Below are 72,089 nucleotides of genomic sequence, written 5' to 3'. Positions count from 1 at the left end.
ACGCACTAAGGGACATCTTAGTGCTACACTAGTCCGAACCCATGTCATCAATGTCGCAAGAGCATGTCATCCCAATTTGGCATTAGCTTGAAATATAGATTAATACAGTACTGAGTGTCGCAACTACTCTGATAATCAGTTCCTGATCGGCCTCAAACGATCACCGCTGATCGATGCGGTTCACGCTTTCGGCAGACAATGACGTCTTCGAAAAAAATTGCATTGATGAAACTGGATAAATCAGGGACTTAGCGAAATAATATTCGCGACGTCTTCGGCCAGATTGGACATTTTTATGCCGTCAGTACGACTCATGTTATGCAGGCCATCATGCTATAACAAGCGCGTTCCACTTTATAAAATGCGCAGGCTCGTCTAACACGGTCATTTAGCTATAAGGGCAGAAAAATAAATGTTTGTTTAAATCCGGTCGACACCTCGACATCATTAAAGGTCGAGCTAACATCGGGATTATTATTATTATCATTTATTTGTCCGAAAATTTGAGGAACGGTTATAATGGAGGCGTGCGACCGAGGTCAGACCTTTGCCACACTGAGAAAAGTAGTCTTATCGGGATTGCACGCGTGATTCCATAAATGTGTGACTATACTGAAAATGCTAGAAGAACACGTAAGTTGCAGCGCTCGCGACGAAACGTATCATGCGATAGAAGGAGACACAAGAAAAAGTCGATATTTTCTCCATATTCAAACATCACAGTAGAATAAGAGTATGTATAGGGTAGACGCTGTCAACGAATAACCCCCAACTGAAGATAGTAAAGTATTACGGTTATTCAGACGATGCTTATTTGCTAGGTACTTGATAATGTTAGCGCGCACAGTCGCTCACATCTAAACGGGGCTTTTGATATTTTTGGTGATGTTCCTGCCTTTATTAGACTTCCTTGTGCCTGCTGTGTTATCTCACATATTACGTCTTGCTGCTCACAGTGAGTTCCCCTAGTTACGATGACTGGTCGTCGTTGAAAAGCGTATCTGGGTACTTTGTACATCGTTTTGATGTACCGCGACTGCCGTTGGTTAAGAGAGCGCTGATAAGATTATTTTCTGCTTAACCCTTGTTTGAATGCAGTTGGTGCTCTGCCATAATCTGATGGAGGCATCCTGCTTTCTGTTCACCAAAATGCTGAGCGAGGATATTAGCTCTGAGTATTTTCTAGTGGTCGTCATTTCTAGGAAGTGAGGGACAATCAAGAGTAAAGGCAAGGTACCAGCCCTTGATCGTATATGGTGGAAACTTCTAGATATGCATTCCACTATAAGTTTAAAGGAGGAACAGTGAGCTTTAATGTGCTCACTGACGTTTCAGCCATATCCTTCCTTGAAAGGTCATTGAAAATGTCTCAAGAAGATGGTCAGAGGAAATTTCAGTGAAATATTTAGGGTGCACTTTCGCGTATGTTTACCATTTGGATGAGATGAGATGCCTTCGTCGTATGGAATTATAGGGCAAACAAAGTCATCCGGGTAGCAGAATGTCAACTTGGCACATAACTGCGTATGAAATATGTTTTCTTACTGGCTTGGTCGATAGTGATACGTTGCAGGATTCGGGAGAGTTCGTTCTTACGTCAAGTGATGCTACAACGATTACGTCAAATTGCAGGAAAACATTATTGCGCTGAAGATTTGAGTTCGTGCAGTTCGTACTGGTACCGTAGCTATACTATATATAGCCTGTCCCTGACACTTGCGGAAATCATGAAACTACAGTGTCATACGCAAAGCTTACGCCTTCATTTGGGCAATATTATCAATTGCAACGAGGTAAGGTCCAAGCGAATATATTTGGTAATAAGTTTAAAATGGTTCGATGAATCTACTTAATCTTCCGTCTCAGTAAAATACAAATTCAAATGGAAGCGCCCCTTGACAAGGACTGCTACAACTAGAATCTATCCATAAACTATCCTCACCCGCCTTTGTGCGCTCGATGTTTTGACGAGCCATAGACGTATTTTACGTTGCGTTCAATTTGAAGAACTTATAGATCCTTCGAAGATGTACGGTGCATTGTCTAGGATCTCTTACGTTGATCAATTATATTATCGCTAGCCAAAAGGTGACAATTTTTTAGATGTAATGTAAAGCGATGTATATGACGATTCACGAGGTACGCGACCGGAACGCATTTTACGGCTTGCATTATTGTATTTAATAAAACATCAAAACCGGAAGCTACGGGACAATCAATGCAGAGGGTCGGTCACCTCGGAAATAGATGCAGTCGAGCTAGAGTGATCGTCAAATATGGTGGCGGATCAACTATATACAGTGTATAAATATGGCCGCTGAGAGAATTATTGTTATTATCAAATTATGTTGTTACTAAGATCAGCATAGTCCACTTAATAAGGTCTCTCGTCCAGAAAGCCATTGCAGGAGTTACGATTGATATATTGGCCTCATGGAATTGGAACCATCGATGACCCCTGTATCCGCTATATTGATCTAATCGTAATAACCCAGCAAATGTAAAATCAGTAAACGCAAAAACAAAAAAAAAAAACAATTTATTGTGCCTTTGAAAATAGCGCGCAATTAATTATTACGAGAAATTGCCTACAGTAATTATTTTCTTTTGGAATGTGTTTGTTTCAATTGGGATTGTTACAAATGGGTCTGGAATCTGATTTTACTTAGCAATACAATGAACGGGATTTTGGTCTACATTGTTTATCTCTACCTGTATCAATTCAATTTTGTTTGGAACAGGCAGAATTTGTGGCTTAAATGAACTAGGAAACTTCTAACCTCTATGATTGCTATACTTTTTTCTATTTTATATTTATAGTTATATTTTTTTTTAGTAATATCACTACGAGTAGAACAAAGTGGTATCCTCAGTGGAAAAAGTCTTAAATGCCGGGTAAAATTGAACTATAGTTTGGACGATCGAAATATGTGTGTATCAGATATCGGATATGTAGCATCATGCTCACAATATCAAAATGGACAGATCAATTAGGTATGCGATACTATTATAACCGATTGAGAAAAATACTACACATTAGAATACGAAGTATTCAATATACCTATTCAGTATACTGGAGACGACTACCTCACTTGAAGCAGCATTTGGAAGCAGTATTATTTTTTCTAACAGGTTTCAGGAATTGGCTGTACTTTTTGCCACATCTGATTTTTCGCTCCGCTAAGTTGATTTTCATAGAAGAAATGCTGGCAGGTGAGTCGCTTTTTGTTATGACTTCGCTGACTTCTAAGCCTGTATGTTCGGTAAGCGGTCGCTTGTAGGGACGCATGCTTCAACAGGGCTTTATGCGCGCAAAACTTGAAGAGAGCACATTGACAGGGCAACCTGTCAAGGCGTAAAGCTACTATGTTATATAAGCTTGGTAATTATGTAATAATGGATGGCTAGAAAGTGGACTCGATGGAGAGAGAAAAATTTACCTCGACACTAATGCCATCAAGTGGTGCACGTTTGATGTATTATTTACAACTAATTCAGATAGCCGTAAGCGAGTTATGACAACAGCTTGATCGACGATCTACTAAGCCTACGAAGCAAGTAATACACGTTGGATCAACTAGAGTGGAAACTCGGGCCAAGGAGAGAATCGTTCTTTGATTCCATTGGAGTCCTCCTCTGGGAAGGCCCGGATGAGCGCTGAAACAAAGCAGAAGTATCTACAATCAACTGATAAGTATGCTTGCAAGCGATGCACAATACGTATCTGTTCTTATATGAACAACATACTATTGAATACACAATCATTGTCGTCACAATCGTCACAGAACTAACTGCATATCTCGATAGAGCAGCGGCTGTCTTTAGAAGAAGGCTATAAGGGCCTGATTTTAGCCAGGCTAGCAATTCAAACTAGAAGCGAAGCATGCAGGCACCCAAAAATTACAGGTGCATGTAGTGCACACCCTGCGCTCAGGACTTACTGCGTAAGAGCTGGATTTAATCTCACCGACTTATATGGCTAAAACACGAAAGCGCACGATGTCACAAATTGAATGACCTTCCATAATAGGAAATGAACCTATCAAGCTACGGTACTATTTGACGAATATACAATTCTAATTCCAGTTTTAACTTGACTGTATAATTAGCACAGGTATAAACTTCGTATAAATATAAATCAACGACGTCATGCGTGTGAAAGCCTTTTCTAAAGGTCAATGTTAACTTGCGTAAGTAATAACCTTCGAAAAGGCTGGTGTCGCAAATTTACGAGCGTCATACTTACGTTTTCCTGCTTAGATGTCTGTAAACGCATGTTAAACGTAATGGCTCATTCAAAAACAACCCCATTTGCCCATTTTCGCTTTAATTTCACTGTTCCGTAGAGCTAATCGATGCTTCTAGACCTAGATCCTTCGCTGTCATAAGCGAGTCAGAAATGCCACTTTCTTATAGGGATAACGTGCATTTTTCGGTGAAATAGAGACTGCCACGTAGGGTAAAAGCAGAACGACTGTTACTTGCATTGTAGCATCTCAGAAATAGTTTATTTCCCAGTCACGGCTGGCTATTTTTAGCCATCACCTTTACTAAAGTCGGCATTTCGTAAGACCAGATAATGGTAATTGTTATCGTTTTCGAATTGTATTTATATCCAATTGCAGTTAGTTTTTTTTTTATTACCTTCTATGCCGATTTTATACGTAGCTTTAACAAAAAAATATGAATAGAATATTACGAAAAATAGGGGAATGGGAGTAGGAGGATCAAAGTCGGCTCATGATAAACAGATTTTAAATTTTACAAATTAGTTTTACAAATGTTGCGAAAATCGAGGTTATCGTCCAAGGGATCCACTTGGGCCTTGAGGCACGAACAGGTTGGCCTTGACCAATTTCGTGGTATAGGAGGTGAAACTTTTACCCAGTTATCTCTTGCCAATATTCCTTGGGTTTTAAAAAAAAAAACACCGAACCTCTCATGGTTGATAAATTAACTCAGTTTCAAAAAATAAGCGGACTAGCGAGCTGTTTTTCCTTGATAAATTCTCGAAATAAAAAACATAGAGCAGAAATAAAGTAATCATCATCATTTCAGCTTTCTCTCTAAGAAAATACTCGCAAGACAATTTAATATTTAGATCATTTTAGCGTTAACTGGAGTACGGGTACTTCTCGGAATTAAATTAGCAGGAAAAATATCTTATAACCACGTTGTTGCATAAACGGATTTGTAAAACACAGCTTCCGCTAAACCAAGCTATAGTTTCTACATGGGGCATCTATTATGACATAGCTAAACCTTATCGCTGAGATCAGCCACGCAAATGGAGACTACCACGATGCTGCATCGAAGAACATACAGATGTAATGATAATTGTCAGCAGCCGATGATGCCCTTCATATCGTTCTACACCTGCAGTGCATATTGCTATCAGCAGGAAGTGCCTGCGTGCAAGGTCCGTCGGTGCACGCAGGACGCTCAGGCGATAAAAGAAACGACGTATTATGATACATACACTTTTGCAATATTTAATGACTATCGTAGCGATGACACGGAAGCCAATTGCGAGGTGTTCTTAGCACAGACAAAAATACGATGTTTGACCTAAAAACGAAGCTTGATATGCGAAGTTGTCCAGAAATTAATTAGCATTAGAACAGTGAAGGAATGTAATGGAAAGGGGGTAATAGTAGCTCGATTATTACTTACCGCTGCATCACAATTATTCTGCATTTTTCGTAGAAAACGTATATGCTCATTTCGTTACCCTTCGCTACTACCATTCAAAGGCGTCTACGTGAAATGCTAGATACGTTCCTTTCAACTTCTTTTAGTACACACGCTACCGCAATGATTATGATGGGTAACTCCTAGCCTCATCAACGGTTCGGGCTTTGTTCAAAAATCGTCCAAATGTTAACGTATACAGCCAAATATTAGTAATGCGTATTCAATTTCTCTCGTGCGACTTTCGTAATTTTCTTTCGTATTCAGCTCCCAACACCGGCACACAGCGGGCGTGACGAGCGGAAAACGTCCATCAAGCGGTTACGAGATGGCGAATCCGACTTCGAAACCGAATACGTCTTCAGTTTAAATTTCTGCCTCCAACAAACTATCTGCCGCTCATATTCTTCATTCACTACGATATTCGTGTTGCTTTTTTCCCGTGAAGCCCTGTGTGTCCGTCGACGAAAAGAGAGAGACACGAGGAAAAAAGTGAAGGTGAGGGGTGCCAACGTAGCCGAAGAGATCAAGAGAACCAGCACGGAAAAACGAGTTTTCCCTTCGCATCTCGATTCACATATGTGTGTTTGGCCGGCTCATAGGCCCACGTCTGCTCTAGTCTAGCGGAGCCCCCGTTTCGAACTGGCAGAAGCAGCACAACGGCCACAATTCTTCGGGAGCTTCCCAGTCCCGCCCTCACAGTGGCCGAAGCCTGAGGTTTTTCCGCTCATTGTGGCTGTCCGCTGTCTCCCGCTGATTTTATTTGGCCCATAGGAATTAAAATGTGCTGCCATTGCCCTTGGGTCGCTCGCTCCCTATCTTATCGCCTTGTTTCTTTTGAATCTGGCGATTTTTAGGAAGCAGCAGTTCAGTCCTTCCATTTAATTGTGTGTTTTAGCTTCATAGTAGTTAACTTCCTTAATTTGTGGTAGTAGAAGCCTCACTGACGCTCGCCCGTATTCCGATTGGCATCGCAGCGATTCAAAACACGACAGCGTCCTCTCATCGTGGTCGTACGTCGCAGTCCTAGCCGTCGACGAATCGGAAAAAGCTGTATAATTTAGCTTGGCTTCCGTTTGTAACGCTGGCAGTGTAGCTTGAAAAAGAATTTCGAGAGAGTAACGCCACTCCCGCTCTCTGTCAGTCTGCTAGAAACGATATCTTTATTCCAACCGAATTGTAAATACTGTTATTGCCCAGACCAGCTGACGGTTTTTAGTGTCTTTCCTGGCGACGTACACAGACGACTTTGTGCCTGCTGTAGTAGCAATAATATCAGTCTGTGTGCCCTTAATGACATTGAATCCTATGATGATTGCAACGCGAGTCTCGAAACTCAACATGGAGTAAAGTTTTTCTAAGCAACTTCAGGCACAAATTAGTTTTCTATTAAAGACGAAATATGTCTGATACGTATGTGCGATCTCTGTGTGTAATTAGGTCGAAACAATTAACCAAAATGTTCATGCTAATTTCCGTAACATTGCCACTGTACGCCATCAATTATACAGCATTCATTTAACGCTAAAGCCTATTTGACAACTACCTCTCAAAATTTCATTGAATTGCGCTCATATCACGCCGTAAATCGAAACCCGGAAGACCTATTTGATGTTATCAGTACGGGTAACGCTTCGAAAGGAAATTGTGTGCTTTTCAGCAAGTAAACGAATTTATATAGCGTTTGCATGTGCATAAACGCCATAAAGTTGCTTGCTGCAGTCGCTCTTTTTGACGGGGACAAAGCCACCTATGACGGAGGCGCGGGGAGGTACAACGCTAAGTCGCTTCTAGAGCGGGCTTTAACTGGAGCTGTGTCTGCTATATTCGATGCAGAGGGCTCTGAGGTGATGCAAAGTTTAAATTGAGGATAATTTTCGCTCAAACATCGGAAAACTTAATTCAAAGTGACGAGGTCAACGCCGCCCAAGGAACTCCTCCCCGATAGAGTCCAGCGTTCCTCCTGACATCGTGCTTGTAAAAATCCGCAGACGACGCAGCTGGTAGGTAGGTGGGACCATACGTCACAACGAATATCGTTGGTTATCGTTTAGCCAAGGATATTAACGAAGCCTGAAAACAATCAGTAGAATTGATGCATAAGACAGGGACAGGAAAATCTTCCCCTACAGGGATTGGTATCTTTTTGTTGAATATAGCGTTCGTTTAGCAAATTGGCTTGAATAATATTCTTTATTGATTCCTTTATGGGGCCCTGCTGATAATCCTTGACCAGGTGATGTAATTTAATAATCAGTATTTCTTCGTCAATTCTAATGGCTTTTGAGTACAGGGAGTTCTGGGTGTTTTACCTAATAATTTTGTAACCCTACCTTGGCATCGATTGGCTCAAAATAATGACGTTGGGACCTCATCCACTACTCTTAAAAGCGCAACTGAAGAGAGGGCTATTTTAAATCGATATTAAATTTGTTTTAGAATTTGAATGAGCTTTTAAAATGGCAAGCTTCACGGGGCATTTCGCACTCAAATAACGTATCTGTCAAATTGGTATGTTCTGTGTTGAAATAAAGTAAAAACTAACTAGTACAAAAGTATAACGTGATCCAAATAAATAAGGCTAGAGCAGATCATGGCCACACCTTTGAGATTTATAACAATCTTTGCAGGTGCTCGCCAACTTCAGGAAAAACGTTCATCTGTAAGGACCACTAACTTATGGCATTTGTGTTTTCTTCGTTCACGTTTCTTTCGCTTATAGGAATTGAATTATTTGAGTGAGACTTTGTAAAACATTACCAAGATAAAGAGACGGTGTAAATGGTTAAGCATAGACAAAAAAGCTCGAAAAGAAAGAACTTTTGAAAAGTTATCGCTGATGCTGAAGAAAAATATACCAAGCCGTTAGGTTTGATACGCAGACCAACTGCGATCTGATATTTACCATTGGATCCAAATTTACTTGGTCCATAAACAACGTGAATGAACGAATTGTTGTATAGAAAACTCCAGACATATGTTAGAATTTATTTCACCTTACTTAGATTCTATGAGGTATGTTCAATTTCACCTACCCCACGATGCCATGGCGGAGCATTAATGAAATAAGTTTCAACTTGTAACAGGCACTAATAAAAGCAATGTCCAACTATTCTGCATTAGCGTAGTGTAATTACTACGAGAGTCCTAATTACGGCTCCCCGATCGTCGTTTTGTAGATATTTAAGTTAGAGGATACGGCCTATCTAATGAAATTACCCCCGTTGTCGTTTACAATCGACGCTCTTGAATCCAAGGCCACGAGAACTATAGGCTATACGTAATAAAGAGGGTGTTTACAGAACCGTTCTTATCTCTTGCTAGAGACATGGATTTCGTTGTTTCTTCGTGAAACTTAGAAAGGCTAGGCAATCTTTCCTTGTGAAAATATTCCCTATGTTGATATTAGTATGAATGGCCTTTCCAATATGGCTGGTGCGTGCGTCGATTGCACGTGTCCGTAACGGTACGGCTTAACGACGTACCGCATTTACTATGACATGCTCATGATCTCTAAGCGTGGAAAAGGAGCAGCAGCCGCTAGAGCTTCTGGTGCACTTGTTTTTCATGCGTTTGTAGCATGGCAGTACTTAATTACATCCCTGCTGATACAGCATACTGCAAATTGTTTACATACAATTGATGCGTGATTTTACACAATTCTTCCGAGTGCTAATTTTTCTATACGTTTATTTCTATAAGTCTACGGCAAAGTTCAGCAACGCCTGCTTCTACAATAGATGTTGTGATTCTGGATCAAAGCAATGCTCTCTCTGATCGATTTTCACGCAGCTGACTAGTAGCCAGTCGTTCAGCGTAGATTTGCGCTGTCATCGAAATAGTTCAGCATCTTCCATAGAGAAGATATAGAAAGGGGCAGATGTTTGATAATAAGAAGAACTTTTACTGCATGATGCGCGCAAGCAGTAATGATTCTAACTCAAGGTTATTTTGCTCGTGAGTAGTGAGGTGCTCCCTGAAATTCTCACTCAATTTACATAGAGCCTTGTGAATGAATAGCCAAAATTGCAATAGCAGAACGTTCAATGGTTTCAGTATATGTTCAGAGGCCCGACTTGAGCTCAAACGCTTTGGCCGAAATGGTCGCATTCGGTGTGAGCAGAGGCTGAGTTCCTGAATTAACGGTGTTCTCGTGAGGAATGATACGTGTCGCTATGGAATTTTCGGCAACATTTGTTCGGAGGGAAAATTTGTGAAAGTCTGATGGTTTGAACGTATACTAAAGAGGTATAAGAAATCTAAATTGTAAAACTTCATCAGTAACACAAGAGGAAGTATTCCACCATTGCGCCAGAGGCACGACAGAATCCGCGGAGCAGTTGCACTCGACCATATGCTGATTTTACCACATAAACATATATTCTAAAATTAAGGGCCTCTATATGAAAAGGTGACATTGCCATAATCAAGATGCTAATGCTAAAGTGTGCTGTGGTGTCACACGTAAATTTATACTAACTACAAAATAGAGAACATTATTTTTGTTTCGTCTTGTCGCGATACGTTCTTGTACCGAGTGTTCTGATAGTGGAAATTGAAGTTGTCGGCTGAATTCCACCGTTTGATACTAAGATCTGTGTCAGTTAAATGAGAAACCGTTTAACATATTGTACGTATCAATATTCACAGATCTGACGGTGGGAACCAACAAAAAGCAGGCTTACATACCCGCCTACGCAACGTTTGTACGTTCGTTTATCTGCTCCGAAGTTTTAGTCTTGCAGTCTTCTGTGCTTTGTCCACACGGTTTTATCATCGAATACGTATTTAGTCAACTGTTTCTAATAAAACGTACCGAGCCGCTATGAAAAATACTAATGTTGACAAAAGTTATTAAAGGGACATTGGTCGTGACACTCTGTTAACGATTAGAAAAAAAAAAACATTTTTCACGTTGCAGGTCTTCCTACTTATGAATTTTAACAGCTCTAACTGGTGCAGAACTTTTCGAAATTATCGTAAAATTCGTAAATTATTCGAAAAAAAAAACGATGGATTACGTCCTGGTCCAAACTAGCATCGACCACATGCACTGGAAGATTTTATTGGGAAATCATTCAATCACCAAAGGGACAATTTACTGGACGCATGGAACATTTCTCGCTCTATTCAGGAGCTCACTTTAATCCTTGCCGATTGCCCAGACTTGCCTCCAAGGACATCTCGGAGTATTTGATACGGGACAAATGGAGATTCAATCATGGCTAAACATAGTTCAACCGTCTGTTTCATTGCGGTATGAACTTATCGTAAAGCGCTCGTCTCATGTGGAAATAGACAACAAAGTAACAGTGGTTTTTTGTCGAACTTGGCAGAAGTGAAGCTAAAGGTCATGTTCGTAGGAGTGCTTCAAGGTACCGCCTTCGAATTTTTGTCTTATTTTGAATTTAAACGCAGCTTCTCTTGCTGTTAAAGGAGTCTCGTTTGAGCTCTATATTATGTCATTCGTAGGTGATACTTCAATATTAGATATGCAAGCGCTTGGCCAAGAGTGACATTTCTCTAATAAATGACTTTTCAGAGATCGTACTTTCAGCTTTTAAATAAGACCAAAACAAAACCTATAGGCTTTTATTTAGCAGAATTCCTTATTTGTATTAACAATCGGGACAAAACAAATGCTATACCTGTATAGGTTGCACCTTGTAAGCCCTTTTTTTAGGAAAATATAACAGACTGAGGTGTAGCAGATGCCTTTTGATTCACTCTGATCTTTCACTAGCATCTTATTAAGTAAAACGGCTCGAGCTATTGTATAGACGTTTGACTACTGGCTACGACAAGCTAGCTACGAGGATACTTAACCAATGCACAACGATGCGTTGAGAAACGTACCCCGTGTATGCTTGTCGAGCCCCTTAAACGACTCATCTGCTGTACACGGGGTCGTTGGTGTAGACGGGCTAAAGCAAGTACTAATGCGTGTGATTAAACATGATTAGGTGAAGTACTCCGCTTGTTTCTAGTTCACGTCTGTACCCAGAAGCTGTGCGAAACTACGGTTTATGACGGTTTATTTACTAAGCTGAACTTTTTGACGCAACAGCGTCAAATGGACTTGTTAAAAGGCACAAACATGATCCAAAGTGAAGTTCACAAATATCCTCAAGAGTGTTGTATATGGATTGTAGTTGTGCCCGTCGTAAACTAGTCAATCTCGTAAGCAAATCAAAACATTGGGTGTTATAACGTATATATACACGCTTAACATAACGAATGGGGACCGAGACGTAAGTTTCAACGCCTCCTCAAGCACAGTTTAATTGCATTTAGGCTGTACCAGTTCACCTAAGGAAATTAACTACTTGCTATGCAGGATTACAAAGGACTGCTAACGAACACTCAACGTCTGCTTCGACGGATTCAGGCGAGCTTTTTACAGTGACATTTCGGCGTAGCTCTATACAGATTTGCAGATTAGGTTTTATTAAAATTAATAGGAGAATTAAATTTAAACGCGACCAATATACCGATAGCTCTAAATGTTAATTGGAACCTAAGTACCTATAAGTTAATGAAAGCTAAATTTATTAAGGCCAACAAGTACGTAATTGTCTACATTAGGGCCTTACGGATGCACGACGACATAAACCAACTAACACGTTGTATAGGCGAACTGCTGGAAACATTCCATATCCTCGATAATATATTCTCACCGGGAAACCCTATGCAGACGAGGGTTTCGCCCGATTCTTAATATTTTTAATGTAAAACAAATGATCTGGATAGTCTAATGCGATAAATCATCATTTTAGACGCATCTGCAGTATGAACTAAACTAGAAAAATCCGCCAAAAAAACTTGGAATAAATAATGGCTTATTGAGATCAGCGATGTGTGCAATCTTGTTAACCTGTTCTGCATTTTGCCTTTAAAAAAATTACCCCACTACTCATATCTGAATAGGACTATTGTTGTAGCTGAACTGTCTTACCTTGTTGCATCCATGAAAGGATCCGTTTTGTCCTGATTTTGTGGCCAGTAAAAAAAAAGCTAAACGTTTATTTAACGACAGCACACCGGAAACCATGTCACCTCTTTGAGCACATAAGGAATCTAGAAAAACTATTACACCCAGGAAAATTGTTCAAGTTTTCAAGCAAGTGCTTCTTCCTGGAACTTCACTCAATAAGAACCTGAAATTATTATCCTGAAAGTCACTCTGCAGTAAATAAAATTGATAAGGCCAGTACTTGCTTAATGTGTTGATTTTATAGATCGTACAATCGACTTATCTATAAGCTGTATAAAATTATAGGCGGCGCAGCCATAGATGGTTCGATGTTCCTGCGAATCTCAGTGCAGTATTCTATGAACAGAACCTTTAGCAAGATCCAAAAAAAAAAGATGTGCGCCGAAAAACCTGGCTCATTAATGAGTGGTGCACCTGAGAAAACCCATAGTAATTTTATAGGCACGGTCAAGTCAACGTTGGCAAGCTTTGAACTTCTATTCGCTGAAGTTTCCTTTTATTGGCTTACATAGCCACGATCACCTGTGCAATTTGGCCTCTATCTATTGTAATCGTTTGCGCTAAGCAGGCAACGGGGCGCTACACGGTGAGAACTCGAGCTACTGCTAATCTGTAATGCAAATTCACTACTTTTATCTTATTCGATTATCCATCACTGGAAAAGTTATCGCTATTTGTACGCTATGAATTAGAAAATGTATTTTCAGCGAACATTATACCAGAACAGCAAAAAAGCAGCCGTGAGGTTCCCTTCCAGCAGCACCTCGACAATGCCGAGCGCTCAAATTTCTATATATTCATCTTTCATGCGATTCTGCTATCACTTTCGGTTCGGTGAGACTTCAGTGGTGGCAAATTTTTGCCTTGGAATGAAAAATTTTGCCCGTTCGATGGAAGCACTGCGGGTGACGTTTGCTTATTCAGGATGGGAGGAAGGGGGGCACGCGCTAAAAGAACTACGCTTCGAAGCAGCGATGTATTTATTCAACAATATCGTAAAGGATGGAGACACAGGCACCTATCGCCTGCCTCAGCTCTCCTTTGCTGAGACGTGGAATCGCGTACATTTAAAGCGCTTTTGGGAGTAATATTGAAAAATAAGACAAAGAACAAATGCCGAGAATGAACTAATTGACACCGAGCAGTGTTTACCTAGTCGTCGAGAACGAAAGATAGTGATTGCCGGTACGAAGGAAATAATTCGATTATTTACATTAAATTTATCTCGTTCTGTTTCTAGCGGCTAACTATACGCAGGGATAGTTGTGTTCTAATACTTTGCTGATTTGTTTTCATCAAACTAGCAGACGATTTACAGAAAACATCGTCTACTTTTTTTGACTTATAAAAAAATTCACCGATTAAATACAAAGTGTGGTAACTAATGTCATTAATAGACCCACAAGTACAACAACTGTTTCAGTTAGCTAGTATCAGGCTATCAGTAGTTTGTAAAATAGATACATCCGAAGGTTGAGCTTTGTGACATTTCAGCTTGGGCTCTTTGATGACATTATCTATCATTAGGATTTACTGTTAATTGACTTAGATATGTTACACCAAAACAACTTAGTACCTCATAGTTAACTTTCTGGGTAAAAAAATGCTTTCATTGAGTTTGCTGCCCCTATTTTTGTTCTGGATGTTGACCAAAAAACTGTGGATAGCCTTTTAGATGAATGTAGCCACGGGCTTTTTGCGCTGCAACGTGCGTGTCGTTAAATAAGACGTTTCTGTAGTGGCTACGCGCGTAGTGCAGTGTTTTTTCATTTCAATGGAATGATATTTAACCCCAAACCTCTCCGAGACAATCATTTCAGCTAACAGGAAGTAATTGTCGCTTAAAGCAGTGACTTACGAAAAATATCTTAGTCGACAACAGCAAATTTTGAACACTTCAAATGTCCCTTTGGACTTCTTCACATTGGGATAATCGAAGTATCCCGTGCCTCGCTGGTACCGAAGTCTTGACGTCAACAAGGACACTTTTTTCAGGCTGGCATACTTTTGGGCATGAGATTGAGATGAGTTCCTAAACGCTATACCGTCTCATGTGATGCTATACCAGGGCCCTAGGATTTTTCATCGGTAGTATATCTGGTACTCCAGATATCATTGCATTCGTCTTGCGTATTTACCTCCGCAGGACGCAAAATTGCCGTCAAAACGATTTCGATGGCAAGGACATCTTTCCTTAGACTTTTTCATGCAATTATCCTCAAGGCATTGAACGACTATCTTATTGATTACGTTACGACTTAATTATTATAATGGCCGTAGCTTTAGCAGTAGAATTCTAAACATAGTTTTCTCAATAATCTTTTATTCATTCACACCTTCCTCAGCAGTTTACGCCACTCCTCTCTTCCTGCATGCAGCTTTCATAGCAATTTATACCCAATGCAAAAAATGCTGAAAAAAATCGGTAATACGCCCAAACAATATTGTACGTAAATAGTAAATAGCCTCCTCTTGGCGCTAGCTACGCAATTACCTCCAAAATATTATCCCTTTACGAGTCGTCGTATAACTAATGTTGGTAACAAGATCTAATTATCGATGTAGACCGCCCATTTCTGTTATGGTTACTTCCGTACTATACAAGGACATTGTATTCCATTAAGGGTCAGGAGGGACCGCTAGTGTCTTTTTAGGCTTTAATTAGATCAATCTGCTAAATGGTATTGTCTTCGTTAAATGTCGACTGCCGAAATCTTACACAACAAAGATCTGTTTGTCTTCCGAGAGAAGCCTGAACTCGAACTTCTTGTTATTGCGCAAGGAACTGCGCACACCTGACACACTGAAAATTAACATAATGTAAATCTCGTCGCCATATTCCATTGAGTCCCTTGAAGAATACGAGCCATGATTATGATCTGCGTATCGATATTGGTATCTAGAGGAATGTATAGACAAAACTTCTGCTCTCTGGTATTTTTTTTTATTCTCGTTAGTTATGTACACGATCGATAAAAATGCAACATACAATTACCTACTTGATACACTAATTAGATATCTGGTTTGTGTTCTACTTGCGGTCTTTTGCCTGTTTCAGTACCGACAGACTTTTGTGAGTAGCCCACACGAGCTCCTATGAAGTGGCCAAACCGCTGATTATATCTATGGAGTCCTTCAGGAGTTCAGCTGCTTTATTCAGTAATTAGTCGTAGACCTTATGACTGACCAAATTTAAACGAATGTTACATGTATTTAGCAGCGCAGAGAACTAGTTGTATCAAGGATTTACTGCTAGAAGAGCAAAGAATTAAAACTTCAGATGAATGGATTACGAGTAGAGGATGAGGACGGAACCGTCGCAATTCGTTTTTGCTTACAGGGAATTAAAGTCTACACGCAGAGCAAAACGCCTACAAGTTTAGGAGTTCGGCGCCTAAGTTAGCGATTTTCTCAATGCAGCACTGCACGGTTACAACATACGTTCATGAACTATTGTGAGCAGTATGCATTGAAAATATAACCCACTGAAACTTCTATATACTTACCAAATCTTACTCAGAATGTATCTGTATCTGTAAACATTCCGCCACTTATTTTAGACCCGGTCGCTAGGACACCCAGGCCACACATGGATAAGTGGCTGAGGACACAAACCGAAGTGAAAAAGGCCCAGATGTAATTGTACGATCTATTTGTATACGTCAAAATCGTGTCCATTCTGTCGAAGCTTCAATGAGTATGTTTTTCAACATCAGTACGCGCAACTCCATAGAATCTTGTAGGAGCAAACCAGCCGTGTGCAAATACCCAGTACAATTATGCTACTATCACATGTTTCTGGAAAGACGAACCCATACTTGATATCGAATGTCCTTCAGTTGTCACTTGTCAGATTAACTAGCGGATGCAGACATGACGTGGGCATTCTTTGCAATCGAAGCGTCACCTTGTATCTGCCATCAAGTTAGTTGACAATATTATTTGTAGCAAGTTCTGTGCGCAAGGTTGACACGTAGACGTAGAGAAGTTCACTGACTTCGACCGGCAACGTGACAAGGTATATGCGGTTTCAATATGGCCTAGAACTCCACACCAATCTGTGAGACACAATAAACAACTCTATCCGTGCTCTACCTACTCGAACAGACACACGTACCCTTTTGCAGTTACCCATAAATTCCTTACATTGACTTTTGTCAGGGATCATTTGATATGAGCTTGTTTGTATAGCTTTGTTTCTCACTTATCGGGTAAACACTATCAGCTTTAACTTGAAACTTGAGAAACGCAATACCGGTCGGCACCTGCAGTACAATTTTTATCTGCCATACTTTTAAATGAACGCATTCTGTTAAGTTGACGAACAAGACTAAAGTAATGTTTCGCTTGTCACGCTTAACAGTTGCTATGCAGCCTTGAAATGTATACCACGAAATATATGACACTGCATCTCAGCAATACCTACACAATTCTAAGTTTAAGTGAGCCAGCCGAACTTAGAAATTCAGTGACGAAAACGGCTTAAACCTTGTTTATTTTCGGTATTCTGATTGGTAATGCGATGCGATAAATTCAGGATTCGTGACAAATTCAGATATCTACCAATCGTTTTACTTGAGACCTTCGTTTTGGGCAAGACTGGTCGACTTGGCAATATTTGACTGTGGGAGAATAGCAATATCAACACGATCTTACATGCCACCATTAGTTTATGCCATTCAGTTGTTAAGGTCGATAAGGACACGTATAATCTACGTACGGCGTAATGTACCTAAACAAACAAAAGCTATTTATATGAAGTTTGTCGATACAAGTTCCGTTGCTTGCATGAGCGTTGCGCACATAGAAATAATTCTACATAAATGATAGTTTAAAATATACTTATTTACTTATACTACTGTATCGGATCGATTATGGGTTTAGAGTTGGTATTTTAAAAACCCTAGGGCATATTTTATACGGAAGAAGTATGCGAAGATACAAAGTTTTCCTCGATCTTAAGAGACATATGGGTCTTTACTGACACACATTATGGGTGGAGAACACATTAACATTTATGTCGTTTTATTTAGCCTGCCCTACCTAATCCGCCTCTTGTAATATAGTAATGTAGTTTCAACCATTTCTACAGCATGGTTACGGAGTTTTTTTAATCGAACCTGCTTCTGGCACGCATGTTAATGGGGTCTGCTGACGCGTACATGAATCAAGTCGGCCTTCGAGCGACTTTTACACGCGAACACCTTTAAAAAATGCCACCTTTGAAAAAATTGCTTAATCTGTTATCTAAATCTTCTATTTTTCTTACTTAAAAGTTTAATAAATTTTTTAAACTAAGGTATATATGATATAGATTCGATTGATAGGTTTCATTTGATCTCCAGGACGTTTGCAATATAGCAAGTAGTTGCCAGTGCTAAACTAAATGAAAATATGATAAACATTTCACAATGAGTTAGCAGATACATGAACTGGACCTTGGGGACGTCGCCAAGGCTTAAGGATTTTTTTATTTTACATTTTATCATTTTTCTCTAAAACTTCATTAAGGAAAAATTTCTATAACAAATTCTAACATTCGACCTTCCGGTTGAAATTTATTAGAGTCTCGCTCAAATAACCACTCCCAAAACGCGTTGTCATACAGGTAGCAGGTTTTTTTTATATGTTGGAAAACATCAATTTTAGATAAATCCTCGGGATCCATCGAGGTAGAATTTCCACCTCTCAAACAGCTCTTCCGACCCGAAAATTGAGTTCTAGATATAGAAACACGTATTGTCGATTCAGTTCAGAGCCTTTGACTGGAGCCTAGAAGATCTTAGAGCCTAGAAGACTAGATCTTCCCCATATAGACTTCCAAGTAACAAAATCGCTATGCCACTTAAGCAAAGAAATCATCATATGTAGTTTTTGACCTTCTTCACACTCATCAATGTTAGCTATGAGAAGATGTATTCTATTTTAATTGTGTTATTAACTATAGACAGTGTTATTTACTTATTACGCCTGTATCAACTCGAAGAGTGGCAAGACCCTTTGATTGTAAACGTTTAGCTGCCATTTTGTCACAAGAGGAAATTTTCTCTATAAAAGAATCCTCTGAAAAAGGTCAGTTTTCCCAAATTAACATAATGCTCCACGAAAAAGAGAGAACAACAAATTACTTCTGGGCAAAAACTATTCCTGCAATTGGCTGCAATGTTACGCGTAGCACAATTTGGATGGCACCTTAGCGATCTGTCGAAAATTAGCCCAACAACCTCAAGGTTCGGGTTGGATGACCAAACAGACATAGAATATATCAATAAATTGCCTCTAACGGGATAACTAATATTTTCTTTCCTTACGGCGTCAAATGAAAATAATTTACTTAAATCAACCTGGCCATACAGACCCCGTTTCCTCATTTATAGATAGCGACACTTTACGACACGGTAGCGTTCTGACTACGAAGCCCAGGTTGATTTTAATTTTTGACGCAGATTAGAACGTCCAGCTCAGTACGTTTCGCTAGGAAACGTAATCGAAGAGAGAAAAGTCTGAAAGCAAGAAAGAAACGTAAAGGACTGGAATGTCGTTGGGAGTTCATATAGGCAGCACAGAAGCAGCAAGAGGTTTAACAACCAGGAAGAGTGTCGATTTCTCGGAAAGCCACTTCCCTAGAACCGAACAAGAGACAAGAGTTGAGATGGAATTGGAAAGGCCCTTTTGCGAGCAAACAGTGACTTATGACTGAAATTCATCATACGCAAAGCCGTGGAAGAAGGTTAGGATGTGTGCTGCAGGTGCCCACCTCCAAATCAAAAGATACCTTAAGGACCCAAGTATACGATTTCGTGTATTTTAGGTACATTTGCTATATTTTTGATAACCCGTTTTTATTTACATGCGCTCAGTTGAAAGAGGGTTGCTTATTGCAACGCCATACTATAATTCCACTTGCTTAACATGAAAACATTAGTGTGTAATATCTCGTTGTACTGCATATTAATCTAATTATATAATAACTAAAACATGGACGAGTTTGTAACAGTAAACAAACAGACGTCCAGACAAAAGTAGACGGACAAGCCCATTGTCCCCGCGATTTTTTTCGAGCCACTATGTGTTACGTCTAGTGGGAAAATACGATATATCGATTTGTTCATCTACCATTATTTTTCGCTACCTTTGCCTGTTACATTTTCCTGTTTTGAACGTCGCTTCGAGGCTATACTTTGAATAGGTTCAAATTCTGACAGCCGATAAGTGTTAGCCTACGTTACTCGTTGCACGTACAGGTCCTCTAAGTAAATACGTTCGGCCTGCGATTAGCTCTGCACGTATGAAGATACATTAAATATTCAAATTTATTCGTAGATAAATATACCCACAGCCCTTATACAGGTGATTATTCATTGAAGCTTCGATCAGAGCTAATGAACAACCGGCCGTATTAGTTGAATGTTCCGACCGAGCTTTTTGGGAACTCACACCTTGCTATAGCCGACTGCCGAAATCGGGCTACCGGCTGTATATGGAAAAAAGATTTATTACAGTACGGATCCGTGGTAGGCAAAAGACACCCACGAACAGATTACCGATGGTTCTAACCGCAAGACGTATATCATGGACTGTTCTGTACCAATCTGAACGCTCAGAATTTTATGTCCTCTATCGCCATTGGGCGTCCAGTCAGTTAGTCTGTAAAAGCGATGATTTCGAACTAAGCCAGGTATAGATAGGTTCCAGGTATGCCGCAAATAAGTAGCTCATTGTTGAACTATTTACCGCAGGATGATGATTCGTCATGCTATCAAAATCTGCTGTAAAAAAGCCCTTAGTTTCTGTAGATACAGATGTATAAACAGAAATTGCTTGCGCGCCGAGCAAGTGGTGCTGAGTATGCTGAACGGAACTTCAAAAGTTTTCCTTGTTTTATGTTACGATAGGACTATGATACGCAATGCTAATATCGACGATTAATTCCAATGCAAACGGAAGTACCTGCACTTCCTCGAATAAGTGTCTGCTCTATTGTAATGTTGACAAACTTTACGAAGCGTCGTGGACAACTTATTACTGCTCGGCAAGAAAATAGGCATATCGCTTACTTTTTCATTTAACGCAGATGTGCTTTCAAAGAAAACAAAGCAATAGGGACCACGTATTAGAGAGAAACAACGAGTCAAGTTTCAAGTCAGCTTTTCTCCTTTTTGTTGTTCAATTACATTATTGCTCATTACACATATTGTTTATTCAGCGGGTAGTTAATAAACGAGACTTACCTTATGGCCGGATGTATTGCTGCAGGTGTGATTTCCCCTGAGAGGATAGAAGGTTTCCCGATGCCCTCTGCTGGTAAAACGCGTCCACGTTCTCTAGGTAGAAGACACCTGTATGCTCGGCATGTTCGCCTGGGTGCGCTTAATATATAATAATCTAACTCATGCCCCCTTATCGCCCCTGCAGAGGTTGTTTGGCCACGCGAAGTGAATTTCCATCAGGAGCCGTTCGTAGACGTATACGGTAACCGACATGGTAAAGTCAACCCTGTAAACGTAAAACGATCGATGCTAACAGTCTTGGTGATTGCTTCATGTATTATGTGAATCCAGCATGGCCGAAACCGTATCTAGTAGTTTTTTTACAACGGCGGACGCCATCTGTTATGGTGGTGCTTATCGCGGGGGCGGGAGCGGGGCGAGGGATCTTGAATTGTTAACAACAAAGCAGATAACTATATTGTATGTAGATCAACTAAACTAGGTCTACAAGCGGCCGTAAGGCACAAAATGCATTTCGAATACTATATATACTGAGACACGTGCTATTTTTTTTTAATGAATGCCAGTGCAGCCGATACACGATGATGCAAAGGTAAACCGATGTATGATTGTTCGAAAAAAGAATTACTAAAAATGAGCGATTCATTTAGCCTTAAGCGCCATATTTATCTTGTTTGACACTTGAATCTAACCAATTTGAGTACTTTGAAGAGTTTGTTAATATTCAGTTGACCGGCTGGAACTAATTACTTGCAAAAGCTCCAGGTAGTCGCCATTGAAAATACAGGGCGCTGCATTTCTGCTTTCCCGCCACACACGGTTACAGATAGAATACAAAACAAGTTAGAAAATTACAAATGTTTTTTTGTTAGATCTGTGAATGTGTATGAATATATAATATGATTGGATAGTAAATACGCAATCCGTTAAAACGTTTCTCAAACGTACCTCACCACTTGTGTACGAACGAAACTTCGTTTAAAGAAGTATATAATTGTTCAACATGAGCACGATGATATTCAATATAAGTCGTTCACGCCATTTTACTTTTGTCGGTGAGAGCTATATCCATACATGGACTCATTGTTGATTAGTGGACCATACCGTCGAATAGTGTTGAGTTTTTATGCATCATTAAGCTAAGATCGCGTTAAATACATAAATCATGGGTGTTAGCCAAGTAAAAGCCCCTTGCCTCACAGAAAAATTTGAAAGATCCTAAAAAGCCCCTTCAGGACCTTAGTGAATGGCCTGTATCGTGAAGCTCCTATACTACGCCTAACTATGCTCCTTGTCCCAGCCGTCATCTGTAAGCCTAGTTAAGTTTTGTCCGGGTACAGTTATTTAGGACAACGATAAATTATATGACAGTCTAAGAATGTCATCAGACGTATATCACCAGAAGGTGTCAGCCCGGCAAACCAGTGCGCACCGAATATCTAGCTACAGAGTTAACTATTCGGGAATTACGCGGCGGCGAAGACCATCGATGTGACCTTGGATAAGGCTTTCGTGACAGCGCAGGTATCCATAAGATGTCACCTGCCATTATAGTAGGTCGGGAAACGGACGGAATTACCGATTGGCCTACTAGAGAAAAGTGCCTAGAGTAACTGCGGTCTATGATATTGCAATGCGTCATTGTTCCACGGTCCAGTGTATTGTGACCTTCGCTGAAAAGTACGCGCATCGAAAGACGGAAACATAGAATGGCAAGACGGCTGCGCGGTTTCTGTTCTAGAAGGCCTCCCAAAGAGTTTACCTCGGCTGAAGCTGATTACACGAGCGAAGATGCGCCAGATAAGGTGTGAGGCGTCCTTTCGGCTAAATTCCTTTACGGCTAAAAGGTTTTACTTTCATCACACAGCGGATCCATATGGAATATCGCTTTAGTTCTACTTTGAAACGTCCACTTGATCGTTGGCTTTCAATAGTAGAGCTCACGTTTTGCTGGGCTATAGCTCCGAATGCAGAGCAGCAAAAAATAATGATAATAATAATAAGAAGATTTCAGAAATTCAATAATTTCTTTGTTTTGAGAGCATTACATTGACAGTATTGAGCAATCTGATGTTTTACATGGAACTTCATCGGGAAAATATGGCATCTACTACCAGGACTTGAGTTTGACAGGAACGAACATATCTCAGAAACTAAATCTGACGTGTCAGTTATATCGTAAGATATAATGTAACACTTTATTCAAAAGGCGCTTATTTGCGTGCTTTAAAATAGTAAAAAAATATGCACTAACTACATGAAATACCTGGTACATTTATTTTTTATTATAAGCATATATATTCATGTTGAGTGATGAGGTTCGCTTTGTAGCTCGGCTAAAAAAAATCACTAGCCAGGCACTTTTAGATACGTTACTTTTCCAGCTGTTGCGACTGATTTCCACTGTAATTTTAGAAATTATGACAGGATAATTATAAAGGTACGGAAGTGTGTTTATGACGGTACAAAATCAAAAGATGCTAAGTTTAACATTATTCTACCAGGGTATAGTGCAACCTAGCACAATTTGTTTCCTTATATGTACACTGTGCATGGTATTTCTTTTGTTTTTTTTTTTTATTTATACCTTGTTTCATTTTTCCGATTCATTTTTACGGTGGTTATTATGCCCCAGAATGGAAAGCCTTTTCTGAGAGTTTATTCAGTTTCAGTTAAGTAAAAAACTTACAATATATGTAAGTTAAAATCTGGTGCACGGTGCCCATTTCTGCGTTGTCTACACAGACGCTGCTAAATAGATCGCCATCCTGAAAGAAAAGTTACTTGATCAATAGGGTGACTCCACATTGCATAAACAGCACACAGCTTCCAATAAACAGTTTGCCGTTGATTCCCGTTTGCAGCTCCTCGGACGGCAGTGTCAACTAAAAGGTTCTAAGTGTTTATCCATTTCAAGAGTCGATGAGCTTTTCGCCGTATTCCACCCCTTATACCTCAGAGGTGTGAATCTTAAACAATGAATTAGGTGCGGGTCACTGCCCGCGTGAGATTGAAGGATGGTCACGAGCCCTCGGCCCCCGTCAATACGAATGATATCTTCCTGCGACACGACCTAGGTCACACCCTCTACGTTTACTGTGGCGGGGAGGCCGAACTCGCGTGCGATGACATTTCCGTCCGAAAAAAAAGCCACCGACGGCGGTGACGACACCTCCTAACAGAGAAAAATATGGCGGACAGCCAGAGGAGAGAAACTGAGAAAATTTAGTAATTGTGTAGATGGCTCACTGGATATTCTTTCGGTAGGCGAGAACAACATTTTCGGCAATAAACGATCGTTTATCATGCTACTAGCACCGGCGGTTTCATCTCAAAGTTTATGCAAATCTTTTTTACTAAGAAGTGTTGAACCCTTGGCTTCAAAGTGGCCTATTTTTAACCGTGCAATACCGTTCTAAAACTATACATGGGACGAAGTCGAATGACAATAATTGAGGCTTTTTTTTTGGGCGAACGGAACAGTCTTTATATACCGATAGTTTTAAATCCAGCAAAAGCTAGACCGACAGGCTAACCGGTATCGATTGCATAAATGACAAGGGTTTCGTCTGAGATGAGCCTTCTCTTCGAAGTCTACGATCACAGTACCTGGTCCTTCAATACTTTCGCTAACGGGCGTTCCCTATAGCTTCGAGACCCACAAGGCTCCACCAAAAAGCGAAGCCGTTTCGAGATGCTCAACGAAAGGCGTATTCAATCATTGGAAGATACTTTTTCCTAGCACGCTAAATCTTCTCAGCTAGCATATAATACGCAGCTATAGAGTAGACAATTTATATATCTTACAATTCTTCGTATTTAAACCGTAACCACTGCATGTGAGTCCATTACGTAGGAAACAATATAAATTATGTTTAATCGCTATCATTTGACGGTTTTCACAGTCGTAACGAAACGGTAAGCCGATAAGAAGGCAAAACAAAGGGACTATCGGTTTCAGATAAATGGTCATTCATAGTTATATACAGATATCGGATCAGAATATATAGCAGAACGATGAACGTGGCTCATGAACACCGCTCTGGTATCTTACCGGTCTAGGCATGCCACACTGCAGGATGCGATACTTCAAATTATCTGTATTCGGAAGTAAGCGACTCCTTCGAATCGCCCTGCTTCATATAGGACAAGAAGCCAGAAAACTCAGAACGAAATGTTTGATTCGAAATTATTAAAAGGCTCCAAACCGAGTGTAGACGCATTTTGCTTCGCACTAAAAGCCAACCCTCTTAAGAGCAAAAATTAAATGTAAAACTGAAAATATACCACTTCTTACAAATAAAATCAGCACTGAAGTTTCAAGAGTATAGCTCGTGACGAGAGCTGGGGCTATACACGAGTCTCTGCAGCTGCCCAAAGCTAAGCAAATGGACTAGATTGTTCCGTGCGGCGCCCCGAAGTGCGCACGGCCTTTCGAAGCTGTAAGTTATGTAAGTAGTAGAAGTACAGAAAGACAGGAACGCTTTCAGTAAAGATTTTAAGGTGTCTTTTTCAATGCATATAGAAAACGATTTAATTATTTCCGTTCTCTTTTGTATTGTCACATTAACACGAGCCGATATTCTATATATCTTAATACCGCCAATCTTAAAGCGTCATTAGGTTCGTGATTGTGCTACACACTAATAGCCAACATCCATTAATGGCCGTTGATGTATTGCCAATAACCAATGCTTGTTTGTTTACCTTGTGGATAACGGAAATCGGCGAAGATTCAGTAGCCGTATCTAGCCCGTGGGAGTATCTAGTTGACGATTAACCTATAGAACGAACAAGTTCTACGCAGCGATAAGTAAATTGTTATTGTAACAAAAAATAAATAGGGTCCAGCCATAGTTGGCCTTAAAGGCCGCTGGTCACCGATTGTCTTTTATAGCGCAACATCAAGCTTTATTCCTAACCTCTGAGCCTTCGACGGCGTTTTAGACAGCGCCTCGTATGTAATCGCGTCTTCTCCACCAGCAGCCAATGTGTTAATTTTTTTTTTTAACAGTTTTATTTACATCGTTGATCATACTAATGTATATATATATATATATATCATTCATGGGCTCCTTTGTCGAAATGGCGCGTATTTGAAACACGAAATTCGAAAACACGAAGTTTTAGTTACTAAAGTTTTTTTTTTTAGCATTTGGATCAAAGCATCGTATCATAAATTTCGTCACGAATTCAGTATAAAGCAGCTGTCAACAAAAAATTCCATACAGTGGGTGTACTTGTAAACAAACATGGATAGACGATGTAGGCATGTTGCTCGTTACCGACCTGATAAGTTTTAATGGCTTGAACTCCCATGGGCCTGAGATAAGGCTGAACTCCTTGTAACATCCATGTAGATGCCGTGAAATGGACTTTTTGATCAAGTATAAAATTCTTAATTGTCATTAGTATGTACGAATAACATTGTTGTGAACTAAACGAAAACCTTCGTACATTGTTTGTGAGCTAGGCTGTCGCAAATCAATGTTTGTATACAGGACTTGTAATGGGTCGTCACCCCAATAATGCCCATGTAGGACACTGTTATCACGAATTAAAGAATTTATTTCAATACAATATTATAGAGATTTTTTCTGCATACGATTATCATGCACTCTGAAAATGATCATAATTTATGACTAAACCTATTTTAGTATCAGACCTGCTTTCGTGGCTAATTTCGGAACTGCGAGACCTTTAGGCGACGTTAATCGGCTCCTAAAAAACTACTGCATTTAGCAACCTTTATCTATTAATATACGCTAAAGCATGACGACCCATAGTATTGAAACAAGCACTTCACTAACCTCATCCATAATCTGTAGATGATAGTATCGATTATTTGCTGCGGGCTCTTCTATGTGCCTATATAGATTTCACTGCCTCATTTACTTCGAACACACCCTGCCTGTAGCATGCAAGGACCAACATTTGGTTCTAGTTTTTTTTTTACTCACGCCAAACTAGCTATATTAGAAAAGTATGCCTTGGCTTGGATTAACGCAATAGCACTATTCATTTGTCATCGACATCGAAAAACATATATTGCACAAAAGTTACTTATTCGAAGAATATCTTTCCATCCATATATATGCATGCTACCTGAACATATGCTGCTGTGAGCGTATCCATATAATGAATATATATGGTGCGCTCCATTTAAATCTGCAAAGCGACGGCCAATTTGGTGTACCAGGCTCATTCCAGGCAGTACCAGGCAGGTTCGTGCCGAATATATCATGGCCGAACATACGGTACTGGTTGTACTGTGAGAATTATATCTAAAATCGGACTATAATTGTTACGGTATCTTTACTGTACTGAGTACCCACAGGGCTTATGGCATTACTTCGAAATACTCTCGATAAGACGAAAACTAGCATAAATAGATTGAATATATATGTTTCTATTTATATCGGTACCTTAGAGGCACTTCCCTACCTGACTGTACCTCAAAAAGGTTCATTAAGCATCCTTTCTTATAGAGAAATTGCCGACATACGCGAAAGGACTGTGTTCATATTCAATACCTGAATTTATTTTGGTGAAGCAAGTTATCGAACATGTACTGATTTAACGGGAGACCGAGACTGCAAAGGTGGTTCGTAGGCACTCCGCTAGAAATGACGAAGAAAAACTGGTTAACGACACTATACAGAAGATACGATGATGCAACCTATATGTAGCTAAATCTAAAATGTCGATGATTTCATATAAAGGCCTTTGAAGCGCAGCACTTTACACATACAAGTAAATTTGTACGTCTGAGAAAAATCAACCTACTTTAACGCATATGGTATTAGCGAATAAATGCATTTTAAGCATACAAACACGTACATAAAAGCATCATACCTACGCAAAACTAGCGCAGAACTGAAGTTCCCGATCAGTGCGGACAGCAGTGTTGTCCACAACTTCGAAATCCGATTTTCGAAATAATGACGCAACTCGACGGCACTGCAGGAGATAGATTTCGCCTGCGCCGTCCAAGAGAAATAACATCGAGAAGTTGTTTACTTTAGAATGATGTTTTTCGCAATGTTATTAACATATGTTATCCAGCACGATAATATAACTTGATTATGTAATGTGACATGAAAAGCGTGTATCAGGTTGTAATCGACGAACGAAATTAACAATGTCTACTTGAAGAAGCTAAACTCATATGGGGCCTTTTTACGGCCTTTGATTTCCCCCTCGATTCGGTACCTCCATAGCCGCGATCAGTAATAATGGTTTCTACCTGCAATGCGAGTCATAAAAAACTTGCCGCAGATTTTTCTTGACTACAATCATTGGGCTCGTTAAAATGTTTTAGAATCCTAAACAGTTGATAAACTAACAAACATAAAAACAACAATATCGATGAGTTTGCCTGAGACGGTTGAATGGCAACGGCATCTTCAGTTAATGCTCGAGTTGTTTTTTCGCCATTTGCCGAATGCGTAACAGTTCTCCAGTAGGGGATTATATAATGTAGATTTCTTTCAGTTATGTGTGATTAAAATAAATACTGCGGATGGGCCTAGACCCGAGTTCGTGGTAACTGTCGAGAAGAGAGGGTTACCGGTCGCCTGATCTGATCAAATACAGAGCACATAGCTTTCTGTGCAGGAATTCTTTTTCACGAATTTAACCACTGGCTTATCGGACAGCTGACGTAGCAAACAAAAAGTATGTGGCATTCGTTTCAAACAAGGATTTAATGTTAGATGACAATTTTCCTTCCTATACACAGCTTTTTTGGAATTATTTAGGCCCAGAATATGACGTTGTCACAAACCGTGTTCGCCACTATTTAATACGTGCGAAGAGATTTGGACGAACATTAGCAAAACAGAATACGAAGCTCTGATCCTATCTGAGTATCTTACCTGATCTCAATATATATATACACACACATTTTGATACAAGATCAAAGGGTGGTAAAGGCTTGCCAGCAAACAACATGTCGGCGATTTCCACGCCCACCATCTCCTGGATAACGACAGCTAGATCTTGAGAGCGCACTAGTTCATTATTGGGAGACAGAAAAGCATAAAAGAAAAAGCCTACAATTGTTGCTAGGACGCATCCAACTGCAAAAATGGAAGAGTCTTCTATATAGATGCACCTCTAAGGTTGTCCAGCCATCCTATGAAAACTTAACGATGGAATTTTTCTTAGTTAAAGTGCACGTAATTTACTGCGTACCGAATTCTTTCCCTTATTTGCACGTGCATATACTCGGTCGTGCAGTTTTACTGAGCGTTCGCCACCTAGCTTCGAAAATCCTTGTCTTGCTGTGGTTATCTATCCCAATGTTTACAAGCGTCTTATAGATGAGAAAGCCACGTGAAAATGTTTAGATTACTAAATAGCGTCTGAAGGGTCAGATAGGTGTCCAAAGCATTTTTAATTCGAATATACGTGTTCGATCTCATATCTTGAAATATGTAAGTAAATTAATCAAATTTAGCATCAACGGAACGACCAACGAACATATTGTCTAAGGGGTAAAGTTTTCGTGTCACAATTGAACGTGGAAAATTTCGGATGGATGGGCAACTGGGTAGTACTAAAATGGCGAGTAATGCTATTATTCTTCAGAAATAGGCCATGTACAAGTAACAATAGCCAAAATATCCAAATCTTAGTTTAGAACAAGAGATGGATTCAACTCATAAAAAAATGTTAAATCAAACCTGATTTTATTAAGAACACGTTGAGTAACAACTATGATCAGTTTACCTGTTAACGTGATGTCCAGCATTTTACCATGGATCATTTCATTTTATATATTCCTAAAAGAACAAATTTCTCGATAGAGCAGTGTATCAATGTTCGCCTAAATCGACGGACTATCAGTGGCTCAAACCCTCGATATTCCATGTACTAGTATGCACAAAACGGGTAAAACTAATGTGATGTCATCCAATGCTGATAATCGGACAGCCGAGTGTTTACATTGCCAACCGATGCCCAGTTCGCGGGATAGAAAGGGCATCGATTGAGGATCACGTACGTATAGATTGCAAGCTTGCCGAGGAGATTCCACCCGAACTTTTTCGACAGTACGAACGACCGTGTGGTGCTTCGCCTGAAGTATGTAGGCATTCACTACTATCAACACGACTGCTCTCGGGACGGGAGACCGGGGCGGGCAAAAGCTCCTTTATTTATCAGTAGTTTTGATACGAGAAGCTATGATGAATGCCGTGCGCGCCATTATCATGGAATGTGTCATTAGATAATCACTAATTTTAGGTAAACACGCTATTTCGTACTGGGTTGCTAAATCCTTCGATCAATATAAAGGAAAGACATGACGCATATAATGAGTAATCGTTGCTACGAACTTAAATACTCATATTAAAATTATTTAAATACGCAAGTTACGTCAACTTTAATATACATATGCATGTCAGGCACATAAAATTATCATCCTATTTGCCGTATAATGAGTTCGTCCTAGGTTATTATTATAATTATCTAGGTAACTGCAAAATACCCTAAACAGGTGGGGGCAGCTCGGTGTGGATTCCTGGAAAGTCTGTTGTTATAACCTAAAGCGAATAGCATTAAGAACATTAGGCGGGAATAAGCCAATAATTCCGCTTTTTCCAGACCAACAATCTAGTAGCAGTCTAATTGAGGGATACAACTAAAAGAGCAAAACAAGTCACTAAGAAATACAGTGTCGATGACAGCTACTATATAGAGGGCATTTTCTATAGAAGATTTGAGTAAAATCGTTACGTCCACCAGGATGAATCTGTTGCTTACGGGTCGAGTGCGATGCTCAGTCTGGACAATTGGACTTCTTCTCAATGTTAGTTTGTTTAAATGCCCTGCGATGCCCTCTGAGTTAAATGGAAATCCACCTTTCGACTAGTACTCTATGGCATATGTGGTTTGGAAAATCAGACACCAAACTGAAATGACAACGTTGGCTTGCTGCCCATCTCTCCCTGAGATTGACTCGCGCTCGATTTTATCCCATATTCAGCGGGTGCTGTTAAGTTATCGACTGCGGTTACTTATCGAGTCGTCGGTAACTAAGCTACTTAGCTAACATTGAGCCTCTTTTAACTAGCAACCAAAGGGTCAGCTTACCTTTATATCCTTATTGTTAGTTATATTCTACGGCAAATGAGCTGCCTTTTCCATCAATTAGATTACACTGACGCGCGATGTCGTCAAAAACGGAAGTGTCTGAGGCTGGAGCATCCCGACGGACAGAGCGCGCTAGAGCGAGAAGATGCATCGGGAACGCAGGTCGGAGTTTACTGCAAGATATATTTACCTTAATAAAGTAGTATACTCATATTAGTTATGTTCCTGTTCTTCATATCGAAGTGAATGTTTTGAGTTTTACGTTCGCTCTTCAATGATCGATCGACTCCCAGTACGAAATGAAACGTGTCTTTGCCCGGACTCGCACCTAGAACACCAAATGCCCCTAGGTTTAATAGTCGAACAGTAGTATATCTGTCCGTCACAAAGTTGAATAGGCTTTAATTAATTATGGTCCCATTGTGCCTCTCCTAATACTAATATAGAATTGAATTGCATACTTCGAAAAGAATGACTTGCAAGTCCTTGTCATCAACGTCTGCGGAGCCTGCTAGCATCTATACGGTATATTTATCGCGAACTTGAAACCTAAGGTTGTCACCTTTGCGTTCTAAGCATAGCCTATACGATACATAAGCAACCTGAAAAATACTAAAGAAACATACCACTCCGTGACTTCACATTCAAAAAGATACTTCACCACGTGTTACAATGACCCTTGGAAGCGGTTTAACTGAAATACAGTTGTTTCCTATCTGCTAGCGGAACGATGCGTGTTAATCGTGTCAGGCTACCTGCTTATGGTTTGACCTACTGATGCAGATAAGACTTTCGAGATGTTGGAAGCATATAATTCAAATTGATTTCATAATATCTCAAACAATCAGCTGTAAAATTTACTTGTTTCTAGTCCGCCTTGTTGTAGTTCTTTTGTAAATTTTGCGAAAAGCAGTTAGCCAAGGTTCAAAACTCGCTTGGACGACAGGCTAGTGGGTCCGTCTAGCATTTTATTTAGATTTTCATTCTTAATTGGCTTCCGACAGTGACTAGGTGAGAAAACGCAACCGATAAGAGCCTTAGGCCTGGAAGCTTCTTTGTCTCAGTGGGTCGTCAGGCGGTAGACCACTATTGAAATAGGCGGCAAAACATCAGCTCTGTAGCACCATGTGGCCCATGACATAGAAAAGTCTCTACGGCTCTGGTGCTCCCCTCCTTAATTCGGTCTCCGAATAATGCCATGCTTACCATCGACGCTTAAATCAACGTATAGCGCCCCGGGCCGATCGAATCTGCCCAGTCTATCGTGGTGCCTGTATGCACAAGTAAAAAAGCCTAAAGTACTATACGTTAAAGAACATAGACATTGCAGTATATAAATAGGTTCGCAACTACGTGTCTGGTTCATTGAAACTGGGTCGTGAAATATTACGTGTAATAGATTTGAAACGTTTGAAAAACTACAAGGAAGCACATTATGCCGGATGATCAATCCAATATACGCACCTGTAGAAAGCACACTGCTACTATCCATAAATAAGTATGGGAAAAATAGGACGTTATAGGTTCGTGCTGCTTTTGCAATGCTGTCAGTCGATGCTGATTGAGCTGGTTAAGCGCTGTTCCGACGGCAAGTTTTAGGCGCAGCAAGGTCAAACTTTCCGGCTAAGGATCTTTTGGCCACTCAAAGGCATGGCTATCGGCAGCGAAACGAATGCAGCATTTAACGTGAACTTACAAATTTCATGAACATTACCGCTCAGTTGGAAGAACGCCTTAAACAAACTCGAATACATAGTATTAGTGGAACAGGTTCTTTTGCAATAAATTTCGAAGAAGCTCTGACGATTTAATATAGGCAAACATCGTATAACAAAACGCAGAAAGGCCCAGCCCCTTACAAACACAGCTAATTAGCAGTGGCACAGAACATAATCACTTTGTGTCCTGTACCGGCCTCCGTTAAAAGTCAATCTCTAACGTTGCATCGGAACGTCACATGACAAACGGATTCGGTTGCTCGAGTACATATTGTCTGCAATCGTTCAATGAGTGACGCGTCCAGTCTGTTTATAGCATTAAAGTGCAAGGATAACTGCTTAGAAATCGCTCTCTTTTGTCTGCGTTATAATTGCGAACACACACACTTGCGCACGACCTGCTCTCTTCGAAGTACTTCATCATGCCCGAAAGTTACACACTTGAACTTTGGTCAATGGGGCAAGGTTTGTCAAAAGTGAACGTTTTGCCATTGAAGTAAAGTACAACCCAAACCTGATAATAAAATCAGCACACACATGGCGTATGCTTATCTCAATATTAGCCTACGAACGGTCATTAATATATCAGCCAAGTTTTTATGTATTCTACATTTCCATTTTTTTTCTAAATAGAACCGAAAATTAAGCATCTCAGGATTATACTATATATCGGATCATCGACCAGGTTGTTCATACCCTATTGCATCACGAACCCGTGTTTGCGGAACATTTTTGTGTTGTTAGGCCTGTCATTAACGAGGGGTCGTACCACGCGCTAAAACGACAAAAAGGAGTTGTTCTCCTTCGTTAGTATTACATCCATGAAAAGGCATTCGATCCCTGCACATCCGAAGATTAGTTTGTTGGAAAAGAGTATTTTACATCTACAGGTACGTTTCTTTGTCAACCAGGGACGTATATAGAACAAAATAGAATCTGGCCTGTGGTTGAATTTAGATTTAATTTGTCAGAGGTGGAAAAGAACCTGGCGAGTGTCATTATTTCGGTTGTTCTGTCAATTATGATACGAAACTTAAAATATCTATATAGTTGGAAACTGAAAAACAGCTCATAATGCTGCTATACTTCATGTGATCTTCTTCCATCACCGATGACGCTGATTACGTCATCGCCAGAAGAACCAAGGCGGCATACCGCCGGCGGATAAGGTAGGTGTAGTGTGGAATGGATCGCACAGATTCTTATGAACGTTATAATATGGAACGCTACGGCGAGACGCCATCGTCGAAATCAGATGTACACCGAATACAGTCCACAGAGAACTACTTCCAGAACCATTGTTTCTAAAACGAAAAGGTACAACTTGAAATTTCAATTAATGAAACGATATATCAAAGGAACTTATTTAAGTATGGGTGAAGGTGCGTACGTATTTTAGATATTCGAAAACAGTTCCCTACGTAATCTGCGGGAATAAAAAATTGTTAGCTTTTGTTTCCTCTTAACATGAGAAAGAATTAATTAGATAGCTACTATATTGAAAAATCTAATTGGTTTTACGTAGAGATGGTTTCTGTACGTAGGGATGGAGAAATCCGTTGTTTACTTTATTCGTTCATACTCAGTATAGCATAATCGTTAGCGAATTGGCCTATTTGACAGTAACACAAGGGTTTTTTGACGGTTTAAAAACATTTTAACGCTATTTTACATTTGCTAAAGTACCAGGTTAGTAGTTAAGTAGTAATCGGCGCAACACATAGCAGATTTTCTAGTGTATTTCTTAAATGAAAATTCATTAACTATTAAAAGACTTTTGTCGTGTCTAGATATAGCTTTTCCTAGCCATCTTTTCCTGCTTCCTATATACTTAGAGGGAATTAAGTTAGTCTGTCTTGGCGCCCTTTTTATGAAGCGTTACTAAACGAACCAGTATGACTAAAAGTCATGAAATTCTGCTCATAGTAGTTATATCTACCTTTGCAAAAAATGTCAAGCCATTATATCTCAATGGCCATTTGATGCAATAGATTTAGTTGCTATAAGAGCTCAAATTCAGCATCAAAGGTTGGAAGTTATAATAAGTGTGGGTAAAGCGTGCTTTGGTGTTCGTTGTGTAGCAGTCCGTAGCAGCTTCGTACGGATTATAGTAGTAAATAGTAGCGAATTTGCGGTCAAAGGTCGGATTTTTGAACCATTTTAGCCCTCTGCTAACGGTAACTAGGTAACGAGTGAAATTTGACCATATGAAATCATATCTATCATAAGATAGGAAGAAGGGAATGCCTAAAATTCTTTGATCGAATAGCGTTTTTCTCGAAGGACTTTAGGCACTCTCTAAGTGTCAATTTTTTTTTTTATTACCTACGCTTATGTGCAACGTTTCTGTAGCATAATCGCTATTAAGAAGAAAAATAGAAATTCATGAAACCAATGAACAATAGGGCGGTAGGGTGAACATAATGATAAAGTGGAAAATCTCGTCGAGGTACATAGACCACTATAGAGGTAGCTAGAATACTATTCTCATAATTACCGATAGATTACAGTTATTCTTTAAACAATCACGGATATCAGTGATGTAGCCGACTATTTTCGATGGAAGTCACCTGCATGCCAGTGACCGACGATGGCGATGCCTAAGGTATCGTTATGCCTTATACTTATCGTTATAAGTACCTCAGTTTTAATTGACGCAACGGATGTGCAAAGGTTATTTATTGGAAGACAAACAAGGACGTTCAATGATATGTATTCTGCATCTTTTCAGTCACGTTCTTAGTAGACGAGGTAGGTGCTTCATTTTAGACGAAGTATTAAATTGTCTAGTGTCTAGTCACAAAATCCTCTTCGAATCTGTGACCACCCTTCAAACCATCATTGCGCTGTTGCTGGATTCTGGAAAGCTCTAATAGAACTAAGGTGCACGCGTCCTTTCTGGACATGGCCAAATGACCGGAATTGCATATGTGCATAGTCTTCGATTCATACTTTAATTCGAACAGGCCGAAATCTATCGACGTGTAAGGGTATCCTACGTTGCTTCAGCATGTTACGAGTGCCCCACTCTGTTTGTGAGTATTTTTTCACGATTTCGACGGAGTAACTTTAAAGAGCCTGCCGCTACTTGACAGGACCATGGGGACTCGCGTACTCACGATACAATCTGCAAAACAGGTTGTATCAGAGCGCCCTGGATACTGTCGCCGTATTTGACCCTCAACAGTTGGTAACGTGGCGCACATTTTTTCCGTTGAAGCAAAGGTATTCAAGTGATTTCAAGATTCTCTTCATAGTCGAATCAAGAGGGCACGTGCGCGTTGAATTTCATCATGAATTTATGTTTGCTAATTATTAAACGAAATTCGATTTTACAACGATTATTGTACAAATAAACGGCCTCAACGTTGGCACGTACCAGAAAACCACGTAATAGCGTTCTTTTTTTCGAGGAACGCCGCCTTTCTGCGGTTCTGTGCCGTTTCTTCATATTTAATATTGCTGTACTTAGTATAAGCAAGAACACCCAAATAATTCGACACAGATTTAACCAAGAATTGTGGATATGTACCTTGCCATTGATGGGCGTGAGAGAACCTTTTCGTCGTGAAAATCTTGAGCTTTACATATAACTTGTTGTGTAGAGCATATGAACACCGCTGTCGTTTAAAGGTTCTAGCTCGGCTTGATCGTTTTCAGGTTCTGGATCCTCTTGCAGCAACTTGCGGATTCCCGGTGCTCTTCCCAAGAACAGAATTCGCTTGGTTGACTATAGTGCTATGCTGTCTGTGGTAAATATAAAAGAACCAGCACAGAAAATTGCCTATGAGGGAATACCTTTTTTCATGGCCGAGGATCTCACGTGCTTCGTACATAGCAGCGTACTTTGCCAAGGGCCCCGGTTTATGGAAAATCTCTTACGATGCATATTTCCACGCCTGAACGTGTACTTTGTGCCATTCAAAGAAGCGCAATATGGCATTCATAGAATTGAGCTTCCGGAGCGCAGACGATATGAGTTTTTTGTATATCTCAGACTCGCACAACTGATTCCATCTCATGCATGTTTGTTTAAAAGTGAAGAGGAGCAGCTCTTAAAAAAAGCCTGGTTAATGTTTTAAGCACATTCTAGAACCGAAATACATATAGCAATGAAAAGAGAGCTACTAATATTGGAAATGCGACATATTGTTTAGAAGTGCTTCTTTGATATTTCAGTTACCCACCAATGAGCCGAGATTTGGCATTGCCAAAAGCCCAGATCGGCTCATCAATTAGTCAAAAGAAAACAATTCTTCATCACGAACCAATATTAGAAAGAAATACAAACGATTCATATGGCATTTTCTAGGGGAATCCGGTAATCAATCAATTTAAAAAGCCCATATATGGATCTATATCTAACCATACCAAAAAACCTAATGGTTGAAATCGTTGTGCAGACAACAGAATTGCAGAGCAGAAAAGTCATTCATTCAGTTTATCGAAAATAAGTATGCGGTAGCTTCTAAGCCCATTTTTTTAAGTCAAGGACTTAGGGAAGTGCCCATCTATTACAACACAGCCTTTCATCAGCCATGTCGTGCTGACTAGGATACTTAAGAACAATAAACGAGCTATCAGAGAAGCAAAGTGACGTCGACGAATAGTTACGTAACGTTCGTTGTTCAATGCAGACACCGTCTTACTAACGATTGTTTTCGTTTGCATTGGGCAGCCTAAGTTTGGCAAACGTTTATAATAGGAAACGTTTGGTAAAAGTTACCCGTAACTAACAACAGCTTGCGCGTCATTGAACGGAATGCAAAATACTTTGCCAACGTTTAAGATATATGGTAAATTATCTCGCCTTATGATGAACTACGAAACCTACACTATGGATCCACGTAAGGTGGCTTTACTTGTGACCAATCGTTTCACAGACATTGCTGGCTTTAGTAGCAAGTATAATGCTACAAAAGTAGCTCGAACATTTCGGTCCTAATTTGTAATGCAAAATGAGGTAGACAACTCTTTTCATGACTAGAAAGCATCAAGAACTCTTATAATGTGAGCGTTCAGGCAATACGGACGGCAAAATCTCTTGCTAATTTACGAAAGCTGGCCATTGCACCATGCAGAAACACATATGAACCAAACTATCGTACGATGGTGTTCGTTCCCTGTTTTAGGTGCTTTGAATTGAAACAGCGCTGACTTTGTCTTTACGTGACCTTGAATGTTTTACCGGATTTTTCAATGGTTTGAAAAGCGAAGACTAAAATCTGTAATCATAGACGAAGATGAGATCAAACAGTTTATGCTGTACTTTTTAAAATATAGCGATATGCCATTTGCGTCATATTTTGCAAATTACATATATAAGTTATAACTACGAAAAGAAAAGAGACAGTTACGCCAGGATCACTTACGGTTAAGACTTTCTAGGCTGGATTGGTGGATATATTTATTTCGAGTATCAGCATTGTCAATCTCGACTATCTCGTTACAGGTTTTTTTTTTCTGGAACTTACCGCTTTCCAGACTTATACGAGGCAAGCCTTTTTCTCCAGTACTTCCAGGAAGAACTGGAGAAAAAGGCTTTCTAAAGGAGAAAAAGGTTTATTAACATGAACCCTCTGATAATAAACACAGGCTATCTCTCATCTAAACATAGACGATTATCATATTAACATACTGCATGTAAGGTGATGGCCCGCTTTTAACTAAACCTCTGACTCACTTCTAGCGGTATAGAAAACCTTTGTTCCGATCTTTCACTTTTTGATAGTCCACGTTATAGACCGTTGGACATTTTTTTTTTTGCCTTAGAAGTCTCAATGGATTGCAGTGACGATCCAGCCCACAACTCAAAATTTTATTTAGACTTCAGGCTTGAAGTAGCAGAAGTTCTAAGCAAAGTGCAATAATTCCGATATTTCACATAATAAAAACTGTGTCTAAGGTGGAAAAAATTAAACAAGGGTACCAGGTAAGCAGTGAACACTTCTTAGTCAACCTGCTATATATATCGAGGAGTAACGAAAGGCTATATATATATATACTATATTTACGGAATTTCTTTACATTTGCTGAGCATAGGCGTTGCCGAGTTACGATCGTGTTAAAGCTCTTGGCATAGCTTTTACTGTGATAATAAGACATGGCTGCCAATAATCATTTCCCACAAGCATTTGTAGGCGAGCAATATACATCTGTACTAGTATAGGCATACAATTAGAAAATACCTATACCCACAGGCACATCATTATACTTTTATCAACCAGTGATTAAAATCGAAAAATCGTGATGATAGAAGCCAGTCACCGGAAAAATATCTGAAATGCCTCGTACAGCCAACACAATACCGGTGACAGAACAGCCTAAGTTAATCGGGCACGCTTATGGGTTCTGTAGAAAGCCATCGTGGAAAGGCAAATCGTGAAATGTTTTCTAAATACGTAAGAACTCGTCTAGCAGTTTCCCAGTGACGATACCTCCCGATGCTTTCCAAGAAGATTTTTTCAGCTGCTTGTGCAATATTGTGTTTAAAGAATAGTCATAACGACACTGACCACCGTCAGAAGTAAGCATGTCTTACAACCAGGACACATTACTCATCACCAAATGCAATTATAGAACCGAGGCCTTGCAACTAAAAACATTTGTTTAAAATCTTCCATCGTTTCTAATGAACCTTTGTACCAGTGATATATGTGCAGCATATGACTAACAACAAAAAGCAGACAACTGTAGCATACTGCTAAATAGAATTATGGTGATTTTGTGACCGGATTCGTAAAAAATGAACCACTTGTTTCAGAAGCAAACTTTGCTAGATTTACAACACATTAAATTCGCAAGTTAAATTGATTAAAACTGCGTGCGGGTACCATTTTTGCTTCAAGTAAAAAACGAACATTCAAAATACTGAATTTCGTGACAGGCAAAACTTTGTTTCGAACTCCATTAAATTATCGCGGGGCTGTTTTCGGTTGATTGATTAGGTCTATAATGTTAGCATAACTTTTTCGTATGAATGGATAAAGGCCTGACGGATAACGAAATTATTCCTTATTTTTTTTAGCTTTTATTGTGAAATCGTGACCAGAATATAAATAAAGAAGAGTGTATTTACGAAGAAAAGCTAGAGAGAGATATCTACAATCAACATCCCGGTAAAGTAGAAGGGTTTCACTATGTTTGCAGAAAGCATGGAGATATTAATTGCGGATAGATAAATTTACAATTTCGTACTTCATGGCTAGGACGCCTAAACATATATGCGTGGTGATTTTAAAGAATAGCGTAACTTTAATTAACTAACCAAATGCTGCAGGTTTTTTTCACGTTTAATCTAACCAAGTTCTAGGTAATGTTTTACGTCTACTTCACGTTTCGCGTGGAAGTTTATTCTAAGCAAGTACATGAATATAAACGAATGTTAAGCTAAATGTTTTGGCTTTTGAGTCTGTCACTAGCGTTAAGGGTTGCCGAAATTATATGGCTAAAATCATTCGCTATAGGTGTTTTCTAATTTTCTATGGATAGAAACAACTGTGACATCCCTTTGAATACACCAAAAGATATATTATGGTATCCCCTCAATTATCTTTGCTCTTCTGTAAAGAGATCTTGTACCTATCCAGTGCATCCGACAATCAACATGAGCACGAATCTATCGAGTGAGCAAGTACCCTCCTTCAACATGGCCGTCTAAGAAGTTCTGCATCTCCCCCATAATGCACTCGGTAAGGTAGTCTAGATTTGAAACGGTACACTTCGTTTCACCCTAAGAGGGGGGGGGGGTCATTAGTCGTTTGACGCAATACTCAAGAGCATAAACGTTAAACATAGCATTTACATTGTGTGTGTTTTTTATATAAAAGCAAATGGGTTTATGTTATGGGCTCCATTGTATATGGACACTTTTATTCGCCTTTCAGATTATCTTGTAGAATACCTTGATATGAAGTTCTTCATCGGTTACCAATTTCTTTATCAGAATTTGGCCCAGTTTCATATTTGAATATGCCTCTAATATATTATACAGTACTAAGATATTTGGATATACCAACGTTAATGACAAATCGCGAGTGGCACAATCAAACATAGCATGTTAATTATTATAGGAAAAAAGTGAGATCAACTACACAACGTAAAAAAAGCTAAATAAACACCGATAATCGTTCCAGTGACTCCAAAAAAGCAGATTTTGTCTTCTTAAGAGACCTCAGAACATCGGCATGACGTTTACTGATAGACTTCTTCTAATTGACAGAAGATTCGGCTTCAATAGACCGGCGTGTTCTATAATTCGCTCGACCCTCTGGGCGTCCGATGGTTGGCAGCTGCAAAAAAATTGTGATCTTCACTCATTTGCAACGTCTTCTCCATGAGCTGTGAGGTATGTGCCAATTTACTTAATTGGCGAACGCATTAACCTCGGTTTCTTTGTAAGCTCGATATAGAGCTACAATGAAGCTACCATGGTATAGAAATAATGGTAAGCATAGGGTATACCAAGGCAGGACATCGCACCATTGATTATTGGGCATGATTTTTCTCAGAAGTTAACCTGATAATCTCTTAAGGTTCCGAAAATAACCTAGAAACAAACCTACCGACCATCTTACTGATACTACATTCGACGCCTAGCGCAAATATCCTCGTGAATTGTGTGAGTATTAAGTAAAGGGGCTTTAATTATACATATCCAGAGAAAAATTGTACAATATTTGCGCAGTTAACAATCCTAATAGCTCCTCTTTCGCAAAAAAAAAAATCTAGAAACGTAAATTTCAATCATTTACATTGAAGCATCTCTAGATTTCTATTATTTTTCAGCAACATGTATCGTCTGTATCGTACAAGGAACCTGAAAAGAGCGATTCGTTCGCCGACGTTCTTTCTTTTCACACGTTTTTAGACGGTTTGTGCTTGAAGCGAAGTTCACTTAACTTGGAGGCACAAGTGAAGCTTTACTATAGATTTTTCACGCGGTCTGCACTAATATTCACGATCGGAGCTTCATCTACGAAAATTTTCTTTCGTCACCTATCGTGATCATTTTTAGGCAGTGGATGACTGCGTATGCCACGTATTTCACGCGAGCTGTCCCTTTAGAGTTAATACGCAAAACTCGATCAGATTTCGGTGGGCAATTCTATGACACCACAGCTTATCAAGGCATAACTACTACGTTGCTGTCGCCACTGATACCCGTATCTGTCGTGTACGAATTAAGTAATCTGACATAAGTAGTACAAATATGGCCTATTACAACGAAACATCTAGAGAGGACCTAGTAGCTCCATAACCGATGTATCGCAGACTCGTATCGACTCATCCAGATTAGCATTTCTACTACAAAACGCACGCGTACCAACAAAATTCCCCTTTCTCTGGAAACGATTGCCGCCTCGCCGTAGGTAAATGAAAAATTCGCCTTCGTTCAGATGCAGTCATCATATTAATACGGACACCACGATACGACTCATGCGACTTCGGTAATGCGGACACTGTTGCGAGCGCACAGTATAAAATGTAACTGAAACAGTGGCCAGAGTTTGGTGTGGACTGTGGATATTGTATCTTTGCTAAACAACTTTCGCTAAGGCCCAACAATTTGTTAGCGTCCCATCACTCACAGCCAAGCCGGCAAATGCCCATCTTTGGACAATGTAACGAAAAAGCCCGACTGCAGGAGTTGATAAAGGATTGGGTCAATCGCTCGGTTATTATCGGTTCAAGGCACTAAAGATGCAAGGGGACACGATAACTGTGTAAGAGAAAGGCATGGATTTATAAACACCAGGTACTCAATGTATCATAATAGTGGTCATAATTAGATAAAAGGGAATGTAGGCAGGTGCCAATAAGCCAATGAATAGGACTGCGGATGTCCGCCATAGCGGACATGTAATTGGAACGTGAATCTTATTAAGGGTAAGTAATGAGAAGAACTTCACAATACGATTCGTTTACCGGATGCTTAACTACTCATGTAGAGGTGTCTCACCCAATAAAATAGAAAGGCTTTAAGGGTAATGTAAGCGTCGTTATTTCACTCGTAAAGGATGTGTATTATTTTGACGAATGCATAGAAAATATTGCAACATCGTTCAACCATATTGCTTAAGTCTGTAACAGTATATTAAGTTCAATTGCCTTTTAAGTGACGTATGCAGAATAATGTTGATTGACGGTTTAGTAGTACTAACTGAAAAAAAAAACGCAAGAGTTACCTTTAAAAAAAATAGTTCTACCGTTTATTGAGTCCTCTGCCGGACCGCTCTTTTTTTTGTTGTATGTACTGTGGCACACAAAAACTTATGCTTTATCTCACGTACCTTGTATCTCTCTACCTGATCTATGCTGATACAAACAGACGTTGGCTAAAAACAACAATTGAAGTTCTTCTATTGTGGCACTGCCAGAAACTTTTACAAAAATAAATAATTCTATAGTACCTTTAACTGAGCCAGAATACGGTGTTTTACAATCCGTTTTCGCTGTCCGCGGTCTCCCAAATGATTGTGAGATTATATCAGTATTTAAATAGGATTTACGTAAGATACGCATTGGCTATTGTTTGACAATGACTTCAAAGCAATACCTCATACAGTCGATTGCCGGACATCAAACCCAAAAAGCTTTCTTCATTGTTAATGGATCGCCAAAATAAAACAGCAATCTTATTTCAGGTCGTATTCAGCTAATTACGACAGACTCTCGCATGAAGGCAGCGAGACAGTTACGTCCTGAAGGCTTGATTGAGGGAACAGATTGAGCGACTGCTGTATTTCTATTCATAAAGTTACACTGTCACTATTGCGCAAGATTCATACATTATCTTAAGTTTTTTTGTCAAAGTCATTAAGATGTGTTCCGGTAATGACTGCTTACCTTGGACCACGAAAGCCAGAAACTAACATTAAGCTCGATCGTTAGGAGACTCCATTTGCATGTTTTCGCGTGTCGAATATTCCACGTATCCCAATTTAAGATTAACACGCCGAGGTATCACCTATGAAGGATTACGTACAAAGTAAATACGTTTTAAATCTGTCGTTAGTCAGCCCTCTAGCCTGTTCTTTATCTGTACATAAATAGCATTTATCTTCTAATGGTGCCACGTTGTTTGTCCAGAAAGTTTTTCTCCTTAACTTTAATTAAACTTTCATTAATTTAGCAAGTGCCCGATTTTGAATTTGACATAACATTCTGTTGACAATAAGTCTGCGCGCCAAAGGAAATGCTTTCACATCTGTACGTAAAACCCAGCTTTCAGCAAATGACCAACCGACGAAGAAAATTAATAAAGTCTAAAAATTATACATAAGTTTATTACCGTTAAAAAGAAAATCTTGTCCCAGACGTATCAACATTGATAATCGGTGCTTCAAAGAGCACCTGAACTCAATCATCAATTTTTTTACTTTAAATAATATTTGCATATTGTTCCCAGAAAGACCATAGTGTTCTGGGTGGCAGATGCAGCACTTTATGGCAAGACGTCAAAATGAGCATACGGGCACTCTCCCTGTATAATTTAGTGAACTACAGAAGGTGGGCAAATTTATGCCTCGATATTTCCCTACTGAACGCAGTGCTTTTAATTGTTTTCAGTGGTTACACACGAGGCTTTATCCAAAGCTTTCATGGCGGAATTTCCTGTTCTGAATCTCTGCTCTAAAGTTGTAGAGCTTTGCAAGGAAACTAAAAGTTTGGCGTTGCTTCTGTTGATCCATATCTAATGCTAGAGGACAACAGCAGCGGACCGTTCTTGCAGGGAACTGCTGCTGTTACATCTCGAATAGGCTATTCAACAGTCGAATACTGATCCCAAGGGATTACTAACATATAACCATTTTGTAACTGATGTCAGCCCTAGGCAATTTCAAGACATTTATTTCTTGGCAGATCTCCAACTCACTACCAAAACGAGAGATCATATTAGAATCGAAATTTCGATACAATGCCGGATTGCCAAAAGTTTCCAGGCTATTGAGGCTTGAAGGCGAGGCCTGGGTAACTAATATCTGATATATATATGTATCTTCTTCGGTGCTTTCACCGGTGGTTGAAACTTGAGCGTACTCGTATAGCAGAATCTTCCAGTTACAAAATCCTACCCACTTGTTTTAGAGTGGGGCAACATCTGTGCACATGGGAGATAGAGTTTGATGCAGATGTTGCCCATGTACGCAGAGATAATTCTGCAAACCTTTCGGTAGAATCCAACCAGGAGGCCTAACTGGCTGACAGCATCTGGCGAAGTATTTCAAGTATTTTACAAGCAATTAGAATATCTTTGTGTATGAGCTTTTTGTGTAATAGTTAGAGTTCTGATAACGCGAAACGTAACAGGTATCTACCCTTCACACGTCCTTTCAAGCCTGAGTATGTGGGTAAGCCTTCAGGCGACACGGCTTTTAAGAGTGCATCTATTAAATGTCGGCATCCCTCTCTGGATGCCAATATAAATATTACTATATTTATTGAATATTTTTATATAATATAATATAAACAATGTAATAAAAACGTACGAGGTAAATTCAAGAACCAATAAAAAGGAAATTTCAAAAAAGATCAAACGTACAGTTTCAGCTACGTTTGTATATGAAAGGATAAGATTATTCAGATATCGGGTGCTATTTCAGACGACTACAGCATAAAGTATGAAGAAGTGGATTTGAAACTTTCGCTTCTTAATTACCCTAATATTCATCAGTGCATTATGTTAACACTGCGTAATTCCTATAAACATAATCCCACCAATAAATATTATGAGGATCAGGACTTCGAATCGTACTTTCTTAACTATCACTAATTTATGACAAAAGCAATATTACCGTAACCTGTACACGGTGCTAAGCTATTGCGTGTCTCTGATTGTATAGCATTTGAGCAATATATATACTAATATGTTATACTAAGCAAGCTTTCCCACAATGATTGGTGTTCGAGCTCTCACAGCAGAAGTACGTGTAGCGACAAATAGATTTTCTAAATACTTGGTACGCCACTAGCGTAAGATCTGTACAACAAATGTATTTAACCTCGCTATTCTGAGAGCGGTCTGTTGCCGAAATTGGTTTTTGGTCGGTAATAGCTACAAGCATTAGACTCGTCATGAAGGTGGTGTCTGTGTACACACGTTAGAGAATGCCGACAAGTCGTAATGTCCATAAATTAAACTTGCAGTTCCAAATGCGCTCACGTCCAAGGTTTAGAAATCGGCTGTTGATACAGTTCATTGCCCTTTGGGAACCAGATATCTGAAACAACGCTTAACGCAACGATGCAAAGCTCAAAACATCTATGTATGTATCATTAGTGCAAAGTACTATTTTTTTTTTCTTATTTTTTTTTTAAATAAAACACTTTTCCCAAATAAAAATCGACTTTTCTCGATATCTAAATTGCACTTACCGGAGGGGGTCAAAATAGTAACCGTTAGCTATAAACGTTTCCGAGCGAAAGAGTTAAGCGTAGCCTAGTCTATGTATTACTTAGGTCGTTCGTTCGAGAACGTTGACGCTGTTATGCAACACGGTTATTGCTGCCCTAAAGATTACTCTATCGAACACTATCTTCTTTAGTTTATTTTAATACGGGAATGTCATTAACCGGTTCTTCCGGTATCTTCAACCCTCTATTTTTAAGCATTTACCTGCCTTTCTCTCTGCGATGACATAAGTAGCTGGCATAGTAGTAAGTTTCTTTATATATGTAAACCTACATATATATAAATGTAGGTGCAAGAAATGGCTGGCCTCTAAGGGGTTGCCATACCGTGTGTTTATTTTACTTGTAACATATATTTCAGTTTAACTAATATGGCAACGAAGAAAAATACTGCTAAGTGATGACAATATCACGATAGACGTGATGCCACATTCGTTACCTTCATGCGATAATAAAAATAGATCTGCAGTTTTGAACGTACTTTAAGCGAAAAACATATCAGGCATCTTTAAAAAAAAAAACTGCTTAGACAAGATTACTCGTAATTTTCAAGCAAATATTCGTCTTCATTTTGAATTGTGACAATTGCATTTAACGGAACATAGTGGTTCTGTTAAGAGGTCTTCCAATAAAATGTCCTCGCTCCAATCGTAAAACACCATATACACCCCCTACGTTTCCAATCAGACCAGAGTTTTTCATGATTCAGCGTTGTTTCATCATATAAGCAGCAGAATTAATGTTAACCACGCAGAGATCCAATTTTGGTGTACTGGTGACCTGTAGTTCTATGGTAGCATTAAGTTTCCTTTATTTGAGGAGAGACCTTTGCTAAATAGCTCCAGTTAACTTGAAGTATTCTGTATAATTATGACTTAAATACTTGAGTATTTAACTGAGTTCTGTGCCGATTTTTCGGAAATAGTATTTCATGTATAGCGTCGTAAATATCAAAGGACAATTTCGATGGATGGCACTTGACGATTTGCTGACGTATAAAATCATCAATATGATCATACTAGTTCAGTTTTTTGTCGTTATAATGAGGCTATTAGACTGCGATTGCATTAAAGTTCAGATCCTAGAATATTGGAAACTAATCGATCTGCGGCCGTCCTTCAGATACCCCGACGAGGTTTTGACCTTGATTATTAGTGACTGCAACCTGGAGATTCGTATACTGCTTATGCTAAAGTTGCGTTATCTGGCACCTGAACATCAACTCGTCATGTCGACGGTGAGTCCACTAATATAGTGCTGTGCCGTACCATTTACACGGTTAGTTTCAAGGACAATTGAACCTTTCTCAGTGGGCGCTGGGAGGACCGGCTCGCTAAGCGGCAGACACCCTGTTGATTCACTAATGAAGACTGCGGCGGTAGCGTAGCGAGTCTCGTAACAGTAGAAACCTGCTCGTTAAACCACTGAAGGCCATTCAAATAGGATTCAAATATTCGCGCGCACAAAGTTCGTATGGGCGGGCGGTGTTTTGCTATTTTCTAATGCAATCAAGGCTGAATATTAAGAAAAATAAGATAACTATATATTTTGGGATATTGTTGTCATCATATCGATCGCTAGTTTTTTCCGCATGAAGTATACTGCTCGAAGTTGCTTATCGCTCAATAAAACGAGTTATCTAGTCAATTTAAACTGCATCCTGTAACAATGGAGCGTAATTTTTAAAAGACATCTCGTCAGTGAAGCTTTTTTCTGAAAAGGCTCATCAGTCAGAATTATCTGCACAGCAGCGAGTAACATTAAATGACAATATTGTGGATCGTAATAATGTCTTTCTCACTGCCGGTCGCGACGCTACACTCGTTTCAGGACCTGTCATGTCAGAACCAAACCCAGATTTCCCTTTCGTTTGTATGGGAAATATACACAGGCGGGACAATTTAAAAGTTGGATACACCAACCTTGCTAACACGTTTGTTGTCACTTGCTCGGCTGAGTGGGCACTTTCCAAGGACGATTTTAATTTTGCATACATTACGCAATCCTCAGACAACGAACAGATGTAGGAAGGGAACTCACAGGATGTCACTTACTTCATCAACGGTCGTGTATGGCTTCAGTTCCGTAACGACAATAAACACGCGGAACCTAGCAGACGACTGAAACGTTACGGCTCAACGAAAACTAGCAACAGCGGACCACCAGGAACTGCCGGTGGCTTCGCATTTTACTACCGCCTGAATTGTTCTCTCCATCAGACTGTCTAGACTTTGCGCTCTTACGAACATGCTACGCAATAATGCAATACCGAAACGTATAAGTCAGAATCGTTCGTGTCTATTGAAGCAGCATCTGTAGTAAGTACTTTTAACTGGAGTAGCTCTGACACACGACTAGGTCATGTTACTATAATCAACTACATAAGCACAAAATGTAATAGATCACAAGGTAAGTCGACCTAGTTATTGACTTTCTGCGGAATTAAACGATATTTAATGTGTATAATTTGTTGAATAAAGATAACCTTTTGTCCTTAATCTAGATTAATCCACGTATTTAATTGCCTGTCATATTGTGACTTAAACAATCCTATTACTTGTCGGAAAAGCCCGCGCAAAAGTAAACATAGTATACAGTAGTTAATTACCTCTTGTAGCAAGGCTTGTTGTTTGAACTATGTAGTATAAACTGTTCTCACGAGACCTTAATACTCTGCAGACCTGTCGTATTGACATGGTAGTTTCACCAGACAACATAAATCAGCTACAGAAGCTTACCAATTTTGTTTTTTCTCATATCACCTTTTCCGTACCCTATCCCATATATTTCTGTGTCTATCAGTACGTGATAAGTCGGCCTCACATGGTATCATCCTAGATGGGAGACATCTATTCTCCTACCCCCAGTTTCCAATATTTGGCCCACAAACCTTGGCAGTTTCATCGAACTGTATTCGTTACCTTGGATGACAAAGCAGCGCGTCTCCAGGGTCTAAGATATTTTCCAGAAAAGAAGAAACAAAAGATACTGCCAAACCGACGACGTTTTGACGAAACATCCACTGTATAGCGGCAGCGAAACGGTAAACTGTCGAGGGAGCTGCTCACATTAAATAGACCCAATGGCGCTCCTAGCGAATACGCGGAGTGAATAACTGTCACTCTAGTCTCTATGAGATGTGTAAGGTATTGCCTCACGGACATACATCGACATTGTTCCATATCCGAGCACTAGGCTTTTCTACCTCTTTTTCTCGTGTCTCTCAGCTCAATATTTCACGTCACTGCACGGCACAGAAAGTATGTCTCCTGTTTCCATGGCAGTTTGCCCTGCGGGGCCAGATTATCAATCGATCACTTTGTATGTCAGCAGTCGCAGCGATAGGATGTCCATCCGGAGTGACATCTGAACGGAAGAAAAACGCGTAACCGCCTGTCGTTCATAAATCGACTGTTATGAATGCGAAGCTTTTTTTTTTTTTGCTTGATATAGTGAAACGATATATGTATGACTTGTCTAAGTTACTGTGTATAGAAGTTATATCACTTTGTGTAGTTTTGTCCTTTTAGAGCTCGGGTCAGAACTTCGTAATCGCTGTTAGGCACGTAATTGATTGAGCGACGATACCGTCACACTGAAAACACTGAATATCTCCACGACATGCCCGAAATATCAAATTTGAAAATTATATGCTCCATATATACATATATATATATATATATACATATATATATATATATATATATATACATATATATATATATATAGAGAGAGAGAATATATACTAGTACTTCTTTGCTGCAGCAAAACCGAAAATTATTGTACTGTCACATTAACCAATACTCAAAATAGCACTTTAGGAAGATTTTAAAAGCATGGACTTATTTGTGACACTCTGGGCTCATCGACTGTTCTATTGGCTACTATAAGTCGCAAGCTCACTCGTATATAAAAGTCATTGTTTTAAAACATTTTGTAGGTGAATGGGGACTACCAGTTTTCTACTATTGGATCAGATACCGCCAAGCAATGGTACCGTGAGTATCTGGGGAAATAGCATCAATGTCCTGAATTAACTTAGAAAAAAAAAGTGTGTAAAATGCGATAAAATGGATTTGATAATTGTACTCTAACTCCATTGGTTATACAGAGCATGTCCCAAAAGTAGTTTAAAATTCAAATCTAGTCCAATGTTTCCATCAATCGAGACACATCTTTATCGTCCGTCTAATAAAAATAAGAAAAGATCGTTCCTTTAATTAAAGATATTCAGCGGTAAGTTCATTTATTACTTGGGTCCTTACGCTATCTTACATATAAATATAAGGGAAAAATCAAACGTATTTTGATGGATTCAAATTAAAGGTGCCTTCGATACTTATATGTCGAATCTATCAGCACCCCTTTTGCACACAGACACTATCAGACCGCCATAATTCATAGGTTGCTAATTCATTTAAACCATAGTTTTAACTGTAATGATGTACTTAATTATGGCTTTGGTACACGCACACACACATTTATATGGAAAACGCGAACGTTAATACCATCCTAAAGTTATATATAAAATTAAAAAGAGTATCATTGGCAGGACGCGCCACCAACCTCGACAAGCCGGTCAGCATTTCGCTGATGGACTCAGGCGATTGTGACGCTCTGGTGTGAAAATTTAATATTAACAGGGCTGACACCGACTATTTTGCTTGTGCAACGCTATCCAGCACTAAATCCAATTTGAGTGGGAAGACTGCGACACAGACACGTAATGGCAAAGGAACGCATACCGGTCCTCGATCATGCGGAGCAAGCCAGCCACCCAGCTAAATGATACTCCCATATATATGCGGTCTAAGAGAGAAGAAAACAGAACAATCCTGTTCGAAACGACCCCATTCCCCCTCCTTTAGCGACTCCGTGGTAAGTGAAGCTCATCCAGCGAGATCTAATTACCAACTAACAAGGACTATATTTCTCAGCCAGCAACACTTGAGCTGACATACAGATACTAGATGATGGAGACGTTTGAACAATCTCCAGACACATCATCATCATAGCTACCATTATTATATAAAGCTATGTTTCAATACCTCTATAAATATATGCGTCCAAGCGTATAGCGAAAACGAGAGTATTCGCTCAAGTACGATTACATAATACTACGTTGATATAAAAACTATGCATTTCGCATGTGGGTTCGGCTACTTAATAGTATAATTAAAATATGTGTTCTCAAGTCTATTCTAGGAGGTTTCATTGACGCTATTTTTTCTATTTTCGCTGCAATCGGAAGTGTGCAGTTCGTAGGTGAATTAGATAAATGAGTGCAAAATGGTCTCCGTTTGCACTACATTACCTCTACGAGGTAGATAATTAGCTAACACGTGATTTGTCTTCTTATTCAATCGAACGGTCAAAGGTATATACGTGCAATATGTGTGAAATAAGAAATATACATATTATACTTCAAACTAAATGGTCATATCCAAATTTCATGCATAATTCGGACCAGATGATGGCAGTGCTAGTTATCAAACTAGAGTTACTTGAAACCCTTTGCCCGAAAAAAAAAACGTAGATCTTACTTGGTGATGTTCAGGTTTAACGATGAATGAAAGAAGCCAAATATTAAGCTTCCTTGAAAACAACTATACACGGTGTTTTGTAATGATAAATAACTTTTAGAAAAGACCGAGTAAATATGAATTCCAATACCATTTAGAAAGCTCACTTGTGCTTCTTTTTAGCACTTATTTGCCATGGAAAAATATCCATAAACAGTGAATTTGGAACTTACGGTTTTATTGTTGGACAAACGGGCCCTGCAGCTCAAAATGGTTTTAGTTACCAAACCGGTTTGAGTTAGACGGCCTTTATGAGATTAATGTATTAGGAAACCCTTGTATGATAGAAGCCCTCGATTGTTAGCATTACTAGCCAGAACGCTATCAGGGATAGAAGTGCCGATGAAACTAAGGCCGATGCGGGCCTTCGCAATAATTATATCGACAAAAATTTTTTAATCATAAGATCCTTGGTCCCATCGTGTTAGGTACATGCAGATCGCTACGTTTTTGTCTCTGCAAATTTGCCACTAAAGTTCATATAGATTGATGCTTAAGTACTTACCAATACTCAATCACGGTGTCAGGAAACTGAATGCGTACTTCAGCAAAAACTACATCGACGACGGCAAATAAACGACTTCTGTTCTGCGATTTTCTGTCGAAGATGATTGCCTTAGCCGTTCTGCCAGCTATTCACCCATCATAAACAGTTAGCAGCTTTTGTTTAATTTCTTGAATCCGTCCGCCAGGTTGTTAACAACTTAGTTCTCAACAGCTATTTTCAGCTGACCTTTTCGATTTTTTAAGTGCCTCTACCAGTAGCTTGACGGCGCAGCGGCAGGATACTACTCTCACTGAAAACGGTTTTACGGGTCCTTCGGGAGTTCACATCTGCCATACAAAAAAGTTGTTCTATATATATATATATGTGTGTGTGAGTGTATACACGGAGTCTTGCAATAATATAGGCTTTTAGGCGAAACTACGAACATGTTTTGCCTTTATGATTACGCCCATGGTATCATGCACAAAATGTGACCGATAATTAAGTTAACTACTCAAGCATGCACCATACATGTGTAGCTTGTAGTTGTTGACAGACAATCGTCTCGGAAAGTTATCGCTAGTAACGGACGCGTATAACTATGTAATTCCTATGGGAGGAAAGGTTTTATTGATTTATGTGAAAGTTTATGTACCGCTATACGAGAGAAGGTCAAGTCTTCTTGCTAATGATAAAAAAAAAATGACGATTCATCCTAATTATGAAAAATGAACAACAATTTTATACTAACTTTGTGATTTGAAACGTCATCTGCAGTAAACAAATTAGTAAATAAATACGTATTTTATTGCCGTATCTGCACCTATAAGATGGTATGAAAATCTATACGCTCCCTGCAAGGTTTAATCTTGAGGGACCTCTTCAGGCCTAGGCCCAAGGTCGTATTTATGCGACTCCCTTCGATCGCTCCTGATATGCGGCTTGTGTGCATGAGCACGCAGAACAAGAATAATTCCAAATTATATATGCGATAATTACTAATACATGAATGTTTATCGGTTAACCAAAAACGCTGCAATTCAGGTCAAGACTATATACTTACACAATATTGGCAAGTAATTACAATAAAAGAGCTATATTCTGAAGCCGAGACTTGTGTCTAATTCTTGTCATATAATTACATCAGACTGGGTATGCGTGTGTGGATCCTTTCAGTATGCGGGTTTAAGCATAGAAGCATCGGTCGCGTAAACAACGTTAGCCATCGTTTACAATAGACAGACTTTCATGGTCGACACATCCAAAGAGTTAGCCGTACTGCGCATGTCTGAGCCATACGTACATCACAAACGCTAAATATGAACATGTGGGGCGGATAATCTTCCCTGGAAAGTAAAACTTCAACAGTCTTGTTCTATGCAGATGAAGAGGTAAGGGGTTGTCGCAGTTATATCGAAGGACTGAATGAAGAGCTCATAAAATCCATCAGTCAGGTATTGAAAGGTTATTGCACATCGAACCATTATAGGTTAGTTTTTACATGAATATATAAAAAAAAAAAAGCAGCCATATTTTTTAGATTTTTTCAGTTCACTCGTAGTAGAATTATTTGTATCTTTTTGATGTAGGCATTTAATTTTTTATTTTTCTATTGGCAGCGTGTGCAGATGATCTAGCGAAATTCAAGGTTATATCTCGACCAATATAAGAAGACTTGTACGTAGATATTTTCATATGTACGCCAGATTCGTCTGAATGTCATTAGGTCTAAATATTTCCTAAAAATATTTCTATTCTAGCAATAAAAAATTTTATTTTAACAACTCATATTTTCAATGTGGCTCACTTGGTTAAAATTTTGGAATAAGTATTCGAAAACGTTTCATTGTGCCTATGCATCTTGGCAAATCACTAGCGCTAGTGTAGCATAATTAAGAGTACACTATAGAATAGACTGTCTGTTATCTACGAAATGCCAACATTGACCGTATTCAACTGACAAAACGCTAGTCTTATGAATTACTTTGTCGACTGTTGGGAGTCATACTTCAACGGAAGCAATGCAGTTCGTACAATGCTAGGTAAAAAAACAACCTAAACAACCTAAGCTAAAACGTATAGCCGCACGCGATACTTGACCTTGTACAAACGATGTACCTGATTACGCATTATGTTGACAGCCTGAAGGTAGCCACGTGTTCCTGCTGGCGTGAACAAAAACACGCATGGAAAGACGTCTAAAAGCTAACTCGTTTTACCAGCGGAGACGAGGTGAAGTAACATACACTAAAAAGACAACTCCGGGAATCATGTGTAAGCAATGAAATGCTTGAGATACAGTTCTAGTAAGTATATATGATTCGACCAGAAACAGAAGGAAACGGACGACAATGTTTCCTTTACACAGATATACTTAAATGAATCTATTTCGGGTTTTTGAATGTATTGTAGCCTTGTTATTTTATACAAGCCAGTAAAACCCAGTGACATTTTTAAATGGAAAGGTAATAAGTTGTCTTGAGCGCCTTTGGGGTGATCGCTCAGCGGTTTGCAATGTTAGCTGATGCCATATGGGTGTCGAGATGACACATGCAAAGAGTATTGTGAACGGTTGAAACGAGGCTGCTAGCATCAGTCGGTCTTCCATAAATCGTATGGTCGGATCTACACATCACTGCTAAGTACACAGGTGGTAGTTCGTCTAATAACGTATCTTTACAGTAGGGAGGTAATAGGACAAAGCCAAAGGGACACAGATATAGCTGGTGCGTGGCTACGTGAGTGCACGCACTTCGCAACTTCCCTAGAGGTGAAGCCCAAAGAGATTTGAAAATCAAAAATTGCAGGGCCCCCTAGAAAATCAATGGTTGGTTAAGAAAAATCAGAACCAGCGAAAATACATATTTTTATGTTCGGTTCAGAGTTTATATCAACTGGAAACTGGTAAGTTTGTCAGTTTGGATTCCACATAAACTACAGTTTGTAGTTCACACTAAATCTTAACGGATCTAGGTATAGCAACAGCTCAATAAATAATCACATTGGTTTATACAAAAGATTTTGATTTTTATTTTACCTTACTTTTTTTTCATTCGATATTGCTTGTTTTACGCTGTGTCCGGGAATGATGCGACTTAGCCTTAGCTTATGATTGAATATCTCTAATCAGTGAATGAACGTCAGTTTTTTGAACAAGGAGAGCATAGCCTTTCATCCCAGTTCACTTTTTCGCCGATTTCTTGTTCTTTGAGAAGCAGTGTGCGTCACCTTCGAACTCCTATGTAGTTTCAAGCGCCAGACTCCAGATAAACTACACAAGGTTCAGTCGTTTTTTTACGTCCACAATTTATCTCGACTCCCGACGCTCTCGTCGCTGCTGACTCAGTGAGTCTATGTACTGTTTCAATCGGATGGCTCTTGTGCACGGCCCAACTGGCGTTTTCTCGAATAGCAAGAACATAAACGGTGAAGTGGTTTTTCAAGCCCACAGTATTGCGGCAGCTGCAGGCCTGCATCATTTGGTCTGGCCCATGGTGGATGGAGAACACACAAAGTGCGTGATCCAGCTGATGTTTGTGCTTTATCGGCTAGGACACGGCGCTCGTTGCCCACCCGAGTGGAATGTAAGTGCCTTCCCGCCACGGACAAGGGCAGCGGGAAAGAAAAAGAGGAGAGAGAGAAACAGCGCGAGTGGAGCTCACCCAGGAGAAAGCGGTCAACAACAATAACCTATCGCTCCTGGCTAGCGACAACTGACTGCGTATTAGGTCCATAACCTATGATCTACCTATATCTTTATATATTTCGGCAATGCCGAAGGCTAGATACGTACAGTGGAAGAACGGCTGGCACAAAGCTTGCTTACGTACTTACCATTTCACATTAGACAGAGGCTACTTTGTAGTCGATCTCGGTGTTCTTTTGCTGAGGCTGATACGGGGTGAATGGCTAGGACCACATGCTGACGAGAGCCACTTGAGGTGGCGCCCCCCTCGGGCTACTAAGGCCCCAAACATCAACTTCCGCTAGTGAAGACTACCGAAGAGAATATAGAGGATGAAAGGTCGGCTTTTTTAAGATGGCGAGCAAAGCAGTGAAGTGCAGCAAGCAAACGCCATTCGACATGCTTTTGACATCATGACTATCACATCTCGATGTTTCGCTTTATGTAGTATTATTATGTAGCGTGACGTCGTCGTTTGTCTGAAAACCGCTAGGGCACTACATGTCATAGGTCAATTGATATTATGTTTACAGGTATCCACGCGGAATTTCGACAGAAATTTTTTTATTATAAAGAGCTTGAATTATTAAGATAAATTATTGTTATTGTTAATAAAAAAATAAATCATTAGAACAGGTCAATTGTAAAGGCAATGTTGAAGACCCAATTTGTAAATTTAGTCTGTCTAGTAATAACAGTGTCGATCCTAACACTGCGCTAGCTGCGTCGAGGTTTTTATTGCTATTATTCTTTATTATATTCTAAGGGCTAGACTGATTACTGGTGTTTTTTATGGGCTGCTTTGTCGCCATATCGTGCGAGTTTCCCTTGGTTATTTTCTGTGTTTTTGTGAAATGCTACCACTTCCCAACAAAATTCAGTTATTTGCAATTATTTGTTATTTATACGTAGGTTTGCAATGAATAACTTTCAAATAACGATCAATAACGTATTCTTTTGACACACAATTTTTTATTACAAGAAGCAAAGTTGAAACCTATCAGTTACGTTAAGTGCACTTGCCTCATAGTAGAGACGCACAAAGTTCCTGTAGAATACCTCAGATGCTAATCATAGTATCCTGGACAAAATTCAGAATGCATTTTATGCACATTAGAAGCATTCAACCCTTTGGGAAGTCCTCAATAAGGACTCAAGCATTTAAACGACAACCTTGAATCAAGTTATACGTTTTAGGTAATGAAAAAGGTGGAGAGGCAACTCAGGCCCACCTGATTGTACGTACTTTGTCCTAACGAGTATACCTCCGTTTTAATCAATACAATGCAGTATAGACGTTACACGTATGCCGAACTTGTAAGAGAAAACAAGTTAACCGGTACAACTAGTCACTCATTCTTCAAAAAATGTATGTTCTTATAGAGATTTTACAGTAAGCCCTGTTTCCGGTTGAAGAATACTTTTTTTGACATTTTGTTATTAGTATGCAAGAAGTTAAACATTTCGCTTAAAAACGCGAAGAACGGTGTAATTCGTTATAGACATTTTCTCCTTATCAGCCATTGTTTTACACTCAGCAACTACCTGAAATACCGGCTAAGGAAACTCCATGCTCTCTAAAATCAGGTTGCAATCTTGCTCATATAAAGTATTTTTCAAGCCAGGAAGGGTAATTATATCACCAGCATAAGCCTTTTATTATAAGGATACTATATTCGTATTTTGTTTCCAGCCATTATGTTTACGTATTTACGAGGCTTATCGAAAGGAGGTTTTGAATAATATATAATGGTAAAGTTTAAAAATAATAATGAATATATATGAATTGATCATATTTTTATAAATATCAGTAAACAATCTCAGTACGCTAGCAAACGTCTGCTCAAACGCTTGTTATTGCATACCAACACATATATATACATATATATACCATACTCGCGTGGTACTCGATTCTACATAATGCAGATCAATGAAACTAATACAAAGAGTTCCAGTTTGTAGCAGCAAATAATAGCAGCCACAAGAGAGAAAACGATTACGGTCAAGGTGGCAAAGTATTGCTGGGGCTTTTCCTGCTAGGTTCGGGAAGTTATCATAGAAACTGCCTGTCTTTACATGACGTACTATACATTAAGGTAAACGTCGCTTCCGGATGTCAAATACCACTTCGGGGACTATTAGAACGCCGTTGGGACATAGGTAACACACAAAGACCAAAAACAAGAGCAACAACCAAGCCCTGCAGCGCTCGAGAAAAGGAAAATTTGCGTCGTGAAATCACCAAAAGAGAAAAAGAATATGAGCAAGCTTGTGCCTTAAGGTATTCATTCGCTGTCAAGCTAGAACTGCCATTACGCCAGACCATCACAGTCACACCCCACCCATATACCGACATAGCGCCAGTTACACCCTGTCTTCGCGCGGCACGCTTCATGAATTCGGCTTTTTTTTCCATTTTATGCGGACTCCTGAGCGGATTCTCAGCCGGCGCTAGCATTGCCGCTGGACGCACCGAAGCGTGCAATTCTTTTGAGATAGAAGAGCGAACAAAAGGAACTGCTGTACCTTTTACATTAATACAGAAACTAGGAACGATATCAGGGTTCTTTTCAGTCGCGACTATATCACGGTATTGTTGACAATATAGAGGGGTGTACTACTTGCGTAGCCCGGGTGGATCTTCTTCACTGATTAGGCTGTGGATCAAACGAGAGGAACATCTATGCATGTATTGTGTATAGGAACATCTACGGATATCGCACAGATCGGGCTCGACATATTTCAGCCATGAAAAGTCTGTATTTGTTTATTTACATTATGTTTTCTTTTTTGTTTATATAATCACGCCATTCCTTTTACTGTATTAATACTCTAAGAAGTGATATTATAGGAACTGCTATTCAAACGTAACATTTCAGATCATTCGCCTTTTCTTGAAGACAAAGTAAGATCCTGAAAAGTAATCGAACATCCTTTATACCTTAAATATTTAAATGAATAAAAAATGTAGCCAGCTGATGCACTTAGAAGGGTGCAAAGGGCAGGCAAACCGTTATTCACGCTAAATTGCTTTACTTACAGTTTATTTAAATTGTATGCCCAGTTCCCATTAAATTATAGTAAAAACCTGTGACACACAATGGGAGAAGCAAGAATGGCGTAGTGCCGATTTTTATGTTTTCACATATAGGCAAAGTGCAGGTCACGTTCTAGATAGATCAAACTAGGTTATTACGTTCAGGAAATATTTTAACCCTTAATATTTTATAAAGGAATAATTTTTATTTAATACGGCGTTGACGGAACCAAAGTAACTGAACTGTATTTTAGTAACCTTTGATGAATTAATATGGGTGCCGCTACAGAATCGATCATCAGACGTTATTGGGTACTTATTGGCTGAAATCGTAGGTAAGCCAAAGGCGTGATGATTTGTACGACGCAAACGCCGCCGTTTGCGTTTTCAAATACGATTCATGTATAGATCGAATGGCTGAATACAAAAGAACAGCTTGCACTCAAGCATGACACTGATTGTTGCGTGTTCGCTACCTGTTGTCTTGTGGAATATGTTTAGTATTTATTTTTTTTTCAGGCAAGTGTACGAAAAATACAATACATTTAAGTAAAATTACATTCAGCTGTTTGTACGGCTTCACTTTGAATCGGCAAGGACTTTTGGCAGACTGAAGTGGTAGGATTAGTATTTACTTGTGGTGGATAGTCGTTTGCGACCATTTGTAGCACTAATACGTTACAGTGTACACTACGTTAAGGCAATTTGACTACACCTGAACACATGTCTGGCCATACCTCATAGTGGCCTATTTTTAGGACTCTGCCTTGATGCTTTGCGTGGTCTTTACAGCATAATAAACGAATTTGATTTGCTTGGCCCATACTTTGGGGGGCGGGGGGATCTCAGCGTTGACGGAACCAAAGTAAATGAACTGTATTTGGAAATTAAACCGGAGCCCTGGAAAGTCTACCGTCTCAACAGGTTTATGTTACATAGTTAAGACATTGGTTCAGATATGTCAGCAACGGATCTATCTTTCACTGCCTCATGACTAATAGTCCTAAGGAAGAATATGCCGAAAAACGCAATCGGTCTCCCTTCGTTACATCATGAAGTCAATGAGAAACGGAAATGAAAAAAGGTCAACCAATAGAATTACCAATTCGTCTTTTAATGTGTGTATATTGCACACGGTTGCTGTTCCTTTGTTTGATTTCATAAACATCGCATGGCCATGATGTGATTAATTTTGTATTCCCTTGTTCCTAATTCAGAGTATCCATGTATTATTACACAAGCTCTTCGTGGAACACAAGCGTAAACGACTCGAGTTCTGAGGTTGTCCTGGCGAATATGTGATTTTCGAGTGAACCTTCCTGGGGGGGGGGTGCTGACATAGCAGGTATTTTTTCTACCTTTCCTCTATCGACATGCGTCAATTATTGTTAAAAAATCATAAACGCAATTGCTCAGTAATACACACAATTGACCACAGGGCGCAGTCGCTATTAACCTGCAGTTATGCATCATTTATTTACTCTTATGCCATTTTTGATCGGCGCAGAACACCTTCAGGCCTAGCTTCTTCTTGTGACTACCATTGGTGTCATAGCTCACCGTAGCGGTTCTTCAGTCGTATCGGGGGAAAAGGAAGCTGACTGGCAATTATTTCAGTAAATACGAAAAAAAAGGCACAAGAAGCGGTACCATAGTAAGATTCTAATATTCCTTAATATAACCTGTTTAATAATCCGATACAAGCTGCGCTTGGTCCTGGCGACCGAATGATACTTAATGCAACAAATATTTAGGCTCCATGTAAGCTATCGCAATTTTATTAGTAAGGCTTCACCGTAGGGTAAATCGTGAACACATATTTCATTTTTAGACGGAGCAGTAATATAGATGTACCAAAAACTCAAACAAGGGTTAAAGGAGCACGACTATAATGATTATTTGATTCCCTGATTACGAGTCAGATCCTCCCTATTAAACTGTCCGGAGCTACTTGGCTGGTCAATAAACTCAAATCATTTCATATCACATAAGATGGAATAACGATAGTTTGGTATAGTAAAAAAATATTTTCGCGTATTAAGTACACGTGGAAGCCATCGCTCTGGGTAGTTCTCGAGAGCTGTGTACTCGTTATTTGTATTACTGCACCTAATCTCGTGACCACGGGCGCCATTTAAGAACATTGACGGTAGGTACGATACGTTACCCATTAGCCGTTTGAAAGCATAGAAAAAATCTAAATAGACTTGAAAATGAATAATAAAAACACTGAGAGCATCGCTTGATTCTGTCTTTCGAAATCCAGGCCGCGATTAAAGCGTGGTGATGCGATCGTGCTTTGTAATTAAGCGCACAGTGGTTGCCGCGCCACACATGCATGAACCTTTTCTGAAACTCGGTGTTTTCAGCAATGCGGACCGTTTGTTTTGCAGGCAACATTTATATCATGAAAACAAATTCTCTGATGTATGACTATCAGCTTACGTCTAAATCTATTCGACACTGCCACCGAGGTCTAATCTTTTTCCTGTGGGCGAAACACACACACACACGTATTACTCGTTCGTCATAGCGAAGCAGAGTCAGGCTCTATTTTGCTTAAAAGCGTTCGTGATTACCGCGGCTCGTCTTTTTCCTTAGAGATTTTCAGGTGTTGTTATCTCTTCTCTGGTCTCCAACCTACCGATTTCCCTTCTAAAAGAATATATTGTCGTTTCGTTCAAAGTCTTTTTGTCCACCGATCCGTGGTGGACTCAGTGGTTTCGCCTTGAAAAAAAATAATCACTACGCGTTGATTTTCAGTATTAGATGATATCTTTATCACTAAAGTTATTATTTACAGACGACATTCAACTGCCCTACACTCGTCTATAGCCGACTGTTGATGTAAATAATTTGTCTGCTAATGGTGCGTTGTTTGTACCTTATTTCAGCTGTTCAGCCCGCTAAATAGGTCCCGATAGGCTACAATTGAGTGAAAATGAACAAATTCATTTACAAGCCTAGTTAATTTTGTCTAAAATTAGGCATATACTACCTTTCCGCTGCTACAGCTACTCAATACAATAAAAGGATCTAATTTTTTAATGTTTCTAATAGTAGAAGTCTCGCTAGAGTTCAGCCCCTATGCACACAGCATATTTCCCCTTCACTTGTAGGATTTTTCAGTTTACTGTTTCAAAAATTATCATTTTGACGGTTCGCGCTTATTCAGTCTCTGTTATTAAAATCATTTCATCGTACATTGTGTCGAATGAAATGTCACTCCACGCACGACATGTCGACTCCCTACGATGCGAGGAAATCGCGCGTTTAAGACCCGGGCCATTTCAAATCAGTAGCGAATTGTCTTTTATGGACTACTTCGGTTCCGGGTGGCAATTTACCATCCGTCCCTTAGCTGTTGGCGAAGATTTCGAAAAGATATACACTGCAGGTCACATGACAACCTTTCTGGACACACAAGGTAAGATTTATTAGTTGGTCAGAACTGCCTAAGCCGACCCTTAGGAAACTTGCTTTCATATACCACTGCTTCTATAGACTTGTCTTTACTCAAACTGCACGAAGGATGTGTACGTCTGCAGTTTTTATAGTGTTTGACGTTATAATACAGAGTATAATTTGATCAATAACAACATGAATAACCCCGCAGACCTCTTTCCCGAAACCTCAAAAGTTTATTGTTTGGTTTAGGTTAAGGGATATGGCGCGAGAAGATCGATTAGGCAACCAACCTAAGAAGCCTCTCGGGAAACGACTTTAGAAGACTTACGGCTGATTAAGATGCAACTATTCTATAATATATCAGTAAACAAATTAGCTCTATCGGTTGAAATGCAACAATTTCGACATAATGTGAAATTTAATCAGTTCGAATGCTTCAAAGATATAGGGTATATATATATATATATATATATAACATAATAATAATAATATTGAAACATATATATATGTTTCAAAGACATTAACAGATGGGTGTTACATGATTAAACGTTGTCAACAAGCGGTCCGTTGGTGGTGAAGTGTCAGGTGGCTCAGTTCACTCGTCCAAGCCAAACGTCGGAAGTACTTCTTCGTTTCCACTAAGAACTATCCTAATACGCGCATACGCCAGTGTCTTCAAAGTACCAATCCATTTTTAAATAACCAGAGTTTTCTTCAGTCTTTAGTACTTCAGCTAGTTAGTTTAATTGATTAATCTTGTTATACCAATTACTCAGTTCATGATTTCAGCCGTATTATTTTCACTAGCTGTCCAATTCGAACGCCATTATGACGGAGCGATCTAATTTTAGGCGGCTATCATCGTTCGGGAGATCATCGAGGCTGAAGCTGTTAGCGTTACGTTTACCTGCAAGCCCGTACATTTTGCGTCTTATCTGGAATGCTAAATATACCTGGAGCTTTAAATTTCACCCTTTGGACATTTTAAAAGTTTTGAATAGACATGCATACATTTTTCTAATAAAAGATACCAGTTTAGCTTTCTGTAGCAATATGTCTGTATCTGAGCTTTGAAAACGGATGAAAAATAAGACCTGGATTTTGTGAAGATGTGTTAAACAAATTTGCGTATATAGGTGAGCGGTAACCCCTTGTGTTTAGCAATCATGACAAATTTGGATCTCGGTGAATGTCTAGCTCCATTTCGAGCGGAGCCTGACATCTTTCTGATCAACAAAAGCAAAGATTTATGCTTCATATCTAAAACAATAGTAAGTGTATAAATGGTATTATTTTTATTGCCATTAGATTAGAACATCATTTCACTTATGACTGTTTAACTAAAAGCGGGCAATTTAGAATATTTTGATAAATGGACCTCTGGGTTTTCGATTGGGTCTTCTAGTGAACAATACGGTCAACGAGTGTTGCACCACAGATCTTGCCTGTGCGTGCGTCAGCTTTGGCCTGGAAATTGGTCCCTTGCATTAGTTTTAAGAAGGCCAAAAGCATAAACACGAAGTTGTGTCTTTTCTACTATGTTATATTCCGCGATTTTTGTTATATATTTTTAGTTTATATCCATTTTTTATGAAATGCAACGTCCCAATGCATCTGCAATTCTGTTAAAAGGCCTGCACTCCGAATAAAAAACTCTATCGGGTAAGCTAAATTATGATTACTAGGCCTGAACATCGGCAAATAATACAAAATACCCTTCCATTAGCATTTGGAGTTATACTGCGTAGGTCTTCTTATCGAGTCGTCCTGTGTATCTGCCGTTTGTCTACCAGAAGAGTGATACAAAACTCGGTGCTATTTGAAGGGTAGGGTACTGCGTTTTAGGAATGTGAGCCTAAACGGCATACATCAGTTTAGCAAGACCTAGTGTTAACAATACAAAATGACAATGACGTGTTCCTACGACAAAAAAGGTTGTCGGAAAGTTTGAAGAAGGCGGGAAAGTGTCATAATATATATATATAAGTGACATAAAATGTAATGTTTCAACAATAGCTAAAAGGGGGAATTTTGATCTATAAAACAAATAAGGCAATATGATTTGCCTGGCTAGTACTACTACTTACTCTCCAGCCAAAAGCTGTGTTGATGCGCCCGGTACGAGAAACTTCATGAGCAGTACCTCTGCGTACTGCATAGATGACAATCATTGTTATTATTGTTGCGCACGATTCATGTATGTAGTTAGATGTAGTTAGAGCCACAGTTTACGCGTCTATCATTTCATTTAATATATGCACCTCAATTTCGACGATCATACAGGTTGGCAAAAAAGTCTGTCGTCTTTGATCAAGCGTCTTCAGAGAGAACTATTTATTAGTCGATCATCCACAGCCGAAGCAACAGCTCGTCCTTTCGTTGAGAAATTTAGCGTTGTTTGACTTTGCAAGGTGCCTTTACAGGCTCAATTTTGTATTGTATAAGTATATTTTTACATCAGTCAAGTGGTACACTTTTTCGGGCACGATCCTTCACCAGCAATCCTTTGTATGGCGAAGAAATCTCCTATCTTTAACTTCAGATTTACCGCCATTTGCCTGAGTTTAAACCGGGATTGGTTCTTGTTCCTGAGATTTAAGTCTTTAGACTTAGTATAATGTGCAAGGGTTTTTTTTTTTTTTTTCTATAAACGCATACATTGTACAAGCACTTCATTGGTTCGAACACTTGGGTTTTCATGTGCAGGACACTGGATAGCCAAGCAACGTGATTGACCTCAAGAATCAACATCAACTCAGGGCAAAAGGATGGCCTAATTTTGAGCAGTATCAGTAGTATTTCAGCATTAGTATGTAGCATTAAAGCGAAATAGCGATGTGCTAGTCAAGTGATAATTTTACGTTTTATCCTACCTTTCCACCCATACTAAAGGTAAGGACCATTTTTAGTCTCAGTGACGGCGTTAAAGCAGAATATTAAATGAGCTATTAACAATGCTAAAAGACATTGACACACAACCTAATTCTAGTTACTTAATTACTAACAGCACTGATAACTTGCTTAGCCTGTACAAAGCTGCCACTCATCTAAAAGCCCGAAAAACCCTTTTGCAATCTCATTTTTTTTGTTCTTAGAAAGTTAACCACACACGTGTTATCACGTGCCACGAAAACGCTTTCTACGGCAAATAGTTGTGTAAAAGTGGGCCAATTGTACGTGTAAAAAAAATCCGATTATAAGTAAATGTCTATTTTCATTTGTTCAATGGAGTCGACGTCTATCTTTTACGATTTCGCCCATTGACGCCCCTATTCCGCAAGTCAGACTACGAGATTACACACGATGACAACAGCGGCGGCATCCAAAAAATAATATAATAAATTTCAGTAAGTAATGCCTTTGTAATAATGAAATTAGTCCTTCTCTATTCAATACGTGATTGTTATTATAGCTCGCCTATACTAAACTAAACAAAGGTCTAGAGCCTTCAGCAGGTCAAAACCAAACTATTTGAAAACTTGCTTCCTGTCAATAAAGCATTTGAAGACGTTTGTAGATTAATCTTCAGTGTTGTGCTTTCTTTTTTTAGTGAGATCTTTCCAGATCGCCTGCCCTAATGATCCGATTGATCTTCGACATATATGTATGTATGTATGTATATACTCATGTTCACAGTGTGAAGTGCTGCTGGAATGGAATGATACGATACGCTAAAATTTCATACGTATCGTGCTCGTGCAAGTATATACGAATATTTCTGACACCCGAATTGATCACGTCGTTTAGTTCTGCTCGGGAGGTGTTCATCTAATGGGGACACCTCTGCCCCCGACGCTAATTAGCCTCACGATAATTGTCATCATCGCAAAAATCCATGTAATGGCCAATGAACTAATTCTAGGATCGAGCGTGCGATACTCGAGCGTATTAATCTGGAATATATTTAATTATACATCCGTTCCTCAACTGGTCTTTATTATCAATTCATATCATATTGTTGAGTATCAACAGCAGATATGGTCTTACTTGAGTAATATTTATATCTAGTTTCTACAGAATGGTTGCTCCCATACAGCAGTATAATGAGAATAATTTTTGGGCGCTAAATCCAAACAAAATAACTGACTATCTTTATATTTACTTAATACAATATACTACACATCATGGATTCTTGTTCTATTCCAGTGGATAGCAGTATCATGTTTAACTATTCTTGTTAAATATCAGTAAGTGAATAGTGTTATATAGATGTATATGATGATCAAATTCAAGCTTATAAGTATAAGTTTATAATTTTATTTCGGATAGATACAAAATTTTACGTAGCAGACACGTATGTACATAGCTCCAGGCTATGAAGCTCGAGCCAACAACTCTTCTCCTAATAAATATGTGGCGTCCTTGCTCCATAGGTTCTGAGACTATATACGCTCAATAACCATATGGCCGCTATTTACTGTGACTAAATCTAGATTCAACGGGCAGTTTCGAAGGGCAAATCGAAGTTTGCTGTCAAGAGTGTTAATATTCTCGCTTCAATGGCTGTAGGCACGAATATTTTTCTCATGTTTCTTTTCTATTGACAGTACTAATTAATTTAATTAATTTAAAGTGATACGCATTCAGAGCGTTCGTAGGTACATCGCTGAGTTCACCTTAAATTCAAATTCAGTTTTCAAACTTCAACTTCGAATTGAATTAACTTCAGGAATCAGGAATTCATCGAAGGGTTTATAAATTCAGAAAATGTCTGATGATAACCTTCTTAAATGGTTTCAAGGATCGTAAGTTTTTACACAAAAGTTATCCACAACATAAATGGGACAAGAAGGCCTTTCTATAATTTTGTATTCCTAAATCGACTTGCTGCGGCTGCTGTCCGCCGAAATCCATAGTATTGAGCGTGAAACCATTTTTGGTATTAACCTACGTCTAGAGTAATAAGTAGCTGTTAATGAGCTACTTATTCTTAATTAGGAACTTCATGGCGCAACACGGTTATTGCTGCTGTTCTCTGCGATATTGATCGTGCGGATTTGGTCAGGGTCGTAGTCGATAAGGATGTGTGCCTTAATGTGGCCTAATGGTGTGGTATTAAAGCTAATTAAAAAGCTATAAATGATACATACATCTGTATAAAAACTTATGTTTCTAATTACACTGCATCAAAATGAACTTCTTCGAAGCCCGATGTCACGATTTCTAGGAACTGATCCCTAGAATATGGCCTCAAAGTGAATGCTACTCTGCACCCTAGGTCATTTATGTAAAGGGCGTAACTGAAAGTGAAATGACACAAGTGAGGTGACTGTTGCAGAAAGTGCGGATCATAGATCGCTGAAGACAGCCGTGCAAGCTGGTAAACCCGAAAGCTACCACACGGGTGAACAAATAGAGAAAAAAGCTTTTGTACTTGGGTTTCATTTAATATGGTCGATGTAGTTGTTCCAATAACTTTTGAGAGCCGGAATTTCTGTAAGGTTTCTTTGCACTATATACTCAGTAGGGAGATATAAACGATTTTCTTATACTTCAATAACATGTATAGGTAAATATAATAAACTAGCTAGATAGCATCCATGCCTTGATTAAAACTCTTCTTCTGTATTATTATTATCTGTAGATCGATAAGCCGTATTCTCAGTAATAAGCACTTGTTATTAAAATGTCAACATAAAAATCCTTGTTTTTTGCCTAGAGCAGACAATAACGCCGGCATATTATATTATTGCATGCTTTTTCGTACTATAATAACGGGTTTGAATTGGAGTGCGGGCGTTGGGGTGCCGTATACAGAAGAAAGGTCGATTGCCTCTGGCGAACCTCGCCTGTATTCTAAGTTTTGAACAACTACATAGACTTATACACAGCCCTTAAAAAGCTTATCCTGTTACTGAAAAGTTTTTATGTGCTACTTTTGATTGCAATCCACGTTTTGTACGGTGAATTCAATAGGCAGAAATATCGTTGTATTCGGTTTTGGTTTCATCTTGGATACGCTAAAATTAAGAACAACCCTGAAAAATGTGATGCGCGCATAAACTTCATATTTGGCCTGCATGAAGGGCCAAGTTCATCAGGACATAACCACCTTATGAAATTGATTCTACTATTCTCAAGCCCAATATTCACTAAACGTAACAACTCGAAATAGAAAAACCAGACACGTTAAACTCGGTGGTTCGACTGATTCAGACGATCATTGCTTTCGTTGGAGTTCAGGAATAAAATATCTTTTATTCGAGCCATTATAATTGGTTTCATAAAAAAATTATGTGGAAGTGGGTAAATTTAGATTGCTAGACACAAGATTAGATTTACAGTCTATCGATGGTCTTCATAAATAATGACTGCTAAAAAAACATCTGCTTATTCCGATAATTGTGCATTTGAGTAATTTCATGTAATACTTCGGTACTCTGTCTTGTCTAAGAAGAAGGCCATGCGGCGGAAAAATGTACATCGATAGCGCGACAGACGTAAGTTCCACATAATCCACTGCGGCATGTCTCAGCCAGTGAGTTTGACGGGAACCCTGATATGACTCTGATACTTTCTGATTTTTGATACTCTGACCTTTCTAGACTCTGATATGACAATAACTCTACATACCTCGTACACAATTTAACTCGAACAGACATGATTTAACTCAGTCTCTTTTCGATTGGTGTTTACTTTACGTTGTACGATCTATATATTCTCACTTCACGTAAATGCTTCATCCCATCTGCAGCAGGCGTTATGGAACTTCAAGGAACTCCTATTAGTGAAGGTACTGTCGAAAAAGCAGTTTGATTTTGAATCGTCAGCTCATCCCATTTAAAAAATGCGAAATACTTATTGCCTACGCAACGGACACTGATGAATAACTTTTTGCGTTTGTAAATAAACACTATCTAACCTCCCAGGGATTATGGGTCACAAAGTGCTATCAATCAAAGCTAGAGCAGAGAATATTTCATTCCAGAAACAAACGAACGTGTTCGCCTCGTGACAAAACTTCATTAACTTTCCTGCTTTAACCTTGTGTCCGGAGATCAGTGTTGAACGACACCGATCTGTATGAAGAATTAAGATGTAAATCATTCAGGCCAATTATAATTGAGCTACTTTGTCTTTTTTCAAATATAAGTTGGACGCTTTATTTTCCTTTGTTGGTCACAGACCGAGGTAGGCGGATTCCTGTTGGATGACGTTGTGTTCGCTCACGAACTTAGCTTCCTTGCTGTCATTTACGTTCGGGATGTCAACGACGTACGTGGATCAGTGACCGTTTTCCGAAAAGCAATAGTATATTCTTGAGCGCTCTTGGCGATTCAAATAAAACATAACGCCTGTTTATTGGAGCAAAATGCATTATGTCAACTGCCATAACAGTCAACGCGCTACTGATGCTCCATATAAATAAGATGCAAAGTTATTGGTTCAACGAGGTATGAGACGAAGCCAATAGGTTTTCAGAAGTGCGATCTGCGAGGCGATCTCAAAAACCTAATTGCTAGCGTTTGACGATATACAAATAAAGAATATCATCTTCCCCGCCATCGACGTCCCCAAAGTAGACGCAAATCAACAGGAACCTATATCAATCAATGACGCTGCATGACTAGAAGTATGAACCTAGAGTAAGTATGTACCTCGAGCGCGACTCAAGACGCACTTCGTCAGTGATGAGGCTAGAGAACCTTTTACGACTTGCATTATAATTTATGATTAAATTGCTTTCGTTTTTAGGTCTATACCTAAACTGATACAAAATATAGATGTGTAAATTTAACACGCGGTTAAAAGTACAACAAATGATACTATAACATTTATAAAGAACTCACTGAAACTAATAATTACCTACTTAAAATCTAACTTAGGTTGCCTGTGCTGAAGCCATTTTTCAAACTTCAACATTTCCGGGCAGTTCGCTTTCCCTCCTCTCTCTCTCTCTCGCTCGTGCATCAGAGGTTTAAGAGAAGACCACAATAATGAAAGCCAGTTGTTGAATGATAGCGACAGGGCTGGGCTATAGTACCTTGACGCTTGAAGCCGCCAAATAGTTAATGCTAAAATACAATATTAAACCTGAGAACTACCTAAGATACTCGGTAAAAAAAAGATAAGAGACACTGATCTTCCCGGAGTGGATGGAAGTAATATATATTCTTCAATTAAGTTGGTCTGCAGAATGGCATGTGTACATATACTGCGGGTCTAAAAGCAATGAATGCGCTGGCGAACCACCCCGTTGGACCAAGTAGATGTCCTGGTTGTTATTTGTAAATAAAAGTATTACCCCTATTTCAGAGCTTACCTTCCCGAATATTTACGTCTGCTTTCATTTCAAATTTACTCTTTTTTTTTTTATCAGATTTTGCGACCTCTCAACGTCTCCTTGTATGCATGAGTGTGCATAATAAATGTAAGAAAAAACAAATTCAATAATAAAACACTTGCGGACCGTGCACTGCGGCCGTTCCGTATCGGGAAATAGTTCCCATCTAAGGGATATCTTTACGATGGTTGAGGAGCGAAACTAGCGCAACTTACATCAAGACAAAGTTTTTTCAACTTTTCGCGCATTTCTAGATCACTAACGTCTCGGGCAGAACGCGCAAAATAAGCTTCTGTTACCCACAGCCACATGTAAGTGACCATTAAAGTGACCATGAAGTGGTCATTGTAAATGACCCTGATAAACCGCAAATAGCCACTGTATATTTCCTAGGTGAACTATCCCTTCAACGGCACGGTAGCTAAGCATACTCAATATTCCTTATGATTCTTCGATGCTATTCTACAATAGTACTTCAGTTGTGGCGTATCTGGTACTGTAGTAGATAACGTTCAATTTGGGACAGATCAGATGATGTAAGAAAACACTTTATATTTACGCTGGAAGTCACTGATTCAGTAAAGAAGAGCTCTGAAGACGAGATAACAATGAAAGATGAAAGATAAATTAAAGGATTAAAGCATATTTACGACTCATGTTTTAATTGGTGTACACACACGTATTCGAGATCACCTCGTGGTGTATGTTTACGTTCTAGTCGTTGAAATCTATTCTTATGGCACTGGGGTGAAAAAGCTGTTAACGGTAACATTTTCGTCGAACAAAAAGCATGACTTCGTATCATAAACCAAGCTCCATTTAATCTTTCCTTTTGTATTCATTAATTCTCGCGCCCTACCGTATATACTACTCTCTACTTGAATGCCAAGTTGTTGCATATTGAGAAAGCTAGCAAACATGACACTCCACTTCTGCGGAATGCAACTTTACTTTCAACATAAACAATTTTCTACTGTCGAAACACTCGCTGCTAGGACAACGTAATTTCGTCGTATATTCGTAAATGGCACCACTAAGTAGCGTGAGTGGCCAGGCAGGCTCAACTTTTCCAGCAATCCTCCTTGCTCGCCCCGCCGTATTCTAGCCGTACTCAACGTCATAGAAGCTCGCTTCACGTAGCACTAAGCTGCGGGTGTAGAAGTTGCTTTTGGAAAGCAAGCATCGCTACGGTGCAAAGCATTGGGCAATATTGAACTTGAAACAGCGAGAATCTCATTTTAGAAATGGCAGGAACGCAGACCTGGCGACAGCTTGGGGCAATGCGGTGACGGACACTACCATCCAAGCGCAAAAGGCAATTTTCGTTCCCGCAGCGAGCGGTGACTGGCAATGGAGGGTCAACCCCCAACGTGCGTACTGGAAGGCAAACACATTTGATCATTTAACACATGTTCAGAACGTATGAAATTTCAAAACGGTTACCGTTGACGATAAACAGCT

The 72,089-nt window shown here is 39.3% G+C and overlaps 2 long non-coding RNA genes across 4 annotated transcripts; one reads left to right on the top strand and one right to left on the bottom strand.

Annotated features, from left to right (window-relative positions):
- Positions 1–17,149: 17,149 nt before the first annotated feature.
- On the bottom strand, positions 17,150–48,302 carry LOC147754339 (uncharacterized). 3 transcript variants are annotated; one of them, XR_015317104.1, is made up of 7 exons: positions 48,068–48,205; positions 43,581–43,701; positions 31,015–31,204; positions 27,772–27,896; positions 23,606–27,536; positions 20,917–21,181; positions 17,150–17,889 (listed from the first exon to the last, which is right to left on the bottom strand). It is a non-coding gene; the product is annotated as an uncharacterized LOC147754339 (long non-coding RNA). The 3 variants fall into 3 exon arrangements; XR_015317105.1 differs by lacking the exons at positions 17,150–17,889; positions 20,917–21,181 and having other exon boundaries at positions 22,986–27,536; positions 48,200–48,302; XR_015317103.1 differs by lacking the exons at positions 17,150–17,889; positions 20,917–21,181 and having other exon boundaries at positions 22,987–27,536; positions 31,015–31,187.
- LOC111254829 (uncharacterized) lies at positions 40,043–41,827 on the top strand. Its single transcript, XR_002675212.2, has 3 exons — positions 40,043–40,423; positions 40,954–41,079; positions 41,520–41,827. It is a non-coding gene; the product is annotated as an uncharacterized LOC111254829 (long non-coding RNA).
- Positions 48,303–72,089: the final 23,787 nt, after the last annotated feature.

Source organism: Varroa destructor, unplaced genomic scaffold (assembly GCF_002443255.2).
Source record: "Varroa destructor unplaced genomic scaffold, Vdes_3.0 BEIS01000007.1, whole genome shotgun sequence".
NCBI lineage: Eukaryota > Metazoa > Arthropoda > Arachnida > Mesostigmata > Varroidae > Varroa > Varroa destructor.
Note: the sequence above shows the minus strand (reverse complement) of the source record. Positions and strands in the feature narration are given on the sequence as shown.